Source organism: Mixophyes fleayi, chromosome 1 (assembly GCF_038048845.1).
Source record: "Mixophyes fleayi isolate aMixFle1 chromosome 1, aMixFle1.hap1, whole genome shotgun sequence".
NCBI lineage: Eukaryota > Metazoa > Chordata > Amphibia > Anura > Limnodynastidae > Mixophyes > Mixophyes fleayi.
Window position 1 is genome coordinate 125,297,493 of NC_134402.1, and position 72,089 is coordinate 125,369,581.

Consider the following 72,089-nt stretch of genomic DNA (forward strand, 5'->3'; position numbering starts at 1 on the left):
ACTGATCCTGTTCTGAAGGCTACTATACAGTATGTTCACGCAAATCACTGTTGGCATTACAAGGTAGACTTCAACAAATCTTTGGTGGCTTTACAGTACAGAACCCCTTCCCTCCAAAAATCTATGGTGACTTTACAATACAGGCCCTCTAAAATATCTTGGCTTTACAATGTACGCCCTGACAAACCTCTGGGGGCTTTACAATACAGACCCACCATTCCACCTAATCTATGGTGGCTTTGCAATGCAGACTTCCCATTCTTAACCTTAATTGTTGGTTAGTTACTATGTCCAACAAAGTGTGTTTTACATACTCTAATATCTAGTTCAGTCCTTTGTATACACCTAGCCCCCACTTCTTTGCATATATTCAAAGTCAGCAGGTTTCATACCAGCTACAAATTAGGTAAATTTCAGGGAGGAAAAGGTCACATAGGTTGAATTCTAATTATCAGGGACTGGCTGGGATGGTAGCAGGGAAGCATCAGCTCCCGTGACGGTCACATAGAGGCATATTCAATTGTCGCGGGTTTCTGCGGCGTTAAAACCACTACCGTTATTACGGTAGTAGTTAGCTGGATTTCAGCTCGCGGCTTAGGGAGCTGCGAGCTGAAATCCAGCAAGAAAATTACCGTAACAACGTTTTTTCCACACATTATAACGGTAATAGTCCGTGGAGCGCGAGATTTTCGCAGTTTCCGCCGACAATTGAATATGCCCCATTGTGGGCTACCTTGGGCTGGGTCACTGGGCTACTTTCATTTTTTTTACACTAAAATGTTCCTAATAAGCTACTTAGCTGAGTCTTGCCAACGGGCTAAAATTTGCCAGCTAGCCCCTGATAAGTATAATTTATAATTTACCTGTCATAGTGCATGTACCCCCATAACACAGTCTTGCCTCCCAAAAGACAGCTTTGTCTCTCCATCACTAGTCCCCATTCTCTACATTAGTGATCTCATTAGTCTAAAACACCAGTGTAAAGGAGGGGGGTGGGACAGACCACTACCCAGGTCAGTTATTACCATACTGAGTATGCCTGGGGAAGGATGAGAATATATTTGCTAAATATTACTAGTTTGTCTACATATATTATTGATTTGTATATTCCGTTACAATTTAATATAAAAAAAAACATATCCCCCAGTGACAATTCCTCGTTTATTGCAGCTTCTGAATAATCTATAAAAATATTTATTAACATTTAAAGAACCAGGAACTGAATTCTGGCTTAGTTACAATCCTATCTACAATCTTAAACAACCTCAGTATTTTCTATTAACAACTCACACTGATGTATCATGAAGCCAAGTGATATCCTCTGAGTTGGAAAGCAATTAAAATATTTCCACAAATAGATTAGCCGCGTGGTCTTACACTATCTCCTGGATACTCTTGGGAAGCAGATATTTAAACTACAATCTACAATCAGTGGATAAAGAATTTTATCCACTAGAGTTGTCAGCAAAGAAACAAAACAGAAACAAGGGCATTTATTTTATGTAGATTTAAGCAGTGTCTTACATTGATGTTAATCCATGCCTCTGAATGGCAAAGTAATTTCCAACACCTTGTGGTATGAATCAGGCCTCATACCCATTGGTGTTTAAATACATGCATTTACTAGAATTTTGCATGCTTTAATGAACACACAGCCAGTATAACCTATAGTTTCCAATGCCAGCATACACACATGCACATTGTGTTCTCATTCCATTGCATCATATTTTTTTAAACAATTGTTGCGCAATTCAATCATTATCTTCATTTATTTATATAGCGCCAGCAAATTCCGTAGCACTTTACAATTCAATACATTTAACATATTTTAAACACATTGAGGTCAATGGAGTGATCTCCAATAACCTCCTGGACGCAATTAAAAACACTAGTTAACAAACAAATATCAAATGCATGTTTATGTTTGATATGCGTCCTTACACTTGAACTTGCTTTATTAAATGCAAAGCATATTACATTGGGTACAAGGCCTTATGGGTATGTTTCCACTACAAATTTCTCTGTGGCTCCCATCTGGTAGCTTGCATTGTCATTCACCCGTGGTCACCCACCACATGGTGATCACAAGATCGTTAATCGCTAAAGGAACTGCAACATCGGTACCCACTAACAGTTTGTGTCATGCGCTGGCTGGTGCAAAATGCTACAAGCAATATTCAGGTCTGGCCAGTGCATGAAGCAGTCAAGTGTCCAAGAATACAGACAGCCCCATAGAGATCATTCATCACTCTTATCAACTCCTTTCATGCTGCAATAACTGTGCATTTACAGTAGCTGAATGCTAGCGCAAGTTGCTGGGTGGCAGCCATAGAGAAATTTGTAGTGTATCCTAAATTATGATAAGCCCTGTCCCCCATCAGGTACTGTACATTACTTTAATGTCAATCCCTGCCTCTGAACAGCCACAATGCCAAGACTTCCAGACAAGAAATTCCCAACTAGAGACAAAAGTCCACTCTGTCTTGGTTTATTAGGAAATTGTCACTGACACCATTAGGCTTTCTCACATACAGCATTGTGGGTTTTCTTTTGTTTGTTTGTTTTGCAGCATATACATGTGTTTAACAGGACAATGAAAAAGTAGAGTATTCAATACAATATAGAATACAAGTATGGCTGCAGGGTACAGAACTCCACCCCACCCATGGAGTGCTCCTAAGTTCAAATACTGGCCATTTGTCATACAGCTGCTAGCCAGACACCTGTTGGCCATGCCATTACAGGAGCCTTTTTGCAGTTGCTGTTGTGTCATCATGAACTGTCATATAGAGACTTTACTTCAAGGCAACTTTCCTGAAGCAGAGAGCTGCAACATGGGGCTCTTGGTGCAAAGTCTATCTATATGTCACAATAGGTTAATGAACGGTCTGCAATCCACTTATATCTAAGGAGGCAATATATAAGGGGGCTATATACATAGGAGGAAGGCTAGTTAAAGGTTTGTGCTTAAGGTTCCTTTCAAGGGTTGCCAATAGTTTTACTAACAATTTGATTAAAATGATTACTTTTACTGCCACATTCATGTAATGGTAAAATGTATCAAAAAGTGAGCGTAGTAGAATCTAAAACATTGCTTCCCACATATTTACATTAAGTAGGTTCCATATATGTATATATATATATATATATATATATATATATATATAAAAGACTCTACTGTCTATGAAGATTGTCGGGTGGCTTGTGGGCCACCAACTGGACAGCCCTGATATAGAAGACAGAGTGGTCATTCATATAAACCTATTCAGCACAAGAGAATGCTATATGTTATTTAGTAATAACAGTAGTGTGCATTTTACTAATATTTATTAGTTTTATTCTTACAAAAATTTGACAAATATTTTTATCTACAGCTGGCAACTTTTATGCTTAAGGGATGTTGCTCCGTTCCAGTGACTTTGCATTAAATGAGAATTCCTCAGAACATTGCTAAGGGATAAAGTCCTGATGTGTTAATTAGACAAATAACATCCCAACATACAATACATTTCTAAAATTACAGGACAGACCTGGAATTTGAAAGTGGGATGAACATCAACTCGATTTTCACAGATTTGTTTTTTTTTGCTGCGTGTTGATACTGTGTTTTTAGAGGTGTGAATTTTTCCTGGGTCAATTACAATGAAAAGCATTACAATGAAAAGCATTAACACATGATAATAAACCTGATGTAAATCGCCTTACTGACTGGATAGTTTCTGATTGGCTACAGTCATACACAATGGATGATGTACTAATTAGCTCCAGCTGGTTCAACCTTTTTATTGCTATGTTAAAGATGATCTCTGCCCCCCAATTATTTTTGCTTATTGTGCAACATCAAAAGTACTGCCAGTACAAATGCACCATGCAGAGATAAACCATTGTATTTAGTTTCCCACTTTCCTGCCTTTCATTTGAAAAATCTAGAATAATGATACCCGATAACAGCTTTTTTGCAATATTTTCCCAAGAGACCTGCCTTATTTTTGCATCCTTTTTGTAAACCACTTTGCTCACAACAGCAATCTTGAAAATAGGATTACACATAGACAGACGCATATATTCCTTGTTTGGGGTTCATCAATATAGTAAAGGACATGTAGATGGTATCAAATGAACAAAAATATATGTAAGTGGGATTATGTCACTTTATATAGGAAGCTGTAGCAGTGTAACAATTTTCAAAAAAATTTGTGACAAAGGAAGGATTTTGTAACCTTTGGGAGATTATTGTCATGAGATTAAATAAATAATATTACATAAAATTCCCTTGTAACATAGTAACATGGTTGATGAGGTTGAAAAAAGACACCAGTCCATCAAGTTCAACCTATTTTGGATCTCCTGCGATCCTGCACTTATATTTGAAAATGATCCAGAGTAAGCAACCGCCAATGTGTTTCAATTGTGAAAATCCCCCCAGACCCAATATTGCAGTCCTATTTTTACTCTATATCCACTACTATCCTTCATTTTAACTAATGGTCGTATCTCTGGATACACTTTTTCGCAAAAAATGTGTCTAACCCTTTCTTAAACATATCTATTGAATCTGCTATCACAACCTTCCCTGGCAGTGAATTCTTAAGCGGTCTCATGCGATTTAATCGCAGAGACAGAAAATTGGCTGAGTAACCATGTCCTTCTTTGCATTTACCTAGTAGTAAATGTATGGAATCCACCTGCAATCCTTCACATGTGCAGCTTTTTCACATGTTGCTATCTGCCTGTGTTGCGATTCCATGTGGGTGACTCTGCATTCTATAAGCATATAGCCAAGGTGCAGCAGATTTATAATTAAAGACGCACATTGTTTTCAACTTTGTAACTGAAGAGCCTTTTTTAGGATGCATTTGAGTAGGGTCATACCTACCAGCAGGTTCCCAGTTTTGTAGGATTGTGTGTTTTGCGACACATAAAGACATTGTAATATTTTATTCAGTTCTTTCATACAGAAGGGACATGATGAAAACTGAAACCACTTATTACTGCGGTAATGGTGGGAGAGGTACAGAACAGCAAAATCTGCTCCAGGCTTGGATGTAAGGAATGCAACGGAGGCAAGCAGGAAGTCACAGAAGTTTGATAGTGGTAAGAGCAGGGATCCTCAACAGCACATAGTATTGATTTAGATGCCAGTCTTAGAGCTCATACACATAAGCATTAAAATACCTTGCACATACTCCTCGCTTTTAAGGGAGACACAGCATAGTTTACTATGTACTTCATAAGGGACACTGCCTAGAAGACCTGTTCTGTGTCTCTACCCACTTATGGAATTCCATACCATGCCCCATCAGACTTTCACAAAGTGTTCAAATCTCTTTATTACTGCCACCTATACTATGCACACTAAAGAACCCCCTCAACTGTCCTAATTTCTGCCATAAGCCACTCGTTCCTCGTTTCAGCTGTATCCTCTCTCAATTAGAATGCATGTTCTCTCATGAGCAGGGCCCTCCCTACCCTTTGTTTTCAGAAATGAATTTATTTTGTCTACCTTTTATGTCCTTGTTTTAGTTATGTTGTTTCCCCACTGTATGGCACTGCTGACCACTGTGGTGCTTTACAATAATAATAATTTGCTTACATTTATTGCACTATCAGCACTTACTAGCCTTTAAGAATGTGCATTCAATGCATTTCTGTATGAAACTAAAATCATATCCACCTTTTTAAATAATTTGTCACTAAAAGGAGACAAAACTTTGAGGTCCATGTAATCCATCTCTTCTCTTCGCTTCACCTCCATGTAGCTGTCATTTATCGCCCCCCAGGTTAAAACTCCTAATTTCTTGACAACTTCCGATCTACAGCCTCTCTCACTTCCCATTTATGCACCTACTTATATCTTATTCTTACTGACAACCCTATTGACACTGCTGCCTCTAAACTTCTCTAGCTTGAGTTCTCCTTGCTTCTCTGCCCATCCCAACTCCCCTTCCTCACTGCCCATGACTTTGACACCTCCTCCAAAGGCAAAATCAACACCATCCTTCAAGAAATCCAGCACCCTCTATCATCTCCTCCTCTCGTTCTCTACTCATCCTCCATTCCTTCTCACCCATTCCTGAGGGCAATGTCTTTGAACTCTTCTCTTCCTACCTTCCTCAACCCTATTTCTTATCAAATCCTCTGCTCCTTCCCCCGCTTGCCAGCAACTAGCCTCTCCAAACTGTCCCTTTCCACTGGCACTTTTCCTTGCATCTTCAAATATGTGCTCATATTTCCTATGTCTCTATCCCAACCTCTCTCTTAAATTACAGAGCCATTTCTCTTCTCCCTTTTATTTACAAAACTACTTGAGCAGCTTAAGTACAACTGCCGAGTCCACTTGCTCTCCTTCCATTCCCTTGACCTATGAACAGCCCTGTATACAGAGTTCATCATCTTCCCTTATCTCAGTGTCACTACCCCTTCTAATCACATTCACTGTGAACATCACACTCTTCCTGTTGCCTTTTATTCATCCTTGATTCTGTCCTCAGCTTTACATCCAATCCCTTGTATTGTCATGTCGCCTCCTCCTTCGAAACACTGACAGAATATGCTCCTTTCTCACTCAATTCAAATCACTTCCACAAGTCTTCAAAGCCTTCATCATCATCTCTCTCTCACACATCTCTCACCTTGTCACAACCCTAATCGGGCCTCACCTCCTCTCCGATTAACACCTCTCACTCAGGATGTTGGTAAGCACTGACAAGTTCCCTAATGATTGTGGTATTTATGCTCGATCAAGCATTCAGAAATTGGCAGTGTACTGTCATACTGTTTGCCATAGAGATTAATGATAACTAAATTGGCAGCCATTCAAACTGTGGTGACTTACCTTTCATTCATTGTGACACAACTATTTTCTCAAAATAAAACAAAAAACAGAAGCTGCTCACTAATCATTGTCAGTTTGACATCACTGACTTTAATCAATAAATGTACAGCCCTAATTTAAGCCATATATGTCTAATGAATGTATAATTGTCTTTGCTTACAACATATATCATAAAGTTCTACTCACGTTGACACTGTTACCAGATCCCTTTTGTATATAAGATTAACTTGCATTTTAGGATTGGTTAAATGTAAGATTGGAACTTTTGCGTACACGCAAATATGCATCCACACACCTACGTTTCTGTGGCTGAAATTTTGTCTTGCACATATCTTGAGATATATGCAGTTTTAGAGTTCAGATATGTTTGGTGCAAAAAGATGGCCATCATCATCATCAACTTGGAACCTTGCACCAGGCCTATGGGATGCGCAAAGATACACTTCCTAAAAGGCATATCTTAAATGTATAAGTCAACATTGGACGCATGTCTAATAGGTATGGTTGACTTGCATCTCCATGCATCTACTGTACTGAACTTACGTGTGAACGCCCCTGAACCACCTCTCCGAGAGGAAGTGGATACAAGTATAAGACATCCTCAATTCAAAATAAGGTCACAGGTTGTGTACACATGCAGTGTGACAAATGTTACACATTCTAACGTGTAAAGTTCTGGCGCAATAATATGCAATAGTATAAATGCCATACAGCCAACTCTAAACCAGGCCCTAAGGCTCCCAAGAAGACAATTTCAAAGTTGTTTTTTTGTTTTATAAAAAAAAATGAACAGTTTTATTATTATTTTTATTCACTGAGTAAAGGTCTACATCTAGTAAAGTTTCAAACTACAAAACTCACTGTAGGCATCATTTTACAATAGAAAACATCAACACTATATGCAAGTAATTCTGGTACTGATTAACTGTGGAATAGATATTGTGTGCTTTCAAGGCACAGTTGCCGGTTGTTGTGCCAGAACATTACAAAACCAATAGTATGGTAGATTAGACATGAATAAATGAGTACATAATAGATAAAATAGCAGGAAATGATAAACTACTGGACTACACATTAGGAGGAAAATATGATAACCACCATTTGCAATTTGTATCACTTTGAATAATTTAATTCAGCATCACTGACATTAATGAGATGTAACAAAGTATGCTTCTTATAATACATGAAAAAGGTCTAAACTGTGGTCCTATGGGTGAAGGGTTACAGTTATCACCTACATGTCAATTATCAGTGACATAATTGACCAACTTTTATTGGCATGGCAGAGTCAATTCTTTGTGGTTGTATTGTTTATATTGATCCATTTGCCATCACTGCCTAGGTGTAAAGAGCAGCTGCTACTGTCTATTCTTTATGTAGGTCTTGTTGCAAATGAGAATACTGGGACTTGTAGGATGGAAGATAGATGACAAATTGTCAATGGTGGACTCCTTAGTCCTGTATGACATGTTCCATTATTTAAAAATGCCAGGCTGGTAGCTTCTTATTTGTCTCTTAGCAAGGAAAGTGTTAACTGTCTGGGTATGAAAGCCACTGGCTAATAGGGCATGCTGAGACTTGTAGTTCTTGGACAGCCAGAGATTTACAGATTGCCAACCTCTGTTTTAGCCCACAATTATTTTTTGATCTCTTGAATCAACAAAAAATATTGTAGTTTATACATTCATACAAATAATGCTTATACACTTGCTTGTATCTTTTCTTGTGAGTGTTACAAACCTTCCCTTAGAACAACACAGGGCACACAGGGACAGATTGAAGGCATGGAAAAATGACACTCTCCTTGGCACCTAAATTCAGAGAGGACAGGTTTCAGTAAGTGTCATATATATCCATTGTATGTTTCATAGTCTTCTAAAGGTATTTGCTTATTTTTTTTTTATGTTAACATGACATTATAATTAAGCTGGGTATTCAGGATGCTAGCTTGACTTTGGCATCTCTTAGGCTGGTTACCAACTGGTGTCTGCATAAAAAAACGCAAGTGTAAATGTGAAAACAAATATAAATACTCTGCATTTGCTATGTGGTTCACCTGCGTTATACCCATGGTTGATATGGGCTGGACATGTTCGCATAAGTTTGGGAATATTTGTTTCAATTGAGTTATCAGTGTGTAGAAACCCCATTAAAATGAATGAGCTATTGAAAAAAAAAATTAGAAAAGCTCAAAATAAATAACCCCCCTTCCTAAAATAAATGAGCAGTGCTATGAAACCTAGGCTGGTACCCACTAAAATAGGGGGTCGAGTGTGTTGAAGGGAAATTTAGCACCAGACTAGACAGACTGGGGCGATCCCACAATAACAGAAAAGACAACAACACAGGGTCACCCTGTCATAGTGAGAACCAACACCAGCCTGGTCAGTACAGAGCTGGAGTCTCTATTGGGATGGGGGCATGAAAAAAAATGGCACTATCTGGAGCAACACCTTTGTTACCCCAATGTTCCCAGTCTGATGCTATTAGATCCTTAAAACCTGTGCCTGTTATGAAAATATGGGGCACCATGTATTAATGTCGACACTGTATATAATATTTAGATATTACATATAACGCAGCCCTGCTGAAAATGAGAGCAGAACTGACCTCTGCCACGTCAGAGGTAACAAAGGATTTTGTTGCACCGAGAAGAGAGACAGAGTGGTAAAACATGCCACATGGTACTGATTAATCTCATTGTGTGTGTATCTTTGCTCACCCCTGACTCCACATCCAGGCACGAACCATGGCAGATGTCCAAACAAAGTGAAGAGAAGGGAGATATGGACGAAAGACTGGAAATGGACAATTATTTGCCTAAATACATATGGGTATATTTAGTAAAGTGCGGGTTTGAAAAAGTGGAGATGTTGCCTATAGCAACCAATCAGATTCTAGCTGACATTTTGTAATGTACTAAACAAATGATAACTAGAATCTGATTGGTTGCCATAGGCAACATCTCCATTTTTTCAAACCAGCAGTTTAGTAAGTATACTCCATAGACTCCATAGTTAAAAAAAAAAATAACTCAAGAAAACAATGGGGAAAAATCCAACACTGGTTACATTGACTGTTAAATCTGGCATATAAACTCTACAACTAAAATATTTGTAGCTCTTCAATACCAAAGAGTGATACCCTTTCACAGCTACAAGTTGTCAGTGAGCAACCCCTTAATTTGTTTTTAGAGACTGGACAGTTACCAATCTGTTGGGCATTTTTACTGCAAATTAACAGCAGGAGGGTTACAGAAAAGGCACACAGGCATTCTGGCTTTATTTATTAAAGTGAACGCAATTTGCATTTCTTAAACGGATGGAAAATGCAAGCACGTACGCCAGTATTCAACAAGAACTTCAAGGAGTCAGTATGCTCTGCTTATATGCCACATTCAGACAGACACTACACATTGCAGGATACGTACAATGCATATGTATGTAGAATCATGAAAACACACAGAAAAAATAAATAAATATTAAATACATTAACACCTGTTAATAATATAGGGCCTGATTCATTAAGGAAAGTTAAGTAAAAAAAATTGAGTAAGTAGTCTCATGGACAAAACCATGTTACAATGCAAGGGGTGCAAATTAGTTTTCTATTTTGCACATAAGGATTTTGTTGTTAAATACTGTCTGCTTTTTCATGTAGCACACAAATACTTGATACCTTATTTGTACAGTGAAATTTAAAGTTGATATTTGTGTGCTACTTGAAGAACAGACAGTATTTAACTAATGTGCAAAATAGAAAACTAATTTGCACCCATTGCATTGTAACATGGTTTTGTCCAGGAGACTACTTACTCAATTTTTTTTACTTAACTTTCCTTAATGAATCAGACCCATAATTATTAATGAAAAAACATTTTAAAAAAAGTAGTTGTTTTTTTATTTCTTTTTTACATGAAATACATTTATCAGGATGTAACTAATGTCTGCTGTACATAAAATGCATTTTTACAGTTGCCCTTGAGTGCAAACACATGTTCTAGCATGCATATGTGACCGTCATTACTAATACTCAGCACTTACACTGGCCCTGTAGCAGGGCCGGACTGGGACTAAAAATCAGCCCTGGCATTTAAAGCACGCAGGCCCACCTCTGTTGATTAGCAGGGAAAAAAAAAGTGTGCCGCAGTGCAGTGGCGGTGCCGCCAAGAACGTAGCTACATTATGTTGGGGGCATGGTCAAAATGGTGCGTTGATACATACATTATAATAAAACATTACATTTATCAGACCCTCCCCATCCACATTACGCCACCCCCCCAGATACATTATGACACCCCCAGCCCACTGTACTTATCTATGCTTCTGATGCTGCTGACATTCCTGTAGAGTGAGCAGGGAAGCTCTTAGTCTCATGAGATTAATAAATCCCGTGAGACTTAGAGCTCCTCGGCTTGCTCTGCAGGCTGTGCCCTGTCCGGGACGGAGCACAGATCCTCCTGCTGACCAACTGGATTAAGGCTCGGGGGGCCCGGGCACTTAAGTCAGGGGGGCTCCTATGATGTAATTTGGCTATTAGACAAATTTTTGACAAATACAAAGGCAATACTGTGTGCACTACTGTTAGATGCACGCAGTTCTGCCTTAACAAGCAGTACAGTGTGAAGCAGGACATATCTCCCAACTGTTCTTGTAGTCAGACCAAATCCTGACTAAGTGGGACAGTCACCCACCAAATTCAGAACAGTTGGCAGACTGTCCTGGTCTCTCCTACCTGTCTTGTCATGGTCACCACTTGTGGCTGCTGGTGTCTTTAGATCAGTTGCTGCTTGTCTGGATCCTGGAATGCTGGATGCCCTATTTGGAGAAAAAAATGAGCAGTTGAAATTTAGCCCTGGTGTTAAATCAATATAGCATCCATGTTTTAAAATTAGGCCTCACTGCAGCCACAACATTAAAATACTAGTATTCACATTTGATAAATACATCTATTTCCCTCCAACTAGCCCTGACATTAAACAGTATTCCCATTTAATAAATAAAACTATTTCCCTCTCTCCAAAGCACCCCAGCATTAAATAAAAAATGCAATCACCCCATCTGAAATTGATAGGCCCCACTATTAAATTGCCCCCACCATCACCCCACAAATTGAATAGCACCCAATAATTAGGCCCCACCTGCAATTCCCTATTAGATTAACAGCCTACCTCCCATATTATATTAAGAGCTACCCATACACACATTATTGTCATACACCGGCCCTCACACACACACACACATTATGGTCATACGCCGGCCCACACACACATACTATAGTTATATTGTTACACACATACACACTATAATCATACCCTGTCACACACACACATACTATATGTCACACAAATAGCTCCACTGTGTCACACAAATAGCTCTCCTGTCACACATATAGATCCCCTGTCACACATATAGCTCCCCTGTCACTTATATAGATCCCCTGTTACACATATAGATCCCCTGTCACCATAGCCGGATTAAGGGGGGGGGCACAGGGGGCACGTGCCCCGGGCCCCCCTCTCTCCGAGGGCCCCCCGCCGCCGCGCTCCTAACCTCTGATTTTTTTTTGTATACTCTTTTTTTTTTTTCGATGGCGGCGGCGGCGGCGGGGGGGGGGGGGGGTGCGGGCTGGCGTGTCCGGGGCTCCCTTCGTTGGTGGGGGGAGCAGAATAGTAAAAGAAAGAAAAAAAAAAAAAAAAGATATACTCACCTTACCGCGGCGCTGGCGTCCCTCCTCCCTGCACTGTTAACACTGAATGACAGGCGTGACGTCATCAAGGCACGCCTGTCATTCAGTGAGGAGCAGCGCGGAGAGGACCAGGAAAGAAAGAAGAAGACAGAAGAGAAGAAAGAAGCTAAAAGAAAGGTAAGTAATAAAAAAAAGGGGAAGAAGAAAGGCACAGTAAGGAAAAAAAGGGAGAGAAGAGAGGCACAGTATGGAGGAACAAGGGGGAGAAGAGAGGCACAGTAAGGAAAAAAGGGGGAGAAGAGAGGCACAGTAAGGAAAAAAGGGGGAGAAGAGAGGCACAGTAAGGAAAAAAAAGGGAGAGAAGAGAGGCACAGTAAGGAAAAAAGGGGGAGAAGAGAGGCACAGTATGGAGGAACAAGGGGGAGAAGAGAGGCACAGTATGGAGGAACAAGGGGGAGAAGAGAGGCACAGTAAGGAAAAAAGGGAGAGAAGAGAGGCACAGTATGGAGGAACAAGGGGGAGAAGAGAGGCACAGTAAGGAAAAAAGGGGGAGAAGAGAGGCACAGTAAGGAAAAAAGGGGGAGAAGAGAGGCACAGTAAGGAAAAAAGGGGGAGAAGAGAGGCACAGTAAGGAAAAAAAAAGGGAGAGAAGAGAGGCACAGTAAGGAAAAAAGGGGGAGAAGAGAGGCACAGTAAGGAAAAAAGGGGGAGAAGAGAGGCACAGTAAGGAAAAAAGGGGGAGAAGAGAGGCACAGTAAGGAAAAAAGGGGGAGAAGAGAGGCACAGTAAGGAAAAAAGGGGGAGAAGAGAGGCACAGTAAGGAAAAAAGGGGGAGAAGAGAGGCACAGTAAGGAAAAAAAAGGGAGAGAAGAGAGGCACAGTAAGGAAAAATGGGCGAGAAGAGAGGCACAGTATGGAGAAAAAAGGGGGAGAAGAGAGGCACAGTAAGGAAAAAAGGGCGAGAAGAGAGGCACAGTAAGGAAAAAAGGGGGAGAAAAACATCATGAGGAAAAAGGGGGGGGAGAGAGGCACAATAGTGGGGACAATTAATTTAAGATGGGGTGGTTTGGGCGCTACTGAATGTGGGGGTGAGTTTGGGAAGAATGAGGTCCCTTTATTAAATGTGCCTATGAATTATTTAATGGTAGTGACGGTTGCGAGAAATAGGTATATTTCTGAAATGTAAATACTATTAATTTATTGCTGGGGCTGTTTGTAGGGAGGAAAATAGGTTTATTTATTAAATGTGAATACTATTATTTTAATGTTGGGGCTGGAGGAAGGCCTAATCATTAATCATGGGTGGTACTGATTTAATCACCTCTAATCTAGCTGTTCATTGAGCTTCAGAGTTACTGTGATTTCTGTTAACTGTACTGTGCTGTCTCACCCTGTATCGTGTTTCTGTCTGTCCCTGTACGGCGCTACGGATACCTAGTGGCGCCCTATAACTAAAAATTAATAATAATAATGCTGGGGGAGGCTGTAATTTTCTAAATGTACCCATTTTTTTTTTCAAATAGGGCCCCTAACATTCCAGGATCCAGACAAGCAGCAACTAAAGAAACCTGCAGCACAGGTGGAGAAAGTGAGAAGAACAGGTAGGAGAGAGCAGCACAGCAAAGTCTGTGAAATATTGTTATTCTAGTGGGACAATCCCAATTTTTGGTGACTGTTCAATGGTGTACACAACAATGCAGGTTTTTTGTCTGTAGGAGAGTGGCCTGGCCATGCCCAATGATGCATTATCAATGGTATTTTAATTTGCGGTATCATTGCTAGTTTTAGCGTGCGGTATCATTGCTAGTTTTAGTGTACGTTATCAATGGTATTTTTAATGTGTGATATCATTGCTAGTTTTAATGTGTGGTGTCAATATCCATTTTAATGTGGTGTTTTGATGATTGTTTTAATGTACAGTATTTTAGTTTGTGGAAGCAATGATTTATCTTATGCAGACAACCTAAGCGAGCCCTCTGGGAGAGCTGTAAGTGTCATACTGTAGGCTGTAGGTGATGTAATGCAGGATGTGTCACTATGCCCTTAATTTTAGATTTTAGGGGCCCCCCTGTCTTAAGTGCCCCGGGCCCCCCGAAGCCTTAATCCAGCTCTGCCTGTCACACATATAGCTCCCCTGTCACACATATAGATCCCCTGTCACACAAATAGCTCCCCTGTCACTTATATAGATCCCCTGTCACACATATAGATCCCCTGTCACACAAATAGCTCCCCTATCACTTATATAGATCCCCTGTCACACATATAGATCCCGTCACACAAACTAACCGCCCCCCCTCTTACGTTGTGCCCTCCGCGGCGCGCTGTGTAGTCTCTCCTAACACATGGAGCTCGTCCCATGTGACATCTCCAGAGCCATTCATAGAAGAGAGGGGAGATGGGGAGGCGCGGCCACACCAGGAAGTAAGTGTAGTGCCGACCCCACCGCTCAGCACACAGACTATCATGCCGAATTCTGGCATGACAGTCTGTGTGCTGAGCGATGGGGCCGGCCAGCTAGTAACCGGCCCATCTGACCATCGGCCCTTCTGGCATTTGCCAGAAGTGCCAGATGGCCAGTCCGGCCCTGCCCTGTAGTTGGTGCAAGTGATTCGGCTGAAAATCACGTACCTCAGAGATACCCAGAGCTTGAATTGGACAGATGTGCGTGCACTCAACCTTGGCAACACCCTTACTGTACATTGCCTCCATACATACGCCTTTTCCCTTCGCCGTTCCGCCCTTTAAAATAGTAGGCTGTAGGAAGTGTCCTTTGCGTTTGAAGATGAATTGGATGGACTTGTATTCACTGATGTATAGTCCATTTCTCAACATGCACAGAGCAATCATACACAAAAAAATGGCACATATCGGAATTTATGTTCCTTAATGAATCAGGCCCTCTGTCTTTAAAAACACTCACAATATTAATAATGTCTTATTCACACTATTCACAGCAGTGAACGCATTTTTTTGCACTTGATGTGCAGCCGATATCTGGATGGTTCTTTTTACAAACAGCATATGAGCAGTTCGGCCTTACAGTAGCCACATGCGCTTTCCCCAGTAACAGCTGTAATTCTCATTACACTATCTTCGGTATCCCCCACACCTCTTACATTGAAAGCTCATTTGGATCATCAAGGTCATTTATCTTCTGTTTCATATTATTGCAAATAATGTATTTGTATCATGATCCCCCCCATGTACAGTGCTTTATAATAATAATAATGAGCAGTAATTGAGCAAGTTGCTATGGTAAATGCTCCCTCAAAAGTGAAATGTCCCTCAATCTGAACATTGGTTCAAATATCCAATTTTTTTCCCTACTGTTCAGAAGACGGAGGAGAAACCTTGTAACTATAGTACCAACTATCAGGCCCAGTGTTACAGAGAGACCACACAGACTTGGGCCCAGGGCCTCAGAAGTGGAGGGGAGGTAGTTTGTCCCTTAATTTCCAATCTGTGATTTTCAATTCAATAGTTTTACATTTTCTTTTTTATATTACAATTATTTGTACGTTTACTGGTGTTGGTGAGTATGTTTTTATTATTATTATTATTATTATTATTGGTAGAATTAAATTTTTTTTATACAAATGAGCTGTGGTGGTGTTTCATTCCACTAGTAACAGCATCCAAAATGAAAACATTTAAATCCAACATTGGCAACTACTAAAGCCAGTGTGTCTTTACATGTGGTGATAAAATGCGAGATACTGCATGTCTCTGCTTGCAGACTATGGGATCTATTAATTAATAACATGCGGTTACAATCAATATGCATCACTGCAAATCGCAGCAATGTATAATGAAACACGACTGTAATTTATCATTCCGGGGCTCCCCCTCTGTGATGATGTTTTGTTATTTGCTGCTGCCGAATAGCAGGATTTTTTTTATTAATCATCACTTGTGAATGGAAGAAGTGCTATGTGATTAGCACTTTCACAGGAGAGGGATCCAGCGCAGCCGGAGAGACTTGAGATCATAGTTGCCAATTCCGCTTATAACAAGCAAAATCGGGCTTGTTTCATTTTTTAAGTTGCGGGGTTTATTCCGCTGGTGGCAGGTCGCAGGTTTTTGGGCTTTGAAAAGACGTCTGTCTAGTTCGGGTTCAACGCTATCAAAACACTTTTTTTAAAAAAAAAAAGCTTTATTGCCTTGTTGTGTACAAGAACGTTTTCAGTGTTAGACACTGCTGGTCTCTTCTTAAGTGAGCGTGACCTCAGCTGTTGATAGGTATGTGTTAGTAGGAGCACTCAGCTCAAGTTTATAGCTGCCTGCACTATGCGTACTACTCTAGGTGAACCCGCCTTCAGTGCGTTACCACGGCAACAGGACTGAACGGAATGGAGGAACCAGGAAGAGGTAAGAGAAGCCCGGGGACTCAAGATGGGTGAAATCCGGGTCACCCGGTGTTTTAATGGGGAACCTGTGCAGGAATGCACGGGGTGGGTATAGCTGAGGGCCCCATTAACCAGGAGTATATAAAATGGAGAAAGGAGTCACTTGTGTCAGTACATCTGTCTGTATACAAGTTTAGGTAATTGATCGATATGGCGCTTCACTAAGTGTGCAGCCTAGTACATGTGATGGAGCATCCACTTCTCTCCATACAAAAACATAATGATATAGACAATAAACACATATACAACAGGCGCGCACCTTATTCACATATATTGAGGTGATGAATTCCTTATAAGTTCTCTCTCAAACCCCTTTCTCAAACGGGATCGCAATAGATCTCCTTGCTCATATGGTCTGATGGCAAGACTCATAAAATAAAGAAAAAAACAAACAAAAAGGAGAAAATAGTGTAATATGTTCACAACACTTATGATAGATAATCCAAATAGTTCCCAGAAAGCAATGGTAATATAGAAACTCATACCAGATTTCTCCAGGATGATCACTGTTAGGTGTGAGCGGGACCTCTTGATCCTGTGGATGGGATTACATCTTTAGACACTTTCTATATGTGATCATCCTGAAGAAATCTGGTATGAGTTTCTATATTACCATTACTTCAGAGAGAATTGGTTTTAATGTTTTATTATCATATGATGTCTCTGGTATGAGATAGATGTTTTTAAATAAATTTGGTGTTATTTTGGTAATGCACCAGAGTTTGTCGATTTTTTTTTTGTTTTGCTATATATACTGAGGAACACCTCTGTGAATTGATGTGGAGGAGAAATCTGTGGAGGATATTTAGAAAGGCTTGATTACACTGAGGAGCTCGTAAGCATACATCCTTTGGGGGATATGTGAATACATCACAAGTATTATTGGTGTGATTTCGTTTATTCATCACAGGGTGAAAGATTACGCCTTTCTGGGAACTATTTGGATTATCTATCATAAGTGTTGTGAACATATTACACTATTTTCTCCTTTTTGTTTGTTTTTTCTTTATTTTATGAGTCTTGCCATCAGACCATATGAGCAAGGAGATCTATTGCGATCCCGTTTGAGAAAGGGGTTTGAGAGAGAACTTATAAGGAATTCATCACCTCAATATATGTGAATAAGGTGCGCGCCTGTTGTATATGTGTTTATTGTTAACATCTGTCTGTAGTATGTATCTTGTACCGAATATTCTCTATATATACTCTATATTATATTTATATGTGCTCTGTCTGTATGTAGAATAAAAGTATTAGTATCCCCGAGCCTGGCACAACCGGGACCATTCCAGGATTTATGATGTGAAGTCATTTAAGGGTTAATATATTAACACATTCATTGCCTAAGGTGAAACTGCATGTCCTCTGCCTGCAAGGAAACAGAGTATTAGTCCAATTATATTCACGTATATATGTTGTATTTGTTCCTGACTGGTCACCATTCTTAGCAGAATGAATAAAGTATTGGAATTATTAACTCTTTCAATCAATGCATTTTAATAGCAGTGAGAACACAAGTGGTAAATGTTTTACTGTACCAGATGCTGTATGAAAGAGGGTATACTATTTTCTTTATATTTTATCCATTGTTCTCTTGGGGGAACAAGCCAAAAGCCTTACCCACAAAGCACAAGTTGTTTCCCCCGGTAATAACAACTTTTCTTTCTCGTAGACATTTATATTTTTTTCTGGGCTTCTGTTTACTACCTTGCAGATAAAGCCGTTACACTGCTTTAATAATCTTTATCTTACAAAAAAATGACCATGAATATTTATGAAGATTCTAGTAAACTTTAAAAGCCAATGTTTGTTGCAAAATATCATTATAGTGACATTGAAGACAGATTGTAGAAATCTTTATATTTATTTAATAATGAACAATAAACTGTGTAGTTTTCACTACAATGACATCCCTGTCCCCTGTAAGTTGGGCTTTTTAGGATTGGTTTGGGCTTCTTTTTCACTTAGCGGTTGCTTGTTTTTCATTTCAGAGTTGGCAACCAAACTTGAGATGGCGTTACTTTGCTGCAAAATAGATTACCTACAGGTCTATGGGGACAGTGCTAAGCTCCGTAAATGGGTTTAAGGCCGGAGAAAGCATTAACCCTTTACTATATACAGTAAAAAGTGAAAAAGCCTTTTGCCAGTGTTTACACCGGCATTTTGGCTCCTCATCACTTTCTAAACAGACACCTATTTTTCTTAAAATGTGTTTTCATTACCTTATATTAAAATATAAATAATCATCCTCACTATTCAAAAGTTGCTCACTACTTTCTTGTTAATGTAAAAGTCCGTCTCTCATCTCTAGTAAGTGACTTGTATCAATGTTTTTAATACTGCTAATGCTTTATACGTAATGGGCCCGAGTCATTAAGGCAAAAAAGGAGTAAATGTTCTCTGGGACAAACCATGTTACAATGAAACAAATTAGTTTATTATTTTGCACATAAGTTAAATACTGGCTGTTTTCTCATCTAGCACACAAATACTTGCTAGCATTATTACACTGAAATTTAAAGTTGATCTAGGACATGTCCTACCCCAGCTATGAATCTGTCCCCAAATTTTAAATTTACCTCCCCCTTCAATGTAACATGGTTTTACCCAGGTGCAAATGTTACTCCTTTTTATGCTTTGATCTCCCTATTAACTCAGGCCCTATATATCCACTTATCCTAAAATTAGTACCTATCATTTTACATTTAAAATATAATTTAGGTGTCTCACAATCACTGGTGGTCACGTCATCGCGTGAGACGGTGTAATGTCTTGTGTCCTACACCATATGCACCTGTACAATAGTAGTTTGGCACCCAAGTGCTTACAGTTGATGGAATACACCACGCACACGTATCGGCAGTGGTGGTACTACGGTCACTACTATAGAGCGTCGATGACGTCACGCACAGCTGGTCTCCGCCTCTTCGGTCAATTTTTTTTCCTAGCAAGCCGCCGTAGCCTTTGTGACGTCTGCCCGCGCTACGTTTTTATTGGTTGATTTCAATAGTCGCGGGCTACTTGAACTGGGAAAGCTGTGGCAGCTGCAGCGCGCAGTGACGGCAGGACAGAGAGAAAGCGGCGGGCACAGGCCGGGAGCGGAGCTGTATACGGTTGTGCACCGGTGAGCGTGGGCTGCTTTGGGCAGGAGGACAGTGCACCGCTCACCGGGCTACCCATATCTCTCCCTGCAGTGGGGTCGTGCGTGCAAGCACTCTCCCCTACACCCGAGTCCTTCACCGGGTTCCTTTCCGCCTCGTTCGCCCGTGTCCACGATGTCGCAGTCTGTGCTCCGGGATGAGAACCAGGAGAACGTGCAGCCGAGGAAGCACGTAGCCGGGCAGCCTGCCCAGCATGGAGGCCGCACCGTGCTGGGGTTACTAAATGAGAATCGGAGGCCCCGAGCACACGCCAGAGGAGGCAAACAGCAGCCCCCGGTAAGGTTAGGGCAGAGCACCGGTGTATTAATGGTTATTATATTTTATATTTCAGCTCTGATTGTACAGTGTTATTACATGTGTCTTACTGCTGCTGGGGGCACTGGTACATGTGCAGCACCCCTCGGTGATGGGGTAATGTCTGTACGGTGTGCTAGAGGGTGCGCCCTAACCTATACATCTGTCCCGCCAAATCCACCCCAATATACGGTGTATCCTGCACCACCAGTCACCCCTGTAATCCACCCTAGGGATACTTTCCCCATGTCACCCTGCAATGTACAGTACATGTTATATATGGAGCTATATAGATATCTGTATCAGCCTCCGGTTTGTTCCTATTCCGCCATTTCATTAGAAATGTAAATGAGATGTGACCTGCAGGTCAGCGTCTGTCTAGATCCAGGAGTCTGGAAGATTAACACAAAGCGGTTTCATTAGAGGACTCCTTACTGACTGGTAGAGCTCTCAACTTGTTACCCCCCCTATTCCCTATGTAACATCCCAAACTGAGTCTGTATAATTGTAAGCTTCTCTTGGTGGGTTTTTTTTTTCCTGCTTTTGAATGTTTCACTTTTATTTTGGGTTTTATTTTTGTGTACTGGAGTTATGGAAATGTGCAGTTAATGTTGACACTAGGCCAAGCAATGGAGCTGTCATGTAGATTTAAAAACCTTTTAAAGCAGTAGACCATTAGCCTTTATGAATCAAAAATATAAAACTTGTATGTATAAATATGCAATTCTGTGACTTCAGTGTCTGCTAGATGGTGGTCTACAGTATCAGCTTTATATGGCCGCAGGTCATCAACTGCTTCTAATAGCCATATTTACAGCAGAGTACATTCTACCATATATCAAATGATTTAAGATTGCTATCTTAACTTTTAATTGTTAGCTGTTGGTTCTATTGAGCCAAAGCTTTGTGGACTGAAAAAGGATAATCAACACTTACATTTAGCAGATTCTGTAGCTCTTTACAATTTGGTATAAACACAGTAATAAAACAATATTGGGTAATAGAGGTAAGAAGGCCCTGCTTGCAAGCATATGGTTTGCAAAAATGAATGTTCTAAGGTATGCTTTTACATAGTGGCTGGGAAGTTGGACTGACTTGTTATAGCAAATGCATAACTTGGCCTCTTTTGTCTTTAGGTTCTTTCTGCACAAAATCCATTGGGCATCAATGAGGAAAATTATGGCCATATCCAAACTGGAAAAGTTGTTGGCAAACAGTCTGCTTTTACAATTCATGTTGATGAACCAGACTGTGCAAGCCATAGGAGGCAGCAGGTTCAAAAAAAGCCTGCATTTGATGAGCACCTTAAACAACTTAATGCAGTGGTCATTTCTCTTGGACAAAGACAGCCATTAGCACCTATAGAAGTGCCAGTTAGTGCAAGCTTTGGTAAGCCAATAATGAGACGTAAAGTACATGATTTGTATTCTGTGTATTAAAGGGGTGTTACATTTAGTCTCACTCACTTGGCCTTCCAGTGTTCACTACTAAGGACTTTCAAGCTATGTTTGTGCTAAATAGTAAATCTTGTCCATCTCATTAGAGATTCATATTGAGACAAATAGGATTTAAAAAAAGTTGGACAGAACCACAGCAACTTGGAAGACTTTCAGATTATTTTACTTTGCACATGCCTTACTAAAACTTGTTGAACTTTATTTTCTATGTTATCATTTATACTTCAGCTGTGACTCTAATAGCAGACATGCTTGTATTCATTGCTGTGGGTTATTGAGAAACTCTGTATTGCAAACTTATACTGAGCAGCTTTGTTTTCCAGAGCAATAGAGAAGCTGTCATCTGAACGACAGATGAGTACAGAAAGGGCCTAATAAAATAAATGTGCTTAAAGTAGATCTATGACAATACCTCTTTGAAGTATACAACGCCATAATTTAGGTTAACTAGTGCACATAACTACATGGGAGTGACAAACTTTCAGAAGAACCTTCAACCTAGAAGATACTGGCATTAATAAAGGTAACAGGACACTTAATGTCTACCTTTAAAGATTTATTTAACAGCAAGACTAAACCTGCATGACCTTTCTAAATCCATATACATGATAGGGACTGCTAGAAAGTAATAGAGCGAACCTCTTGAGGAATTTCACAAGCATATTAAAGCTCCATTCAGTCATGTGTGGTTCATGTTATATCCCCTATGCACTGACCATGCTAACTTCTATATTTCAGATTCTCCAATGGATATGTCAATTGTGGATGAAGAAGAAAAGACAGTCAGAAGTAATGAAGTTCTTGACTATGCAGATGAGATTCACACTTACCTCAGAGAAATGGAGGTAATGTTTCAGCTTTCATCTGCTCGTCAAACTGTCTAAAATGTCATTGGGATTCTGGAATGTACAGAGTACTTCTCTGGAGGAAGTGAATGTTAATGTTCTATACAATTGCATAGTGGACACATCACAATATTTGCCCCGTTACTGCATACAGTGTTCCAAGCATGTTAAATATGTGCCTATTTTGTGAATAGCCATAGTAATTGTCTAAGGGAGAAATCATGTCTGACTACAAAAGTCTTAAAGTGACTTGCTAGCATATAATGCATAAAGATGTATATGTAAACAAGCTTTAAATGAGTAAATTACTGTCTTGCATGATGCCTAGAGTTCCTTGAGTGACAATCTTTCTAAGCTTTGAACGGGACTAATCTGTTTTCCTCCCTACAGATAAAGTGCAAACCAAAGGCTGGCTACATGCAGAAACAGCCTGACATAACAAGTAACATGCGTGCAATCCTTGTTGACTGGCTAGTTGAGGTTGGTGAAGAGTACAAACTGCAAAATGAGACTCTATATTTGGCTGTAAACTACATTGACAGATTTCTGTCCTCAATGTCTGTACTGAGAGGAAAGCTTCAGTTGGTTGGCACTGCTGCTATGCTCTTGGCTTCGTAAGTATTTTCTATTAAACGCCTAATTTAACATCTGTAGTAAGATTTGTGTTCTAACAAGTGTCTGTCTCTTCAGTAAGTTTGAAGAAATCTACCCACCGGAAGTAGCAGAATTTGTTTACATAACAGATGACACTTACAATAAGAAACAAGTTCTTAAAATGGAACACTTGGTGCTAAAAGTTTTGTCGTTTGACCTTGCTGCTCCAACTATCCTACAATATCTCAATCAATACTTCAGACGTCATTCAGTGTCCCCTAAAGTGGAAAGCTTGTGTATGGTAAGTCTTACAATTACAGCATCTTGGTTGAGAATGCAAGGGAGGATTTCTGTGCTGTGATCACTTTAACAGGTTTTACTTAATGGCTGCACAAATTCTTGAGTAAATGAAAATGCCACCATATTGGTTGGCTTCAATGACCACTCATTTATAAAGCAAGTTCCCTTATAGGAGGACTAGGAACAATCAATCGCTAAATGAGATGCTTTGGATTGGTTATGTGGAGATTTTTTTTTGTTACTGAGTTGAAAACTATTATGTAGTCTTTGCTCCTGCCACATCCTTTCTTTAAAGGAACACTACATTTCTGTTTGAGTACTTTTTGAAACAGATTGAGAATCCTTCCCACATGCTTTCCTCAGAGGTTCAGCATGTGCGCACTTCCTGAATAACTGTTTGGGTTTTCTTTGTTTTTTTTTCATATGTATAGGATATTTGCTTGGTAGTTTGACTGGAAAAAATCTATGCACTAGTTTTCTGCAGTTTCTAGTTATTGCTGAAATGTTTAACCTAATCTCTTTGCAGTATCTTGGAGAACTCTGCTTAATTGATGCACATCCTTTCCTCCAATATCTGCCGTCTGCCATTGCTGCATCAGCATTCATCATCGCAAACTACACAATCAATGAGGAAATATGGGTATTTTTTTTTTTTTTTGTTTTTTTTAATGGCTTATTGACTCGCAGTGAAAAGCTACCATACACAGTATCTCCTTACACTTGATTAGTTAGAATGCTTAACACCCCTCCAAGGTTTTGGCATAACCTGCAAAAAGGTTGCATGAACTTGCTGACTCTTCAAAGTGGCATTTCTCTCTAAGATTGAAGTGTTAATATCTTGCGCTGCTGCCCACCTGAATCTGGCGATTTCTCCTTGAGTCAAACTCTGTCAAATTTTAATTGATACTTTGAAGTGGTTATCCAACAAGCCCACTGCTCTCCACTCATACTGAAGTGAAATGGTGGAAATAATGAAATGTTTGGGGAGAGGAAAAGATTGTGGCTGCACTGCACAAAATCACACAGGTCTTACTTTGTGCTGCTATACATTATTGAAAGGCGATTTTGTTTTCGGTGTGCTGTTGCATAGTGCATATTGGGAGGAAAGTGAAGCATTTGTATTTCTATGGGCTTTAGTGTTAGAAACATCTAATTTATTTGTAAGTCCAAGTTAGCCAATGTAATACAAATGCATTTGGTATGTACTAAGAATTTGCTTCTGTACTTGCAGTCTGCGTCACTGGCCGAGTTCACAGGATACTCGTTGGAAAGTCTTAAACCTTGCATTTTGGATCTTTATCAGGCCTACATCTCTGCAGCAACCCACCAGCAGCAGGCTGTGCGTGAGAAATACAAGACTGTAAAGTGAGTAATTCTTTCAACAGCTCTCATTGTGCAAAAGCATACTGTAAGCTAGTCAAGGAACCTTGGAATTGGAACTTATCCTGGTACAATAAGGGGCATCCCATGATGCAAGCTACAGATTCTGACCCCATCAAATGGGCTTAGTAACTTCTACATGACCTAGCCACACATCTAAATGGATATCTAGCACTAGCAAAATCTTCTACCCTGTAGAACTATCAACATGCATGTTAGACTGCACAATACTACAAGACTTCAGCTCTTTCTGGCAGTATAGGGAACTACTGAGGATATTTACACATAGGTGGTGATATCCATCCTATGCAAACGGTATGCAATATTTCAAGTTCATATGGGGATATATTGGTTTATTTAAAATCACTCTTTGAAAAACATATATTTGAATACATTTCAGTTGATCCTAGAAGGTATTCTGTTTCTGACACTATTTCTTTCATACTTTGGTCATAGGATAGTGTTGGCTAACCTGTGACACTCCAGGTGTTTGTGAAACCAAGTCCCAGCATGCTTTGTCAATATTTAGCAGCTTATTGCTGGAAGGGTATGCTGGGACTTGTAGTTTCACAACACCTGGAGTGTCACAGGTTGGCAAACACTGGTCTAAGTGTTACTTTTTTTTTACGGTCTTCAGTTGGGTATATTGGATTTTAAACATTATATTTTGTGTTTTTAACAATGGTTAAAGCTACTCTAAACTTATGGACAATCTCTTGTTCACTACAATCTAACCATATTAGCGCTGTGTCCAAACCTAAAGTACCCTCATTTTCTGGGACACCTCCTGAATTGAGTACAAATACTAAGTGGGCTGTAATTTGGGTAACAGAAGGATGCTAGATGAGAACCCTCTATTTGTTATGTGGGGGCAGGCTTTAGGAGCCCTTCCATGCTTCTGGAATGTGAGGTTAGCAGTTCAACTTTTTCCCCCTCTTTTCCCCCCTCACAGGTATCACAGTATATCAACAGTTGATCCTCCAGAGTCACTATCTATATTTTCATAACAAAGAGATGGACTTTTCTAATGTATATTGAAGAAAGCACATGATGTACAGTTATATTTTACTATGATGGAAGACTTTGTTTTTGTAACTCAATCGGGTATCCAGAAACTGATTTGAACAACAATTATGAAGCAAAGTTAGTTTTATAGTTTTAAATTTTGTAAATTTTTATGTATTTGTAATCTTGTCTTAGCTATGCTCTTTTATAAAGCTGTTTGCCAACTGCACTAACAAAGGAGTTGGCCTCTTGTTTATCAACTATATTCATCATTGTTATTGACAATAAATGTTAACAGCAAAACAAGCTCATCTAGAAATGTTTTTTTAATGTTGCTAAAGGGCTAGAGCTTACTTTGGAAAGAGTTCATGGAAACCTCCACCTTCCATCTAACTTGTATGTCTGACACCAAAAACCAGTAGCACATGACTACCTGCATGTCACATCCTGTAGCACTAGGATGCCATTGGTACTACATTTAAACTGACATTAAGGGGAATTTCAATGAAGTTTCCGTGGGATACTTTGGTTTCTGAGAACTTGAGCTATTCATTTTAAGTCTTGCACTGTATGGTTGACTGAACGCTTGTTCATGAGGTGTGAATGCAAGAACACTGCAAAGGTCAATCTGAATTCAGTCTTATGCAACTGGTTTACTGTTATAATGGATTAAATACAATGAAAGCCAAGACATGTAACCTATGAAGATCGCTTAATGACATCTTCAATGTCAGAGCAAGCCAGTTAACAGGTAGTGCTTCATATCTTATTGGTGCTGTTCTATAACTGCTAAATAGAACATTAATGACAACTGATACATAGAAAAAACCTCAGTGCTTTTTAAGTTGACTTTTAAAATGCATAAACAATTTTTTTTTTTTTTTTTTTTCTTGGCCAGTGTCCAAATTGAAGCCACTGAATGGGTTTTTCTATTTAACTTGGCTTAAATTTAGGGGACACATTCAATGCATTTTTTAAGCAACTTGAAAAGGACATTAAGGGGCATATTCAATTAGCTTTTGGATTCGCGGTAATGCACGTTGCCATGAAAAGTGCGCGTTCTTGTGGGTATTACGGTACTGCATTAATGCGGATTTTCGTTTGCAACCCTATGGGCTGCGAATGAAAATCCACGTTATTGCGGTACCGTGTATTACATTTTGCGGCTGTTCCGGCGCATTACTGCGAATCCAAAAGCATAATTGAATATGCCCCTAAGTGTTTTTAAATACTCCTGATAACAGAAGGAAAGTGCAGGCTGCATTCACAGCTATTCTGATCCCAGAGGGATTGGTGTGCCAAGTCTCAAATATACTTGTACTCATTCTTTGTGTAATCATGTATAAGCGCTTTTTCTGCCAGTTAGCTTTGCATTAAACTAGAAGTAGCATATACAATGTATATCATTTTGTCGGTGCTGAACATACATGTACAGTTTTTGTGTAACAGACATGCATCCATAATACTGCTTTCAGACTCCTCTAAGCAAACCCCTTACTGTCACATAAGCATTTTAAAATGCAGTGTTTATCCAAGTAAGAACTTCCTTAAACTCCCATTATGACCCACATCTTCACTACTGGGCCAAGATCTTATCGGATGAACACTGTAGTAGTCTTGCAGGTGAAGCATTTGATGCAATGAAACCACATCCCACTAGAAGCAAAGGTGTTGGCTGTAAAATGCAATGTTCCACCAGTGACACTAGCTATAACACTTTTTTAAAAAAAAGTCCAGACCACAACTTAATGTTTCCCTTTTTGTTGCTGATGCCTGTCTAGTCTATAACATGCTTGTGCAAAAGAGCATTTTCACTTAGGATATGCCCATGCTGCGTTCCAGATGGAATGAGTATACTGCTCACAAGCATGCCTGAGAATCCTTTAGCACATGTCACTACAAGGCATGCAAGTTCTACTAGCAATATAGCTGGACTGCTCAGGATAAATGTTTAAGTGTACAGCTGGTGCCTCTTTCAGGTTACTAGTGCTCTGAAAGCTGCCAGGGCTCTTCCAGGACACACCCCTTTCTTACCAAACTGGGGTTCTAGGTAATTGCCCTGTGGTAGCTTCCTACTAGTAACATGCAAAGTCACACTGCTTGACAGACACTTGTGTTTGGTATGTAACCAGCACTTACACCTGGATGGTAAACAGCAAACTCAATCAACACTTTTTGCAGTGAATAGAGCAGGTAGCATTCAAAAAATTACTGATTAAAAGTGGGTAAGGTGTGAAGTCAACATCTTACTGATGTCAGTTCAAGACAATACTAAAAAGCATGCTTTTTACCATTAGTGTGTAGCTGGAATAAGACCACTTCTTTAGTGGAAGAAAAATAAGTTAAACAAAATGCACTCTTGCAGGTTTTTTTTTTTTAATAGAGAAAATGCTGCTTTGAGGTAGCCTTGCACCAACTGTCCTTTGTAAATTCCATACCACCTTGAAAAAGAAACTTGTGAAATAGAAAGGCAGTTACCATTAATATGGAACCCCAACCTATTAAGTTTTACATATTTGTCAAACAGTGTAAAGTAAACAGCAGGGTGGTCTTATCTATAATTTCTTTACAGCAGCCCTGAAGTAAGAGTTTGGAACCAAACTGATAGTTTATTTGGGGTGTTACATTTTGCTATAACATGTAAAGATTAAAGCAAAGAATATATCAAAACACCTTTTTATTGCAAATACATGAAGGCAAGTTAGGAATGTAAACATTTAAAGACTCCTAAGAGGAGGGAAAGAGAATCTAAAATCAAAGCATTACATAACTATTAGAAATCTTTATACATGGGAAAGTGATAAGCTGGGGTGACTGTCTCAACATTAGGTGGTTCTGTTTAATGTTTATTAAGGGCAAAGAACATTACATAAAAATGGGAAATGTTCTGCTGCACTCCTATATATTTGAAAGAGACTAAGCAACTTGTACTCCAACATAATGTTGCCTGGATCATTTTAGCAGCTGTGAATTTAACATTGTATGTATCTAAAAAATATATACAGTATATACTTATTTATAGAACAGTGCTTGTTTTTACCATCCTTTCCAGCTCTATCAGGCAAAAGAAACAATTCCCCTAACAGAATTGCTTCAATTTTATTGGCTAAGTGCCCTCACATAAACCTTTGTTTGTGAATAGGTTATGGCTGCTCCTACATAGATGTTACTTCAGGAACATTAACTTCAACTAATAGGTTGGCACAACAAACTTACAGAAAAAATGTATTTTGTAGATAATTGTACTTCTCTAGAAATCATTTTTGCACCTACTATCTTCACACCATATTAACACTTCCCTTACAGTCTGTACCAGACACACCCTGTGTACCTACATTTTGCTGACCACACATTACATCCTCTTCTTGCATTTCTGAAAGTGATCTAAGCAATCAGTTGCTCATCTAGGGTACATTTACCCACTATTGATAGTGTGTACTGGTCACCACTAACGGGTCTGTTTCTTCTTACTGCTAGATGTTTTGTTTGCAGAATCTTGATCCTTTTGTGACACTGTAGCTGCCAAGCTAATAGGAGGAAGAGGCAATGGTTAAAACAACTTATTCTCTCCACCGTCTGTATGGATTTTCTAATTAATATACATACAGTAAACCATATGAAAACTGGATCATATACAAAGATCAGTTCCTCAGTCTAGGTCAGTGATGGCTAACCTGTGACACTCCAGGTGTTGTGAAACTACAAGCCCCAGCATGCTTTGCCAGCTATCAGCTAGCTATCTACTGGCAAAGCATGCTGGAGCTTGTAGTTTCACAACACCTGGAGTGTCACGGGTTAGCCATCACTGGTCTAGGTACACACTACAGTGTTTTTAGCAGATTATCAGACAACGACTGACTGGCCCGATATCACAATAGTGTGTACCCTGGAACATTAATCGTTTCAGGGTATATGAAATAGTTGATTGAGATTTTAAAACTGAACCCTGTTCAGCAATGTTGTACCAATCCTGCAGTGTATGCACTCAGTTTAGAGAGTCACAATCTTTTCAGCTGATGGTAGAACATGTAGAGTATGTACACAAATCAACATGCTGATCTGGACTTTTCTTTTTACTCAGTTATTGGTAAATAAAATACTGGGAGAATTTCTGTAGTTTGTACCTAGCCTTGGTTTTGATTTTTTTTTTTCTTCCAACTGCTTTTTCTATACATATCAGTTTAGACAATGCTCATGTAAAAGATTAGCCTACTCAACTTGTTTATTCAGTTTGTCTGCTAGATAACATCATCAGACAGTTGTGTTTGTGTGCTGCTGAACTGGCCCTGTCTTGTAAAAGGATATGTTAAACAAAACGCATGTTAAAAAAAAACATTGAACAGTTGGGCACTACAGCATTTCTTTATTCCTGTTCAGTGCTGCATGGCTGTACACATTATTGCCAGATTTATAATTTCTCACCCAGCCTATGATACATACAATTTGTATATAACTGGCACTCATGTCCATTTGTACAGATGCATGGCATTGTAACCCGTATTTATTTTATTTTTCAGTGACAATTTTCTGTGTCTAAGGCAGCTCCTCATTTGGTTTATTAAAAACCTATAAATAAGGTGTGGAAACTGAAGTACGTAATACCACTTAATAAAGCTTTGGAAGAAGGACCAGATCTTTTTAAAAATTAGTAGGCACAGGATTAGGAATGTCCTGTTCCACACAAACAGATTTCTTGAACAGAAGTAGCTAGTTGCTCTCCTTTGAAATCACTAACGCAGTGGATACCAATATTTCTCAGTTCCAGGCACCCTTAGGCTCTCCAAATTTTTTTCAAAGCACCCCTAAGCCAAAATAATTACCAAGTAGTCCCCTGCCTTGATTGGCCCTGGCCATAGCACTAGTGGTTTCATTGACTTCTACAAAAAGGTCCTTGGACCAAATTCTCTCCCACAAGAAGAGTCAGTGCCTGCGCTTATGGGCCTATGATTAAGTTAGACTATTATCTGGGAAAGTTAAAAAAAAAAAAAATATTACAGGACCTTTGTCCATTCTAATTTGGGAGTAGATTCAGATAAGCAAGACATTAATAGAGTTGGCCTAGTAACCAAGGCCAATCCCTGCCGACTGAGGTACACAATCTTTGCTTAGACATCACTGTCGCTGTGATATGTCTAAGCAAAGATTGCTTAGACAAAAAACTGCTAAAAAGGCAATAGGCCAAATACCTATTACATCCTATGTAAATAGATTATTTCTGATTACGTTTTCTGTGCAGCTTAGATCTGATCTAAGCCAGGGTAACACTGACAGGTTAAACAGAATAAAATACATTTGGCCAAATGTCAAAATAGTTTCTCAAAAATAACAGTGTTACGTGGGTTGTACTAAATATACAACAAACAACAATGCAGTAGTATTGATTTGTCCTCCAAAAACCAGCAGATGCAATGTGGATCTTAAAAACTTTAATATACATAAAAATTTATTAAAAATACATATACATACTCATACTATATGCAGATAGTTTCAATGATATATCAAGGGAGATACATACATTAGGTGCACCTATGCAACACTTCCCCAAATTGTACAAATATAATCAAAACTTATACAGAATCTCACAATAATATTGCAACTGAGACCTCTTAGGATCATATCAGATTCAAGCTTGGTAAAGGTGTACTCATAACACAAGGAGTCCGTGGTGTCACGTACTTTTGATCACCAATTAAGGATGTGCAATGTTCCGAACTTATCCAGACGATGTCAATTAAACGGTGAGTATAACTTTAGTCAGCATAATCATGTATAAACCATAGATATATAAGCAAAAAAGTCATCTGTAGTAGAAAGCATAAGCTAACCCGATACTAAGATCGAAATGACATGCTCGATCTGCACTGCTGACTCCGTTACTGGCGGACTGCCAGTGTGTTACAGTCGGGATCCTCCTCCCGCACTGAGCACCAGGACCCTGGTTCCTATGTATACATGTGCCGAAAAATTCTCTGATGAAGTTGTATTATACAACGAAACGCGTAAGATAGGTTACCCAAGATTCTAGGGTGATTGCTACTCATACGCAGAACCTGCTTACAGAGCTCACACCAACATGAGAGCCAATATTGGAATTGCGGCGGTTGATGACACCAGAAAGTACCGTAAGAGACTTTCTATATAACCATACATCATAACATAGGACGGAGTGGAAAAAATTTTCGGCACATGTATACATAAGAACCAGGATCCTGGTGCTCAGTGCGGGAGGAGGATCCCGACTGTAACACACTGGCAGTCCGCCAGTAACGGAGTCAGCAGTGCAGATCGAGCATGTCATTTCGATCTTAGTATCGGGTAAGCTTATGCTTTCTACTACAGATGACTTTTTTGCTTATATATCTATGGTTTATACATGATTATGCTGACTAAAGTTATACTCACCGTTTAAATGACATCATCTGGATAAGTTCGGGACATTGCACATCCTTAATTGGTGATCAAAAGTACGTGACACCGAGACACCACGGACTCCTTGTGTTATGATTACACCTTTACCAAGCTTGAATCTGATCCTAAGAGGTCTCAGTTGCAATATTATTGTGAGATTATCTGTATAGGTTTTGATTATATTTATACAATTTGGGGAAGTGTTGCATAGGTGCACCTAATGTATGTATCTCCCTTGATATATCATTGAAACTATCTGCATATAGTATGAGTATGTATATGTATTTTTAATAAATTTTTATGTATATTAAAGTTTTTAAGATCCACATTGCATCCGCTGGTTTTTGGAGGACAAATCAATACTACTGCATTGTTGTATATTATTTTGTGACGGGGACGCAGACCCCGTGCAGTAGATATTTGCCCTCTTCCATTTTTGCCCCAAGAGATTTGGTTTGTTGATTTTGTACTAAATATAAAACAGCAAAATTTTGTAATTATCCCTACTAATAGGAAGAAATATGCATAAAATAAATAAATGAAAATACACCCACACACAGGATGGGTCCCTATGAAAAAGGAGGTGTTATAGTAATAGGCCATGTGATCCACTATAAATAATTAATTTGTATTAATGTGGAAACATGACTTTCCCCACAGGCCTCCCCAACACCTTTCCTCATACTTAAATTGAGGTATACGGTTTGTGGGTGACCTTCTAGAGCAATGAGCCTTTCTATACTTAGACGAATTGCAAACTAACCCCCCCTCATTTTAAAAACTGTCCCCTCGCTCCTTCTAAAAGGCATGAGCGCCTCCAGTTACAGTATTGCTCTTGGCGCTATACTAATTAATGGAACCAGACACATGAGGGAGTGGGAGAGAGACCTGGGACCCACACCCTCTGAGTCGGACTATTGAGAAACAATTAGATAACAGGTCACCACCAGCTCCATTTCCACACTGATTAAAGAGAAGGCCCATAAAGTGTTACTACGGATGGTACTTCACCCTTGATAAGCTTTCCAAAATGTATCCCTCTAGATTGCTGCCGTGGATGTGGACAATAGGGTTCATTTATACACATCTGGTGGTCATGCTAGGATCAATGGTCCTTCCTCCTCTACTATCCTCTCTAAGATGCCAAGAAGTATTCAGCTAATTTGGTCTCCCATATTCTCGCTGCTGTGAGATGTTCAATTGTCAAGACATAGATGCAGAGTGACCCTCCTAACATCTTTGCTTCGAAAACATATGTTCGGTATATTTCCCAGATGGAGATTTCCTTATGCAAAATGATGGGAAGACAAATCCCATCAAATCTGCACCCTGGCTTTATCTACAACTCGAATCCTGTTCCCCTGAATCTTTGTAGTACTCCATCTATAGCCAGGCCTCAAGTACTCCACTTATCAAGTTGAGCTCCTCACCAAAACTATGCCTTCCATGTCTCTGCGAGGTGTTTTATTTCACCTGTGATAACCAGGCACCCCCTCCTCCTACACCTCCCATCCCCATTTAAAAATTAAAGCTGTTTACATTAATGAACAAAATTTGAGTTGTTTTAGTTTTTGGAATGTTCGGGCTGTTTTCAGCGCTGTATTCTTATTACGGTTGTTCCTATCAGGTCCTATATTATGTTATTTGATTAGGTTTTGTATTTGAAAAATTCCAAAATAAGTTGAAAAAAAAAATAATGGATTGTATTAAAGGAAAGGTGTTATCTGCATGAACACATTAATTCATACCTACCTGACCCCAATTATTCTAAAAGCTTCAATTTCTGTGTGTTTATTACCAAATCCTATACAGTCTGCAAAATACAATACTTATGAAGAACCTTCCCTGGAAAAAGCAAGTTTATTCACTGGGGACAGGGGATTAAAAAAATAAATACAAGCTTATTTTTCCTTTAGCTACAGCTCAATATAGAGAAAATGAAGACAACAATACCTGGCTTTAGTTTGTGTCTCTGCTTGCAGTATTATCACCTCCTCTTCCTCACTGTCAGACAGCGTGATTGTATCATCTGCAATATGAAAACACACTAAGTGAATTAACCTAGAATAAAACAAACAATAAAAATAATACAGCATGGCTAACTCCATGATGTAGCTTCATGCTAAACTCGTATTATCTGCTTTGTAGGCCAGATTCTCATTTTTAGAATGAAAAACTTTTTACTTGGAAGTGACAAGGAAGATGTGCATCATTTTTCCCACACTCTGAGGATTAAATAACGGAATCTTAATGTGGTTGGCTGTCCGGTTTATTTAGGATTGCTTGTCAACTTAATGATGTATACATCCGACCCTGAAGTTTACACTCAAACCAATCTTGTGATAAAAGAGTGGTTTAGAAGCTGTCTGAGCAAAATTATTTTCTCAGATTCTAAACTGGCACCAAATCCTACCTCTATTAGTAAATCTGGCAGCAAATGGCAGATTTACATAGGCACTAATGGTTATATAGGTGTGGATTCAAACAAACACTTCATAGCTAACCACCATTGAGAAGAAAAGCAACAGCCAGTTTCAACCACTATATATCTGCAGATAACCCTCTTTCCCATAATTCCATTTCAAACCTGGGGCTGCGGAAGGCTCTAGAGACACAAAGTGGTGACGCACTCATCAACAGAGGACATGGATTAGGTGCCGTACAGGCGGTACCCATAAATTCTGCTGTACAATGGCGCTTTTATCTCCTATACAAATGCTTACAGTAGAATGTATGGGATGAGGCGTGTATTTTAAAAAAACAAACATTGAAACTGCAGGAAGCAAGGGAGGTTCTTCTAGCCAATAGGATTAAGTTGGCCTACCGCAATTGTAGACAAATATTTTCTGTGGGGTAATAAACTGGGAGGATGTTGGCCTTTTCAGAAAAGTTACTTTTATTTCTAAGGTCAAAGATGGCCAGGGAACCTTATTTCACACCTCAGTGCCAATAGCCAAAGTCTTCCATATATATTACAAGATGCTATACAATCTGGCAACACCTTTATCTACATCCAAGCAGGAGTCTAGATCTTTACATATAGATGCCTACCTGGGCAACACAGATTACCGGATAGTTACGGATGAAACATGACTACACTTAGATCAACCTAACCACTGTGGAGCCTAAAGCAGCAATAGACTCCACCCCCTCCAGGAAAAGCCCTGGCCCAGATGCCTTCACAATGTCATGTTAGAAGACCTTTAGATAACACATTGAGATCTCATTTAGAGCTTGAAGACGAATAGGCAGACATCCAGCATTTTTTTATCCAATGCTTTTGAAGCAAACATTTTGTTTATCCCAAAGAGGTAAGGGACCCAGCCCTATGCTCATGCTATATCACTATAAAAAGTGGATATTAAATAACTCAAAACGGGGTTGAGGCGGTTGGTACACATTTGAGCAAGAGTGTATGCACAATGGGGAGCGCAGCCAGGGACACCCCTTAAGTTATGAATCGGATACATCTGGCCTCTTCCTCCAACTATGCTTCTCTCTACTGATGCCGAAAAGGCATTTGATAGGATCATTTGGCAATTCCTGTTTCTCTAAAATTCTATCTTTATATGAAAAGCCATGGGCTATAGTCAGAATCAACTGCATCCTCTCAGACCCCTTCACCAATGGTACAAAACAGGGGTGCCCCCTGTCATTATTATTATTATTATTATTATTATTATCATTTATTTGTTAGGCGCCACAAGGTTTCCGCAGCACCGCACATAGTACAAACAGTAGACTATACAGGGTATAACAGTACAGAACAATAAACAAAAGTACCAATACTTCAGAAACTCCAGGCAGGCAGATGCAATAGACACGGAGCAGAAGAACAGGTAAGGAGACAGGAGGGAAGAGGGCCCTGCTCAAGCGAGCTTACATCCTAAGGGAGCGTTAAACAGACCAGGCACAAGAGGAGCCAGTTGAGGGAATGGGAGAGAGGGGAGAATGAGTGGAGGAGATGGGGGTTAAGTGGATGGTTGGTAGGCTTTGAGAAAGAGGTGAGTTTTTAGTGCACGTTTGAAGGAGCACAGAGTAGGAGAGAGGCGGATGGAGCGAGGGAGGTCATTCCAGTGAAGGGGGGCTGAACGGGAAAAGTCCTGGATTCTGGAATGGGAAGAGGTGATCAGAGTGGAGGAGAGGCGGCGGTCATTGGCCGAGCGCAGGGAGCGGGTGGGAGTGTGAATGGAGAGGAGGTTAGAGATATAAGGGGCAGTAGAGTGGGAGAGAGCCTTGTAAGTGAGGGTGAAGAGTTTGAAAAGAATTCTGTGGGGGAAGGGGAGCCAGTGTAGGGCAAGGCAGAGAGGAGAGGCAGAGCGGTGTGAGAGGTAGATGAGTCTTGCGGCCGCATTGAGTATAGAGCGGAGGGGGGAGAGGGGGGAGTGGGGGAGGCCGGTGAGGAGGAGGTTGCAGTAATCCAGGCGAGAGATGATGAGTGCGTGTATGACGGTTTTGGTGGCCTCCTGAGAGAGAAAGGGACGGATGCGGGCGATGTTGCGTAGTTGGAAGCGACAGGCTTTGGCAAGAGAATGAATGTGGGGGGTAAAAGAGAGAGAGGAGTCAAGGGTAACACCCAAGCAGCGGAGGTGGGTGACAGAGGAGATGGTGGTGTTGTTAACGACAATGGAGAGGTCCACCCTTATGTTCATATTGTGTATGGAGGTTCTGACTAGCGAAATCCGCACTAATCCCAGCATTTCAGGGATTCAGGTGGAAGACAGAACATAAACTTGTACTTTCTGCAGACGATTCATTAGCCACTTTGACGAATGCAGTTGTTACTCTTTCATAATTATCAAATTTTAGAATTAAATATTTGAAGTGTGCAGAACTCAATATCAAGACACTTGAACATATAATCTTGAGTCTATAAAGTGTCTTTGCATTTAAATGGTACAACTCACAAATTAAATATCTGGGCACCAACCTAATAAGAGGTACAAATAATCCGTGTACCGCAAACTTTTCACCCAAACTGATAGATGTACGTTCAGACCTCTTGAAATAGTAAGCAAAAACAAAACAAAACACAGAATCTTTCTTGGATAGGCAGGGTCAATGTAATAAAAATGAAAAACAAACTACTTTACCTCATTCAGACCCTGCCAATTCATACACCTAACAGATCCTTTAAAGATGTTCATTCTGCCATCAGGGACCTCGTCTGACAATGCATAAACATTTAGGGGGACTATAGTTGCCTAAATTTCTGGATTACTATCAAAAGGAGTATGGAGTGGACATGCCCTGATCAAGCCAAGCAGTAGGTTACTGTGGAAGAAAAGTCTCACTAGGTCAATCTCTGCCTCATATAACAACCCACAATCACCTCAACTTTGGCTCACTGGAAAAAAATTGAGACAATCTGAACAAATTTCTACACAATTATCCCCCCTCCCCCTGACCTCTCTCACAAAAAAACTTTTCTCAAGGTCAGGCACCTCACATACTTAATTGATGTTCAGCTGGTGCTCCCAGTGTCCGCCGGGTGGTTAGTAGTGGAGGAATCTGCCCATTCCAGGCAAATAATGAAGAGCTAGCACTCCCAGATAAGGAAAGTTGGGCCTATATTCAGCTCACACACCCTCTTGGGAGTATAAATAGAAACACTCTAGGTAGAGAGCTAACTCGCTTTGAGCTTCTCTGTACCAAGTTCCAAAATACTATGGGGTATATTTACTAAACTGCGGGTTTGAAAAAGTGGAGATGTTGCCTATAGCAACCAGTCAGATTCTAATTATCATTTATTTAATACATTCTACAAAATGACAGCTGTAAATATAGCCATATGTCTCTTACACCTATAAACTTCTGGTAACTTACTTATGGCAATCTCCTTCCAGATTTACTCAAGCTTGGGAGAGAGATTTAGGAGACACAATTAGGCGCTCCACAATGGGTGTTACCGTTAGGATTATAAAAAGTAAAGGAAAAAGAAAGTGGAACTGAATCCTGTATAGCAAATGTAGAGACAAAGTTGTGGCCTCTACCTAGACAATGACTACAATAGCCAAGACTCCTGAGTTTGTTAAAGGAGCACAGGCTGGTTTTGTCACATTGGTACTGATGACTGAGGAGAACAATCCCAATGTCAGATTCCTTGTCAGGTGATCACCAAATATACCAAGGAGCAAAACACTACCACTGGCAGCTCTGGCACAGTGTAAACTGAGCAAAATCAACAAACATGCTGGTCTGATAAGGATATGTGGTAAATGGTTAACACACTGCACATGAAAGGTAAAGGAAGTAAGTCTAATTTTTCTCAAAAAAGCAGTTAACTTAATAGGAAACAGATTATCAGGATCAGATATCTCTGACCTGAAGTGTAGACAGCAAGATGTGGAGGATCCATTTAAAACTTTAGACCACAGCATACAATACAGAATGCACAAAGAAATTCCAAATTGTTGCAATAGTGTAATGAAGAGATATTGTGAGGACAGTGGCTGAGTCACAAGGCCCTTCCATCCTGAAATAGACACTCTCCAGCACAACACCCCCAAGTACAGACTTTGCAGCAAGTGGAGAATAACTGGAAAATGATTCCAAAACAGGTAATTCCAAAGCCCAATAGACATATAGAAATATAGTTCTCAATCAAATACAAATATAACTAATTTACTCTACAAAAATACAATAGGAGATATCCTCAGAAATGTATTAAAAAAAGAAATATAAGAGCATGGATCACTCCCGAATACAAAGGGTATAGTGATGATAGGGAGCAAGAGCTCCAGCAACATGGAGCTATAATATATCATTTATATTCCTCTGTTAATATAAGAATACATTAAAATCATTCAAACACAGTTTTCAATAGGGATGGACTACGTGACAGTAGCCAAATAGGCAAGACTGTTGAAGTGAGAAATTAGCAATAGTGACATCTCTGAATAAGAGACAACTTCCAGAAGATGGTATGCACATGCCCTCCAGGCAACACATGTAACCCCAATAGCTGTATAAAAACACTCCATTATAACAAGGCAAAAAGCAAAGTTGGGTTACAGGCGGGTCAGTAGGTTGAGTGTAAAGAGAATAAATGTAAGTTTTACATGAACTGTGTAGGAGTGGTAATGGGTACAATATTTTAGACAAAAAAAACAACAAAAAAACATCCCAAACTGGAATCCATTGCAATACAACAATCCTAAGCACTGAACTAAAAGAGAAGGCGGCTGCAGATTGAAGAGTATATTTATCAAACCTTCTAAAAAGGAAAAGTAGTTGTTGCCCATAGCAACTAGATTCTAGCCATCATTTTCTAGAATGTCCTGTATAAAGGATAGCTAGTATCTCATTGGTTGCTTTGGGCAACAGCTCCACTTTTCCTTTTAGAAGGTTTGATAAATGTACCCCTAAAGTCTCAGTTTTGATTACATTTAAGCACTGGAAGTGTAAACCCTATCTAAAGAACAGTAAGAAAACAGCCTGTCAAACCCCAACTTAATAATCCTACCACCCACGGAGAGCAAGAGCAGGGTCTATTTCCTGTCACACTCCAGCATTAATCTAGCTTGTCCCCTATAATAAGTTTGCCAAGCAAAATTGTGTGTGTGTGTATGTATACATATTCATCAAGATCTATATAAATCTGTAAAGACTTACATTCCATGCTTTTCTTTGCCGTTTCCTCAATTATTTCTGGGCTCTCTGGGGATGTTGGAACAGCTTCACCATCATCTTCATCATCGTCTTCTGATTCCTCAAATTCTCCCCATGCATTTCCAATACCCTCTCCAATCTGGGCAGTGCCTGCAGCCCACACAACTGGCTTTGACACACTAACAAAAGTTATGGAAAAACAATCTGTCTCGAAAATAAGATCTATGATCAATGTTATATCTGCATCAACTTTCTTCTTCCTATCCAGGGCTTGTTTGTACCTCATTATCCAGAACAAATTGTAATTCTATTTTCTTCTGCAATCTATCATATACACAAGAAAAATAAAATACAATTTTGCCGTCTAACAGATTTTCCAGGACAGATATAGCTTTTTTTCCCAAAACCAGATTAAATTAAATTAAAGTATTACATACACCGATCAGCCACAACATTGAAACCACTGACAAGTGAAGTGAATAACATTGATTATCTCGCTACAAAGGCACCTGTAGGAGGTGGGATATATTAGGCAGCAAGTGAACAGTCAGTTCTTGAAGTTGAATTGTGGGAAAAAGCAAAAATGGACAAGTCTAGGGATCTCAGCGACTTTGACAAGGGCCAAATTGTGATGGCTAGACGACTGGGTCAGAGCATCTCCAAAACGGTAGGTCTTGTGGGGTGTTCCCGGTATGCAGTAGTTAGTACCTACCAAAAGTTTTCCCAGGAAGAACTGGTGAACAGGCGACATGTATATGGGCGCCCAAGGTTCACTGATGCATGTGGGGAGCGAAGGCTAGCCCAGTCTGACTGCTACTTTGAGGTCTAGTCCTACCCTCCTGAATATTTGTATATTCAGCTTGGAGGGGTAACCAAACCTCTGGAACCAGAGTCCTGGAAGTAGTTTGGGCAGAGATGTAAGGATTAAATCTCACAGCCCGGAAATAGCAGAGCCAGAGAGGACAGGGGGAGAGAAACAATCACCCAGCCACTATGTACAATGTTAAGGGTGTGAATATGAGCAAGATTGATTTGTGTGCAAGATAAGTGAATCAACCTGGACTGGTTAAAGGGGTAGAAGGCTTACTCCATGCCAACTTGTATGTGTTAAACTGTATAAAATGAGCAGAAATGCACCATGTAAGTTGTATGTAACATTGGGTGTTTAATGTAATATCTCTTTTAAGAGCTATTGATAACATATAATTGTATTCCTAAAGATCCTGCTCTATTCCCGCAAGGATACCTATATCTGCTGTAGTCCTCTGACTTGCAGAGTAGAGTTAACATGCTCATCCTTCTCCCATCTGTCCTGTGTTAAACCCAGCATCCTCAGTCAACGTTCCACCTACTACCTATAAGTTACTAGTGATGGAGCAAGGTGGTGGTATTCTGCTACAAGTACTGGGCACCATGTTGGTGTCCAGTTGACACTTGCAGTCAGTAAGTGTCTAGAGGCCAAGTAGCACCAGTAGAAGTGGTCAGTGACTGAAAACTACTATCAGTAAGAGGATCTCCAAGACAATTGTCTGGGGCACAGTGGGCAAAATGCGCTCATCCTGTCACTTCTAGGTTGCAAAAGACCCCCTCCCCCCAAGAGCTGGGGTGAAGCGTGCACCTTGAAGAGCACTCGCAGAACATCCAGGTTATAAATTACCTTTAGGTTTCAATACCCCTTCCTGTTAGGTTGTAACGGTTATTCCTCTATGTATAGTAAAGTGAGGTGGGAGATGGTGGTTCTAAATATTAACAATACTAGAACGACTACCAATAATAAACATTAACCAAACCTGGAGGAACTGTGCCGTTCTATTATTTAGAGATGCAACTCCCCAAAGACCAGATGTAATATAGAAGGATACACATCTGATGGCGGCTCCGATTTAGAAATGATTTCTTCAGCTTTGCCTTCAACATCGGAGGTATCTACAGGGGTTTTCTCCATTTTTAAGGCAGTTATTTTTTGACCAGGTAGGGACTCTGCAAACCCAAATTTGCCTCCTTCTTTCCTGTAAAAAGAAGAGTGGATGATATAAACACCTCCATGTTTTATTTTCTCTATGTACTACACATTACGTCACTGACCTGACTTTTATATCATTCCCCAGCGCATTCTGAATCAGCTCCGTTATCTCAGCCACCTTCACACCAGCTACCTTACTGCACCTCAGAACCTGTGTGTACCAATACACAATAAGCACAGTGCTCAAAACACTTTTAAATCACAGAAAGATACCCTTTTGGGTGCAGGAAAAATAGTTTCAGTGCACTTTTTAGACACAGTTAATCATCCCTGGCATTCAATGTTCTGAACAATTTGATACTTCCATTATTTTAAGGTAAAATTCTTAACATCAAACACAACTTCATCATATCACAAATATCAGTTTCTCTAGGAAAGATTATGTGTATTTTGCGAACATTGCCTTTAATGTGGATGGCAGGTACAGCAATACTATTACATCTGAAAAAGTGTGTCAAAATAATATAGCGTGGCTTGTAACGTCAGTACACAGCCAGATTTGGCTTATCCGAGTCAAGATGTTTACAAATTCCACCATAAAAATATTACACAAAGTCATGAAATATCCATTAAATAAATTTGCACCACAATGTTTCAGTACATGTAATGGTTCGGACACGGATGTATCCCTACACCCGCACACTACTACTTCCAGCCATGTACATAATGGATATATCTACTATTGGTCACCTGCTGTGACTGTCTGACTGCTGATAAACAGTTGCAGCCACTATAACTGGTGATGACAAGCATCCTCCAGAAGTGAGAGGATCAGCTTTCAGATACCAGCTTCTGTGAAAACGTGTCTTTGAATAACATTTACAGGAGTATAGCTCAGAGTACAAGAACATGGAAAATACTTTGGTGAAATGCTGCATTGTGTTTTGGAGTCTTTAATAAGGTTTTAATATTGTATGTAAAAATATGAAGGATTGGCCCTGCCACCAGAGGTGCAAAAAAGTTCAACTGGTAATTTTGTCAAAACATAAAGCTCACCAGATGTTTGAAAACTGCTCACTACCCAAGCACAATTATTAATAAAATGGATTCTCAGCAGTAAAATAGGCAATTTTTTTTTTTTAACCTAAGGAGTTGTAGCAAAAAGGTGTGTGGTTATGAGACTTGTATCACCTGATCTTTCAGCAGCATGATTCCTCCACTTGACTGGATGGTACAAATCTCTCTGTGTTTATTCATAGCAATCACTAGAAGACCATCCATGACCCGTTCTTCCCGTTCACTAGGGTCTACCAGCAAGTATGTGCTAAATGCAAAATGATCAAAAGCCAATACATAAATATGGTAACAATATAAACAGATCTGATATTTGCAGAGCAAGCAGTAGTCTACACCGATTATTAACATTAGTGGCCTTTACTTCAGTCTTTATAGCCATATTCCTGATTGTAGATGCGACAGACTTTATTTTATTATGTTTCACTTGAGGAGACCCTGTCAGGTCTGCCCTCTTGAAAGCACTGAAGGATCCAGTGTAACTGAAGCTATAGAGCTTTTTATATCGTTTTCAAATTAAATGCATCTAATGGTTCTAGCAGGCAAGACACACAAGTCTGCATGGAGAAGTTCTTGTGAAACCACTGAATTGACATCACAGGATTTCCTTTTCAAGCGAAGAAGCAGCACGATTCACTTTGTACGCTATACACTCTTTTCCCATATTGCCCTCTCATTACTCCACTCCCCTTTTAATTAACACTTATGAACTTCCTTTCTACCTTCGTTCCTTAACTGTAATATCCTCAAAATAAGGCAGCTTAAATCTTAGTCATCGTTTCTACCTTTCTCTTTCAATCTGCTTTTAGTAGATGGTGATAGATCATAAAAATCCAGCCCTCCTACACATCTTATACACACACGTCATACTGACTCGGCACACTATAAATACGATCCAGCAAACCACAAACATATCACCAATCTCACATTTTTATAACGTATGTTATTGAATGACGGCTCAGACTAATAAACTAATCTTCATCATGACCTCTTCCTCTCATATAACCTCAAGCTTCTGGCAAGAACAAAAACATAGCTCACACAATCAGGCACTGCCTTACCTGTAGCCCTTTCACATGGAGGCCTCTACTTAACTCACACCTCCAGGTCTGGAAGCAGACAAGGGGGTACATTTACTAAACTGCGGGTTTGAAAAAGTGGAGATGTTGCCTATGGCAACCAAGTATGATATGTAATACATTCTACAAAATGATTGTTAGAACTTGATTGGTTGCTATAGGCAACATCTCCACTTTTTGAAACCAGCAGTTTAGTAAATATACCCCAAGGAGGTGGGGTTGGATTCCTTGCCAATGATTTGAGTACACTTAAATCTAAAAAGAATACTATACTCTTCTATTTCTCCTGGACGGCTCTGCTGCATTTGACACTTGACCACTCACTTCTCATATAAATGATACATTCCCTTGGTCTTCAGTACTGACCTATACTGGTTCTCATCCCACGTCTTCCTAAACTGCTCCTTCAGTGTTTGGTTCTCTGGATTCATCTCTTCTCTGCTTCCATTAGCAGTATAATGGAATAATGGATAATTCGCCATCTAGTTTGAGGCCATTCCATGCCTCCAACAAGACGACTTTCCCCAAGCCTCCAAGAGTTATCCGAAAACTTGCCTATTCAAGCAAGCTTAACAATTTCTATCACAACCGTTTTAACCTCCACCAGAATACCACCTCCCAACACTGCCAACTCAAACTTATAATCTATTCTCTTTTATACGTAAACAACCAACACTGCTGTGTAACAATAATATAGTCTCCCCAAGCAGATTCTTCCTTATACCGTCGAGCTGGACACACATGCAATCTGTAACAAACTCCTATAGTCCTATAGGTTGCAAGCTTGCTATCAGGACACTGGCTCTGCCCTCTCACAGACAGATGAGTGCAGCACACAGTGCTCTGTCATATGTCACAATAACTATACATCTCTTATGTATGGCAAATATTTAATTCACAATGCATACAAAAGTTGCTTAAATGTTATCATTTCACTATGTATACGCACATACAGGATAATTTTACTGTTAAACATTCACTTTATTTTCTTCAGAGTCTACAACAGACTTGTCATAGCCCACGTATGGAGTATTTCCATAACGACTTCAGTGCTTGTGGGACAAGGGAACATGAATGTCTAAATGGTTTTTGATGTCCCAAAGCTACCCTAGACTCAACATATCCAAAACAGAGCTTATTATCTTCCCTCCTGCCAGAATTGCCACCTCCCCTTAAATCTCCCTCACTGTCAATAACACCACAATTTCCTCAGTCTGCCAAGCCCGCTGCCTTGGTGTCACACTTTCTCCCAGCCCTACAGATTGCCAGAATACACCCTTTTACTACTCAACACGTTGCCAAAATTCTTATCCGTTCTCTCATCATCTCCCTTCTTGACTACTGCTATCTGGCATTCCCAATACCCTTATACCCACACTTCAATCCACCCTAAATGCTGCAAGACTGATCTTCCTCTCTCACAGCCCTATATTTGCTGCACCAATTTGCAAATCCCTATACGGGCTCCCTGTGTCCTCCAGAATCCAATTCAAATTACTCACCCTTACCTACAAAGCCCTCAACACCACCACCCCTATATACTGCTCAAATCTCATGTCAATATACTCTCCCTCCCAACCACTTAGATCTACCTCTGACCTGCATCTTGTCATCTCTGGTAACCACCTCCCACTCGCACATACAAGACTTCTCCTGTGCTGCTCCCCCACTTTGGGCGTGGTAGGGAATTCCATATCAGACTTTTCCACAGCCTTCAAATCTTTAAACGTTTTCTAAAAAAAATCTCTTTTTTTTTTTTTTTAAAGCTTACCTTATCCCTGACGATGCTACGCACACCAGTACATCCTCGCAGCTATCCCAATTTCCACTCTAAGCTACACTCACTCTTGTTTCAGCTGTGCCATCTTCCCTTTAGAATGTAAGCTCTCTAATGAGCAGGGTCCTCCATACCCTTTGTTTTCATGTCTGCATTTACTTTATCTGCCTTGTATGTTTTATGTATGCCCAGTTTTCCCTACTGTACAGCGCTGTGGAGCACTGTGGCGCCTTACAAATCTAAAATAATAAAAACAACAACATTTTATATACTTTAATTCCTTACCCTTGCTGGAAAAATGCAAAGCTGACACAAATGGGCATGTGGTGGATGCTGAGAGGAACAGGGTCACGTTCTTCTGGAGAGTACTAACCAAAATAAGACAGTACCAGGATTTTCATTCAAGAAAAATGTGAAAGAATAGATCAAATTCATAAAACATATAAAAGACAAAAATTATAAAATTGCTATATGGAGATAAAAATACACTTTTCCATAATTCTTCCAATAGTTACATGCATGCAAACCAAGTAATCACGGAATATAAATCTGAAATGTATTAATTAACTCAAATTGGTTTTCCCTATTATGATTGCTCGTAGATCCAATGCAAACTGTATTGACTACACAGTAAAAGGTGTTTAGGGGCTTTTTCTGTATTCACCATTATCATTTTCCCTAAGAGGCAGTGCACTTGACAAAAAAAAACAAAAAACCTGAATCCTCTGCCTCCAAACAACATCAGGTTATCATTAGCCCAGTAGACACACACAGATCAAAGATCAAGCAGCTGCACAGTATGCATATTCCTGGGAAGGCAAGTCTGTGCCCCTCCTACAGCACATCATAGAAAAAGATGAACCTGTACATACAAAAAGAAAAAAAATCCCTTTTTTTTCATATGCAGTAGGGACAGACAGATCACAGAATGTCCCAAAGTAAACATCAACGCAAGAGGAGTAATTTCTAAGAAATAATAGTCTTTCCTGCCAGAGGCAGTTTACAAAAAAGTCAACATGCATTTTCTAGAACGTCAAAAAAGTAAAAAGATTAAGTGGGTGCCCTGCAGATCTGGTCCGCTAAAGTAAGCTGTCCCTACCACGCTGCCCAAGAGGGATAAACTGCAGTGTTCAAGTTTGCTATAAGCCTAGAAGGCACGGACGGGGCTCCTTGGCAACTGAGTAAGCCCACTCAACTCAGGGAGATATCAAGTGTGGAGTGGGACAAACCGTTTCCTGTGGGCATTGAAGATAACCAACTCTTTCTCTTGGAGAGATAAAACCAGCACACAGTGAACATGAGATATTGGAGGACAAAAAATAAGAAAGACTGGAACTGCCATAGAAACTCCAGCCCATTAGCAAGATATGTCCTTTTGTTTCAGGATCTGACAAGACAGAGAAAAAGTTTGGAATGAAACTTTAACACTGGCAGATGTCTCTCTTTGGAGTTTCCCCAAACATCCACAGATCCTGTATGATCCAGTATGAGTAGACACTTACATAGGTCAAAGTGTTGGCGACTCAGAACGGCCACCACCTAGTTGTCTACCTAGTTGTAGATCACCCATAAAGCTACAGTCAACCTCTACACCCATCGCAGGATTTAAGACCCTTGGGGCTTAGAGTACCTCTGATTGTTCCAGTATGCCACTTCCATGGTGCTGTAAATATAAACCCTGATTGCTTGGCCCTTGAAGTGCACCGTCCAAGCATTCAGGGACAGTTAAATCCCAAATAAGTACCAAGATGTTTAAAGGTAGGGAGGATTCTGAAAAGTCTACATCCCTTGGAAGTGGAAGGCAATCTTTCATAGTAACCACCTGTCAAAACTGACTGAGAAAGGTCTATCCACCATCAGATGACGATTGGTCAATCCACCACCTTTAGGAAGCAATCATCCTGAAGATGGTTGTATGGGGTTCAAAAGGTATATGATCTGATGGAACATATGAAACTACGCAGGTGTGTTGCTTATAAAGGGCAGACTATAATCTTTATTAGTCTCATATTATACATATGCATGATGTACTGATCAGGAGGACAGACTAGACACTGGAGTGAGAGTAAATCTTGTCCTGGAGAAGGAGCATCCTCTGCTGCAAGCAGCCAAAAAGGAGGCCCAGGAATAACATGGAGTATGAGAGGCCCATCTTCTATGGCCTCATTTATAATCGAGCCATTGCCTTGCAGGGTCTGGATTGGCAGTTTCAGATGCTGAATCGTTAGTTCCCTGGATCAGGCTTTCACCAGGATATTGTCCAGATATGGTAAGATCATGACCCCCAAGGTACATAAAAGTGTGTCCCCTGGAAAGCAAAATAGAGATAGCACGGATAATCCTCCTGGATGAGGATGAGAATGTGTCATTGGTTTTCAGAGATAACAGGAGCACGCTTTACCTCATGTCCTGGATAGATCACCAAGCAGAGTTTGTTGAGGGCTTTCAGATCCAAACATGGGCACAACATATAACCATTCTTGTGCACCAGAAACAGTTTGGATTAAAGTATAAGACCCTTCTGATGCTCTAGAACCAGATAGATAACAACTGAATTCAGCAACCTACTGAATGATAGTGGAAAGCTTTCCTGTTCTACCAGGTCCTTAGGATTAGGAAAAAAAAACGTGAGAGAAGGAGAGGAGAATGATATCCAATGGCCCCAGATAACAATACCTGAAAAGAAGTAAAGCCCCCACCTGGTAGTCAAGACAACTTGCCAATGATTGATGATTTGGTGTCCGCCCGATAGGAAGCCCTTCTTTATTTTCACCGTCATCAAGCAGCTTGTCTGAGACTTTAAAAGGGTGGTGCCAGTACTGGTTAATTAAATGAACTCTTGCACTGTAATTTTAAATGCTTAGGTCTGTCCAGTGCGAGAAAGATTTTTCATTTCATGGGTGCACTTGATGATCATATTGCCCTGTGTGCCACCATTGCACTAGCAAAGGCTCTTAGTAATCCGACAGTCAATGGCCACATCTTCCGTGTAGGATGAAGCGTTCTGAATACATAAAACTAGTTGCATCAACTTTGCCCTGAGTATACCATTCTGTAACACTTTTATGCGTTTCTATGCCCACATCAGCAATCCAAGCTGTGACAAAAATTGGCCAAAGAGCAAACCCACAGGTTTCCCTGAGTGGTCCATGCAATATCTGGAGACTGGATGTTTAGTTAATATTGGAAAGGTTTCCCATAACTCCCAGACACCTAAAGAAGGGATATAGGGCTCCAAAACATTGCTAGGCAAAAAATAATTTGTCCGAGTCTTCCTATTCCACTTCCAGCAGCTTGTAAAGAGAGAGAGAGTGGAGGGAGTGGAAGGAAAAACATGAGTATTATTACCTAAAAATGTAACAGAGGTTCGTTCTGATCTTTAGGGTCATAAAAGCACTACCCCAAGACAGTTGATGGAAGAATCTACTGTCAAATTGTCTGAAACACTTGTGTCTCAAAGAGCATAAGTCCTCACCCAGTCTAGAAAGGGCCAAAGTGGACTAAAAAGGGAATCTAGCCTTGGATCTACACATTTTGTGTTCCTATAAAGATGCTGGAGGCACACAGTAGTACTAATCCATCTTCTCCTTGGGTACACTTGACCAGAGCTTGAGGTCAATGACAGAGGTGTATGCAAGTCCAGCATCATCAGCGGATGGACAAAGGGGTGTCCAGTGGCCGGATTCCTAGGTGAAATTTAACCTTTCATCTGTCCCCCTCTACTGCAGATCAAAACAAATTAAGTATACAAGTCAAAACATAAAAACAAATAATTGTGAAAAATATGTGCCATAGTCTTAGGTTGTTTAACATTGAGAATTTATTTTCAGTCTTCAGAAAAGTTCAATATAGCAATATAACCTACCACAGTGACCTCTTCTCCTTGGACAGATACGTCGGGCCTCCTGAAGTGACATAATGCAGCAATAGCTGCTATGCTTGCTGCATCAATTATGTTACCCTCATGATTTAACAAGTGCAGGTCAACACGAATCTGCCACACCTATAAGCGAAGAAGGAAGCAAACCGAAATTGTTACATGTTACAAAAGAACAGGAGGTTGATTTTTAACCAAACTTCTCAAGTTTCTCACTTTTTTTTTTCCCATTAAAGCCTCCCCTTCCCACACTAGTCCTTCTGTAGATGACCGTATTTTCTTGAAAGGGTGAGTGACACCATTTAGTAGTATAAAGCAGACAAGCACACAATAACAGAAGCCCATAAACAAATATTAAAGAAATACAGATTCTTGACTTATCGGATATTGGAACCTGACCTACATGGTACATCTTCTCTCACTGGACAATCCTTGGCACCCCACCTTCCTCTCTGTCTAGCTCGAGGTTGACAATAAGTAGTGACAAACTTACAACTAGTTCAGTATTTAACAAAAGTGCTAGAAACACAGATAAACTAACTACTTTTAATAATCAAAAACAAATGCATCTCACCTTCTCTCCTGCATGAACGCAAAGTGATTCAGTGTCAATACACTTGGAGTTCCTCAGGCACCTCTCCAGCAATCTATTGAGTTTTACCCCCAGCTCAGACGGCCTGGAATATTAACATACATATTTAGCATTCAACAGTCAAATATATCTTAAATTAAAGCTGCCCTGCTGGTTTCTGGCAGCTACCTTCCTGGTTCAAATGCTGGAGATGCCATAGGTGAAAGTTCAAGATTGAAAAAGAGAATTCCTTCAGTTGGTCGGTTCATCTTGGGGGCAACAAGTTCACAAGACACCTGCCCAAGAACTCTAGAAGAGTAGAAAATAACATTTAATAGTGACTCCTTGTAAAAAATAAAATGTAAAAAATGTAGTTTAGCAATACCCACTGCAAACTGTGTATAACTAAACTTATACAATACAGCTATAGTTTACAACCAATGATGCTACATAAAAAAAAAAATATTTTATACACGTAAAATTTACCATACGTTATAGAACTTGATATTTCACTAGGTTTTTATATAACTCTGCAGCTGAATGCAAACTATTCTATGATATTAGCAGATTTAGGCTGACTGCCGCTGAGCTGGTATTACAGGCAGGAAGCTTGTTGTGTGAAGGAATATATCTCCTGCACTATTTTATCTGAAATATATCCAGTTCTGAAAACCTCCTCAAACATATATATTTATTTTTGATATTGAAAATGTAAGTCAATGGAAGTTCAAAGTTTTACAATGAAGGCAACTAAGAGATGTGGCGGTATCCACTGGCGAATCCTCGGTGTCTGCGGCTGCATACTGTGTGCAGGTCCATTCAGCAGAGACAGGCAGACAGAGAGTCCTGCCGGCTGCTCCGATTGCGTTTTAAATGCAATAAGAGCGGCCGTGCAGCACACTCTCCCTACCTGTCTCTGCCGAACGGACCAGCACACAGTGTGCAGCCGCAGGCATGCTTAGCTATCAAAAATGGGGCAGAGACTAAATCGCCCCCCCTGTAAAACAGAACTCTAGATCCGCCCCTTGCGGTATGGCAGACCCCCGTATACCAGACCACATCAACCACTGCAAATTTGAGTATGTTATTAGTAGCTCTTTTAAATAAGTCAACTTGTAATTTAGTAATTGACTGGGATTTAATGCAAGATGTAATAAACTGCAACATTGTCTCAAAGTAGTGCAGTCAAGACACAGTGTAGGGTTAAAATGGCTAGTTAAATGTATATATTTTCCCATCAGCCTAAAGATTAAAAGTAATTCATATGCTATCAATAAAACAACATACCTTGTTTTCCCAAGCTCAACAATACAGCAGCCATACTCCGTTCCAAATGTTATTTTAATGTTTCTGTAATCATAGGTTTGTCTGCCATCAAGACGCTGAAGATATAAATAGAGAGGTAATAAGTCAATGTGCTTATACAGATTAATACAAATATAATGTAAGCATTATGAAAAATAATCAAGATAAAATGTAAATTTCACTAAATCTTTGGCTCTAATGTTTAGTGATCTTTACGATTTCGACTGTGTCGCTCAAAACAGATATGAGACCACTATGATGTGCATGCCAAGTAAGTTAAAATGTAGATGCGAGGGATGACAGAGACAGAACTAGACAACTCACAATTATCACATAAATTAATAGTGTAAATCGCGGGTTACACAGGTGTTTTTGGAGTATACAATATGTATATTTATGTTATGGGGTTTCGTACCTTCTTTTCAGTGATTGACTGGAGCAGGAAAGCTCTCTCGCAGTTGGACAGCGGGGTCTCCCTCATACTGACTCCTCACCTGTCAAATTATAAGTTGATCTTTTACCTGTTTGTATACAGTACATACATACAGCGTTCAGCTCAATTCACTATATTGACACACGTGGTAAGTGACCAGCGCCTGGACTGTCGTCATCAGTGCGCGCAGTCTATTCACCGCCCACAATTACGTTCCTGCTCCGCTGTCACAACAACTACGGCATACGTGCGCATACACATTCTGTCAGTCTAGTTGACACCTGGGCGGGGTTATTAGGCTCGTGTGGTAGTGTGGTAAATGTGTGTCTCCAAACTGATTAAACAAACGCTTGACAAGCGGCCATTTTCTTGTAGATCAAAATCCATGGATACATAAGCAATTATCTGCCGCAAAATGGTTGTTTCATGTAGCAGATTACGCTTTGCTTATTGACAATATTCTGTTTTAATGGTGAATAAAAATAATAATGAAAATGATACATTAATTATAATTAGTAATTTACAGGTGGATTTCCTAATCACCTTATCCATTAAGCTAAAATTAACTATAAAACTCCTAACAAAAATCGTCAGACACTGCAACATAACCTATTTCTCATTGATAAGTATAGAACAGCTGATTGTGTGAAAATTCTATTTAGTAAACCAGTCTTTAAAATCACCAAACAATATTGTGCTGGTTTCAGCATACCTCCCAATTTAGGTGGGGCTGACCTGATTTGAGGACTCTGTTCCACCATTCCAATCAGGATAAATTTGTCACCCGTGTCAGAAAGTTTGGTGGTATGCTGCATTTACCGCGCTCTAGTGGCAATGAATGGATGTTGTGGGATGCTCCCTGTACTGATTCCTGGTGCTCCAAAATTGGGAGATATGGTTTCAGATGCTCAAGATATGTTAGAAACCAGTGACATGAAAAAAATACACACACACATATATATATATATATATATATATATATATATATATATATATTCAGTTTTTTTTTTTTTTTAAATCACACACAGACAACATGATTGTAATTCCCTCTTGTAAACAGGAATTACAATAATGTAAAACTCCTGACATTGTATATGCTAGGACCCAGAGGAGAGACACAAGGAACGGTTGCTTAGCAATTGAAGGCTTGGGTGAGCTGAGCACAACAGAAGCAGAAGAAGGTGGGATTAAGGGGAGGAGGTCCTGGGATCTCCAGCATTAGGGGAGAGAGTCGTGGCTGGCTGCCACAAAGGCCAAAGAACATTATGATACAGGAAAAGACAGAGAGAATGTGAGTGAAATGTTCTGAGGAGAATATATTAGAAAACATGGAATAAAAAGCTGTCAGAGAGACAGAATAGACAACAGAGCTAAAGGCTATAGTGTAACAGGTCAGGGGCTTATTGCTTAGTAACGGGGAGCAGTAGAAGGGAATAGACACAGGTGGAAAAGGGTAGGTTACGGGCAGATAGGCCACAAAATTCATAGGTGACAGCATTAGGTCAGCCCTCCTGAGTCACCCAAGATAAAGACCCTACACCTGTAATGAGTGTGGTAAAACATTTACTCAGTGCTCAGCTCAGGTTATTCACCAGCTATCACCTGCTGGAAAAAACATATATATGTGCTGACTGTGTGAAGAGATTTAGCATCAGCACTTACCTTATTGTACATCACAGAACCTGTGTATTAGAAACCTCAATAAAGTAACCCTGGGAAGAGCCCCAATCCAATCAGCCCATATAAAAGGGAGAGAGAGACCCTATGAAGAGTTGTGCTCTTGGGCGCAGAGAGGCAGCATTATGTATGCAGTAGGGTCTGAGAGCTACACTGTCAGAGGAGGGGTCAGGTTGCGGCTGAGAGTGCACCAGAACTAGTACCAAAACCGGGTGAGTGATATTACTCCTGCAGAGGAGGGGTTTGCTATGGCAAAGAGTGCATAAGAGGGTCTAAACAAGAGTGGACATGGAACAGGGGACACTATGGATACCTACTCCTTGTCACGAGCCACGGCGGTACTCACAGCCGCCGCGGCTCGCTTCCTGTCGGTCCCAACGTCCCGGCCGTCACCATGACGACCGGGACTTCACTTCCCTCCAACTCCCGACCTTGGCAACGGTCGGACGCCTCCTCAGCGCCGCGTCCCGGCAGCCAGGCGCGCATGCGCCCTAGAGACAATCAGTCAGATTCAGCCTGTGGCTGAATTAGCAGGCATTAGCCTGCAAGTGTGGATTTCAGGGCTAAGCCCTGATTGGTCTTGCTAGGTGCTGGCAATTAGCCTGCAAGTGTGGCTATGTCTAGGGGCAGGTTCTGATTGGTTGTGGGTTGTATTTAAGGCAATGAGGTCTGCTGCCTCATTGCCGGTTATAGTCTCTGTATCCAGTCTGCTGTACCTGCTCTCTGCCTTGTTCCTGTCTATTGGACTTGCTGTTGTTTACCCGTGTATGACCCTTGGCTTGGATTTGGACTTTGCTTGTGTATCTCGTGACCCTGACCTCTGGCTTGAATACCGACCTCCCTGTCTGCTCGTGACCCTTTGACCTCAGCTTGTATACTGGTACTGTTGTCTGCTGCCGGCCCCTGACCTCTGCTTGGATTCCACTACGCTTGCTTGGGTTCTCCCCAGCCTGTACACACTTCACGACCCTCTTTCAGTCTGCAGCCCAGTCTGTCCCCACCATCAGGGGTTCCAGTGAACACCTGACTGGCAGAGTAGATTCCGGGTTGTGTCGTGCCGGCTGGAGGGGTTCCTAACACTCCTCTTGGTAGTTTTCTGGAACTCCCATGAATGGCTTCTGTGAAATGGGTGAGATGCAACAGCGCTCCCACAGGACTTTATGTTCCTTGTTTAGTATTTACCACCCACTCTAGTGTTAGCTACAACAACAGCAGCGCCCCTACCTGCACTCTATCCAGTATGGTGTGCAAAACTAAGGCTAGGTATACACTGGAGGTCTACAGCCGATTTTCGGACCAATCACCCGATAAACGACCGCTTGGCCACATATCGCTGTTTAATAATCTCGTTCCAATCATCTTCCAATCATGCAGTGTCTATGCACTCACAATCTCAATAGAGTTTTACAGAGTCATGGTCTTTTCAGCCGATGCCGGCAATGAACATGTCCTGGTGACTTAAATGTAGAGAGTGCTGTAGATGGTTTGTTCATTCTGAGACTGAAAATTTTGTTACAGAAGCTAACGGAATTCGTAAGGACATGTGGATAGCTATAACAAGGCAGTTTTAATCATTGTAACAGGAATGAATGATTGAGTGACTATTTTGCTGTCATTCTCTAAACAACTAGACGACCAGATGAAGAGCACAGATCTGAAGGTAAATCATGTCAGTGTGTACGCATGAATCACCCGAGTGATCGGACCTTCAGTCATTAGTAAAATTGTTGTAGATAAGACGTCTGTCAGAAAATTCTTCAATGTGTACCTAGTCTAACTTCTAACACTAAGGGGTAAATGTATCATGGTGCGATTTTCAAATCCAGTGATTTTCTCAGGAGAGTTGAAACTCGCTGATGTATGAAGCTGAGACTTTATGTAAAATCACCAGAGATTTGTTTCTGTCAAAATCACTATTTCCAAAATCGTAAAGATCAAAATCCCGACTGTTTGCCACTCCAGCCATACAAGTCTCAAATGTATGAATCAGATATTAAGCAAACTCTCCTGAGTTTGCTTTAAAAATCGCAGTGATTTATTTTGACTTTGTTTTCAAGCATGGACTTTAGGATAAAAATTTATTTGGACTTGGTTTTCAAGCAGGGACATTGGATACAAATTTATTTGGACTTTTCAAGCAGGGACTTTGGATACAAATTTATTTGGACTTGGTTTTCAAGCATTTTTGGATTAAAAGCTGCTGACGAAAGAAGAAGAAATCTGATTAGTGAGTATTTTGGGGTTTTCTTATTTTTAATAAATGTATGTGATATGAATGAGGGCGTGTATTGTTTTTATTGGGGTTTTATTATTTTTATTAAAAGTGTGTGGTTGTAAACAGGGAGTTGTGGTTTATTTAACATTTTCTTTTGTGGAACTACAGGTCGCACCCAGCCATGGGTGTCAGGGCATGTTGGCACTTGTGGTTCTCCAAGTGAGAGCATGCCCTGGCTGCCATGGGTATGCTGGTGCTTGTAGTTATACAGGCATCAGCATGCCCAGACTGTTTAGAGTTGCCCGGGCTGGCTGGGACTTAGTTACTGTAGTTCCACAAAACAAAATTGTGTTCGTTTGTTATGTTACATTATTTTCGTGGTTATTACCCTACTACGCACAGCCCACCGGGGTAGGAAGAGCCCTAGTGCTTTCAGCACTGGCCTGGTTATTCCTCGAGTGGGGACCCGCTCGTTTTTTTTCGGCCGACCCCACTCTAGGGAATCCAGCCCAGCGCTGAACAGCCTGGGGTTGGTTTGTCATTATGGCAGGTCCGCATGTCCCCCCGCTATAGTGCCACCCACCCCGGGCTGGTTTGCCTAGTGCTGGTTATGTGAAAATCGGGGGAACCCTACGCAAATTTCCCCGATTTTCACATAACCAGCAGTAGGCAGACAGCAGGGTTAATAGTGACCGGGCGGGGGGGGGGGGGGAGACACTTTGTTTTTTTAATAACACTTTTATCTGTTTTTAAACTGTTAACAGCCGCTGCTAGATGAGGATAACACAGGAGAGTTAGCTAAACACGGTAGTGTTTGACATCGCCTGATAAATATGGCTACAGGCTCTCATTCTGACTAATATATACCCACAGGCTCTGAGCCTGAACAATGTGTATCCACAGGCTCTGAGCCTGAACAATGTATGACCGCAGGCTCTGAGCCTGAATGAAAACTGCCCAACTAGACTTTAAGCCTAGATGTAATAAGTGGGCATACAGGTTAAGGCCAGAATGTGCCCAATCAATAGGGTTAGCCTACTATATAACTAAAGGGGTCCCGGGCCTTGTGCCTGACTAAATGTGCAATGGGCCTTTTGCACGAAGGTAAGAAAAGATAACTGCAGACACAGGCCTGTGAGAATGGTGCCAATGGTCTTACCTCCTTCTGGCAGCTTTCATTGGCAGCAGTGGAAAGCGTGATAGCACTAGTGCCTTTCCCCTGCTGATTCATTGGTGCTCACCTCCAGCAGTCTTCTCCGCTTAAGCCTGACATCTTCAATCTTCATGGCTTGATCACTGTATTACCTTCCTTTCTTTCTTTCTTGATTGTGGAGTTCCTCTCTCATGAACTCTGCTGATGTACTAGAAAACTGTCGCTCGAAACGCCGGGGTGATGATGCTGTGAGCCTGAACGTCAGTGACTTACCTGTTTGTCACTGAGCAGGTAAGGGATCTTCCTTTTCTTCTTGCAGGATCCTTTTCACAATCATGCCAGAGCCAAGTGACTGATATTATCCCAGCAGAGGAGGGGTGAGTGATCTTAGCCGAGAGAGGCGAAAAAAACCATTTTAAATGTAACTGTCCGATTTACATAACCATGTTAGTCACTTAAAGACTGTGCAGAAGGCGCTGGTAGTATATGTGAGCAGTACATATCTATTTTACTGTTTGCAACCCAATTATTGTACTCGACTGCAGTACGCATGTAAATAAAAGAGTCCTGTTTCGTGATAAGAGATGATCTGGCGCTAACTTATTGTGAAATCTATTGCCCTGAACCACACACCTGTGTCCATGCATTTAACAGACAGTGCTGTAAATCTAAGAATGAACGGGGGTCATCTGGTCACTTTTCATTTTAATAACGATGAAACATGATTGCAAGAATAAAGCATTTGTGTATACTTTTTTTCTGTTAACACTATCCTGATATGGCATTAACAGCATTGGTATCATGGTGGTGCTTGATAAATAGGCTTCCCCATCAATACTTAAATACTTCTCATATACTCTCCATCTCCCATATTTTATTTAATCAAGGTGATGACTCCCACTCCTCTTCCTGCCCCACCCCAACCCACATTTTGGCAGGTTTTATTTTAGAGCGTGTTAAGTCATTTTAACGCTATTTTTCATCATTTTCGAGCGGGTTAACTTTACTTGCAATTCAATTCCATTTTTAACACTGTTTTTTTTCAAGAAACAGTCCTCTCGCGCTCCAGTAGAAGTTCTATCGAAAGTATAGGGTGTGCGAGAGGCAGCTGGTTAAAAGCTATTCAATTGTTTTTTAACGCGGTGGGTAAAACAGGCAAATATGCTGTTTAATCTCGCACCTCCTTGGGGTGTGTTACAAAATAAAAAACCTCTGAAAAGTATTTGAAATCATGTAAAAATGTTGAAAAAAAAGTTAAACTTAGTTTATCAGTAATGGCTAACTTGTGTAAGTTAATTTTCTTATAAAAAAAATAATGAAATGAAAAAAAACAAAAAAAGATCAAAAATAAATAAATCACTAATTATTATTTTTATGTATGTTTTTGGTACAAATATGAATGTAGTAATGTGTTTTGACATGGTATAGATGATTGTATGGTAAAAAAAAGTTAAATGAAAAAATATGCTAAAGAAAGTACTGTAATGTAGATATTATCAGTGTGTAATGCAATCTAATGAATGGAAATGTTTGCAAAACCTTTTTTTTGTCTTATACATGACCGCGTTAAAACTCCCCTAAACTTTCGCAAACACAATTTTAATTGAATTGCATGAGTTTTCCCGCTGCGCTAACTCCAAACGGTCGCTATTGCCGGCAAAAACCTGCGGGAGATTTTTTTTTTATTACCACGGTGGGGAAAAATAAAATCTCGCTAACAATTGAATACCCCCTTAATGTAAAACCTCAGATTTGGTTGTATTGTTCATTGTTACTTTTTATTTTAAAGCTCTTTATTTATAGAAATCGACAAATAGGGGAGTGCAATACACAGGAAAAAAATGTCAACTTACATGTGAACAATACATATTAACAATAGGGATGTGCACCGGCGACTTTTGAGTTCTCGTGTTTTGTGTTTTGGATCCGGATTTTCTTGATGTTTTGGGTTCGGATTTGTTTCGCAAAACACCTGCCGAAAGGTTTTGGTTCGGATTTAAGGTTTTGGATTCGGATTTTTTTGGAAAAAAAACTAAAAAGTGTAAAAATCAAGTTTTTGGGCTTATTTTCACTCCTACGCTATTATTAACCTCAATAACATTCAATAACAATAATTTCCACTAAATAAAAGGCTATTCTGAACACCTAACACCTCACAATATATTTTTTTTTTTAGTATAAAACGTTGCAACGAGGTATCTTTCTGGACTGCGTAGAGGAGTGTTCCCCACAATATAATTAAAAACCCATCAACTGGTCTGAATTACACCCAAAAATAGTATCTGGACTGCGTAGAGGACTGGCCACTGGCCACCACAATATAATATATAGAAAACCTTCAACAGGTCTGAATTACACCAAAAAATAGTATCTTAATAGTTCAGGTGACGTATAAGGGAGGATGTTCCTAGGTGGGCAAGATCCTTACCCCTGCTTATTTGAGCTTTACATAAGCTACATGTGGTCATACATTGGTTGTCTGGATTTGGATAAACTCCAGACCGAAGAGGTGCATTTTTTGGTCTTCTGACCAGGCATGACGATGGGCTTTTTCATCCCATGGACATCAGCTGTTTCCCCCCCTGGTGCCTCATTTACAATAACCACATCACCATCCTCATCATCAAGTTCCTCCACAGTGCCAGCTACATCATCAATAGGCTCCTCCCGAGCCACCTCTTCCCGTACAGTGATGGGAAGGTCAGGCTTGACAACCACCAACACCCTTGGACTCGCCTTGGGGATTTGTGATAATTTCTCTTTAGAAGGCAGAGTTGTTTGCTGTTTTGTTGCTGACAGCATAACTCTCTTCAATTTTTTGTAGGGGGGGGGAGGAGGAGGAGGGCTAAGATCCGTGGGTGAAGCTGAACCACTAGTCATGAACACGGGCCAGGGCCTAAGCCGTTCCTTGCCACTCCGTGTCGTAAATGGCATATTGGCAACTTTACGTTTCTCCTCAGATGATTTTAAGTTTCTATTTTTGATACTTTTTCTTAACTTGGGCTTTTTGGATTTTACATGCCCGGTACTACGAGATTGGGCATCGGGCTTGGAAGACGACGTTGATGGCATTTCATCGTCTATGTCATGACTAGTGGCAGCAGCTTCAGCATTAGGAGGAAGTGGGTCTTGATCTTTCCCTACTTTATCCTCCAAATTTTTGGTCTCCATTATATGTAGCACAAGATACTGCAGAATGTGTGAACTTGGTAATATTGCAGTACCAATGGACTTATACTGCTGGATTGGTTTTGCAAATTTGGTTATAATTATTTTTTTTAAAAAAAAATTATTTTAATTTTTTTTATAACTTTTTTTTTATTTTTTAAAAACTTGGGAATAATGGGGAAATAACTATGCCCTTAGAAGCACAGAGCACAGGACACAGCACCACTGGACTGAACAGGACACACCACAGGACCCAGCAGCACTACTGAACTCAGCAGGACAGAGCACAGGACACAGCACCACTGGACTGATACTGCAGAATGTGTGAACTTTGTAATATTGCAGTACCACTGGACTTTTACTGCTGAATGTGTGAACTTGGTAATATTGCAGTACCTATGGGCTTATACTGCTGGATTGGTTTTGCAAATTTGGTTATAATTATTTTTTTTTTTAATTTTTAATTTTAATTTTTTTTATAACTTTTTCTTATTTTTTAAAAACTTGGGAATAATGGGGAAATAATTATGCCCTTAGAAGCACAGAGCACAGGACACAGCACCACTGGACTGAACAGGACACAGCACAGGACACAGCACCACTGGACTGATACTGCAAAATGTGTGAACTTTGTAATATTGCAGTACCACTGGACTTTTACTGCTGAATGTGTGAACTTGGTAATATTGCAGTACCAATGGGCTTATACTGCAGGATTGGTTGTGCAAATTTTGTTGTAATTAAAAAAAAATTAAATTAGTTTTTTGTATTTTTTTAAATAACTTTTTTTTATTTTTTTAAACACTTGGGAATATTGGGGAAATAACTATGCCCTTAGAAGCACAGAGCACAGGACACAGCACCACTGGACTGAACAGGACAGAGCACAGGACACAGCACCACTGGACTGAGCACAGCACAGCACAGAACTGAACTGAACTGAACAGAACTGAACAGCACGAGATATAGCAGGACAGAGGACCACCTAACACACCCTCCCTCTACCCTGATCAATGCCCGAGTGAAGATGGCGGTGACTAGCGGGGAATTTATAGGATCCGAGTATCGCGAGATCCGACAATGGGATTATGAGTCAGAGCCTCAGTTTCAGATTTGAATTTGGCGCCGGATCTGTCTCGGATCCGACTCGGATCGGCAACGTTCGGGTGGGCTCGGATTTCATAAATCCGAGTGCGCTCATCTCTAATTAACAACAAACATAACAGCTTGTCTAACAGTTAAAAACATAGAAGTTAGCCTACTAGTAGCCGAGGAGCAAAGAGAGGAGACACAACCCCTCAGATACTACTCACCTGCTTAGTTTATCTTTATGTTTTGTATCCAATTTCTGATAAATAAAAAATGGAAAGAAAAGACAAAAAAAACAAAACAACTCACAGTCATCAAGCAAATGACACAGTAGTGTGGAAAAAACATATTCAGCACGCCTGCATACTCTGTGGCGCACGCAGGGGGGGTTTCTGGTTCTCCAGAAACCCCTCCCCTCAGCGAACCAACGGAACTGTACAGCAGCCGCGGCGCTGTCAAAGAAGCGTTCGCGGCAGTGCTGTATTTTAGTATAATACAGCACTGCCGCGGATGCTGCTTGACAGCGCCGCGGCTGCTGTAGAATTCAGGCTCGCCGAAATGGAGCTGCTGCGCAATATTTATTTTTTTCCGGGGGGGCGGAAACCCCCCCTTCTAAATCCTGCGTTCGCCCCTGATACTATACCTGCCCTGTGAATAAAGCTTCTTTATTATCAAATTATGATCAAATGTGGAAACTAGGGAAGGAAAACCTAACTTTCTATAACATAAGTATGAAGATAGCTGATTCCTTTAATGTAGCAATGTTAAAGCTTTTTACTATTTATGAGGTGGGACATATATATATATATGGGCCATGTTGTTGGTTAGTAAAACACAAGGATCTAGTGAACATTGGTTGTGGAACACGAGTCTAAACAAAGGAAATCCTGGTTTACCAACTGAGAAGGATTATTTGGAGAGTGCTGTTCTCTCCAGTGATTCTGGTACGCAGATTGCATTTTTATTTCGGTGATTTTATGTGAACGGGCTCCACTTTTGGGGTTAAAAACACCCTTTTCACTATATGTGGCTGGGAGATTGACACATTGTGCTGTTATCGTTATTTCACGTGGTGTGTTTTACAACATATACAATATTACACTATGTTCGCTTCTTTCCGCATTTTTCTGCATTGAACTGAGGTCCAGAGGTACAACTACTAAGGATGACCCAGTACATGACAAGATCTCCTTACCAAACATTACGGTACGCATGCTAATACACTTCCAAGTGTTTACATTTGATTTTACACTATGAGGCGCCCTGCCTGTCTTCTGTTGCAGTGATTACTACTTCATTTCCGGACTGACCATCTGGTTCCAGGCTTTCATAGGCTGCCGCTCTTACATGAGTGCAAGTGATTTGGACTGTTTTATCTTGGACTTGTTATATATTATATTCCCTCATCTGAGGTGGTAATTAGCACTGAGTTATCTGTCTTTTATAATATATATATATATATATATATATATATATATATATATATATATATATATATATATATTTGCTTTGACTGAATTTGCCATTGGCACCCAGCTCACCAATTCCCTGTAAACTGTTCCATTTAAATGCCATAATGATATTATGACTGTAAAAAATGTGATATTACTTCAGAGGGTGTTTTCTGATCCTGTGCTTTCAATCTAAGCTTTAGGGGCATATTTATGAAAGGGTGAAAAGCCATACAGCCAATGAAAATGTAACTTTTCAATGGCTTATTTTCATTTTGCCCAGAATAGGTGGGCAAACTTTAAACAACAGCCAAAAAAGATTTAAAAAAAAGAAAACTTTGAATGTACTGTGTACATGGATCAACACAGTTGATTTAATGACTGCAACAGCTTGCCATGAATTCCTGTGTTTCTGCTAGTTAGGGGGAGAGTGGTTGACTGGAGTTCTCTAAATAATAGGTACACTATCCTAAAGATGTCCAGCTAAACTAATGGATGAGCCCAAGGGGTATATTTAATAGACTGCGAGTTTGAAAAAGTGGAGCTGTTGCCTATAGCAACCAATCAGATTCTAGCTGTCATTTTGTAGAATGTACTAACTAAATGGTAACTACAATCCGATTGGTTGCTATAGGCAACATCTCCATTTTTGTCAACCCCGCAGTTTAGTAAATATACCACCTAAAGTGAAATATTAGTATCCTGTATTTCCTAAATGTGTAAAATTTATATTAATTTTCCAATGTTACGTTCTTTTAGTATGGCATATTCATAACCTGTCAGGAAGAACATTTTAAAGTTAACAGTGTCTTGAAATATGACATCTGTTAACTCCATTGGTGTACTAACATTGTTTTATGTCTTTCCGAAGATTTTTGAAAGTTGAATGGGATATAAACAAAGCACAGCACAGCATCTTATCTCACTATTACAGCTCTGTCCGGTGTATGAGCACTAATAGCAGGAAATGGATGAGTGAATTCCCGGGACACATTGTATGACCAAGATGTCCAGCTTTTGTGGGGGGCAGCCAGTTGCATCAGCTGCTGCTGACAGATGTCTGAACACTCTTAATAAGAAGCTGCAAAATGTCCTTGCTGATTCCTGCCTGTAGGCATTTGGAAGTGTTTGCCAATGAATTCCTTAATAATATATATATAATTAAAAATATATTCAGCAGTTGAATGCGTGTCATAGACCGCTGCTTAGAAACTCGAGAAACTCACGACATTTCTGATCTAGCAGCAACTATAAAGGGCAAGCAGACGTTCAGGGCAGTGCAAGGCACCTGTTAGATATTTTTTATTTTATTTAGTTACATATTTCATAAACATTTGTGTAGATGTATGTATTGTTTGTTTAAAGACTATCCAGAAAGAAGAGTTCCAAACATTGACCTGCTACAAGGACAATTCTGGTGGATCAGTCTATTATCTAGGATTGCCATAGTCTGGAATATGAATCTGTTACTCTATGTGTCCTTATTCTTCCTCTTGCTCTTCTTGCTTCTACTCCTGATCTTCGCCTTGATATGCCAGTTAAAGGACTCGATCACTAGCAAAGTGGTGCTGCAATCAAGACATTCAATGAGCTTCAGAGAGAAGACTCCTGATCCAGCTGCTCTCTTTTCACCAAAGACAAAAGTGTAATCCTACCTCTTTATGGATACTGGGATTGCTTCTTTACTTCTACCATTACACTTGTTCTATATCCCTGCCCAGCATTACAAAGACAGGCAACAGTCATTTTAACGTGTGCTCCATGATGAAATGCATAAGAAACTGCCTAATGTCAGACACTCCGAAATATTTAAGTATCTTGGTGTTTCCAGCAGGCACAGTGCTGAAGGTTTTCCAAGTGATATAATAACGCCATATGCATGTGGATTATAGTAGAATCACAAACAACATAATTGTGTTGGATATTTGGATTGCTATTTTTTACGACGATTCCTATAAAATAACCTTTTGCTTGGCTGACATGTTGCAGAAAACATGTATAGCCAATAGACATTGGTGTCCATATGAACTGAGACAACGTGCACACTTAACCCTCTAGAAGATGCTAACTGAGGAATAACATTCACGATTATATGACCTATGTGAAAACTTGTAAGTTCAGCAAATCTACTTGTTTTTTATCAAGCTGATATATGTATAAACTCCTGGAAATACTATCTGTATAAACAATGATTTGTGATGTCATCGATTCAGCGTTCATTAGGAAGACTTGTGTATTATAACAAACAAACAGGGGCGGGCTGGGCCGGGGGGCAGCAGCCCCCCGGGCCGCTCAGTCTGACCGCTGTTTGGGCCGGCCGCCCCTCCCTGTGGATGCAATATTATTTTAATATTACCGGATCAGCGTGTCATGTGATGCGGCCGCCTGTGCGCCCCCGGGCTGAAATTTGCCAGCCCGCGCCTGGAAACAAAGCACCTCCTATTGTAAATTATTATGGATACAACAAGTCCCTGACCTTCATATGGTCATAGACCTTCTCTGTGGCTTATAATATACATATAATTTACAGTAGGTGCACAGTGGTCGAAGTGAAAATTTATAAGTGGCGGTATGGAAAATTTAAGTGAATGGGATTTGATAGTTTTACACTGAAAATAGTAGGAGAAGTGGCGGTATGGCATAACACCCTATAGCAGCCCACTTTGACAGTAGGCGGTACATTATACCTTAGTCCTTAACATTTGATCACAAGCTACAGGGGTACTAATGGACATCTTTACATAACTCATGTCATCTGTTCTAAAGGGATGTAGTACACTGTACTCTGCAACGTGGCAAGTTAAGTTCACATGGTTATAACATACATTCTTTTCTCCTGTTATTATGCTTTTTATGAGCATATATTAACTTACATAGCACTTAACGACTCCAATATGAAATCTAGGGCCTGTGTGACACTGTGGAGGTGTGTGTGAATGTGCTAACCAATAAGAACAAACAAGCACATAGACTGAAGTTTTTATTGGTCCTTCCGCTTACACCCATGTCAATGGCTCTTTTAAATGTGTGACCGAAAATTTGCAGGTGCTAGACTACAGAAACAGAGGCACCACAGGAAAACCTGTTTCAATGTACAGAGGAAGCATGTAAACATTTTGACGAGTAAGTAGGAATGCTGCTTTAAAGGGCAACGGTTATCTAATCATGGAAGTAAACAGATTAATATGTAAATAAACTAAACAATCAGCATTCCTTAAGCAAAGGGTGAAATCACAAGTATTTTTTTATTCTGAAAATGTCCAATTTATTTGACCTAGGTCACTTACAAATGCAAACATTTATTCCTCACCACCACCCTTTTGAAGTGTTAAGTGTATGTTCAGCTAACCAATTTATAGTGGAAATTCTTTAGATTTTTCTGTTAAGGACCCATGAGTTAGTATGGATTCTTTCACCAACTTATCTCCATTCTTCATCGTGTTCTCCCACTTGTTTCATTCTATGCATGTATTTTATGATGTGTACATTACAAAAAAAAAATTTCACTCACATTATAGAAATGCACAGAAATGTACAATATTTTCTGTCTAGTGTCTATAATGCAGAAATTGCCTACATACACTGCCTACATATTTCGAGGGCTGAACCAGGAGTATACAGGCAGTCAAAACTCTAGCGGTTCTATTTATTAAGTAGTGAAAAGTCTTAACTTTGGTGAAAATGAGTGTTTTAAATGTAGATGCTTCTCCCTATCTATCAAAGGCTACTGTCGTGCTATTGCCAGCAATAGCTTCCGCAAGCATAGATATTCACCAGGCTAATCATTGGGAAACCTATTTTACAAGGAGTGCAGCAGTATGCGATTAATTATGACAAGGGCACCATTTATACTGCATGCAGATGGAGGCAAGTGCATGATGGTACTTGTAGTGCCACAAGGATGCAATATAATTGGTACCTCATCTTAAAATAATAAGTGTTGCCCCTGTAATAATTAATTCATAGTAATTATTGCCCCAATAGCAGTCAAATAATATTGCCCCCTTAATTTCATTATAAAATAATATTTTCATTTTAATTTCATTATAAATTAATTTTGCCCCATACGTTTAGTATAAATTTTGTCCCTACAAGTTTATTACATATGAATTTACCTCTTTAATCAATAAACAATACTTGCCCCATAATTCATAAGTTAATGGTGCCTCCTTGTATGTTATCAATGGCAAATTAGCTCACACAGCATGTGGTTTGAGCATTAGCCTATTAGAATCACCGCTATTTTTTGGGCGTTTTTTTCTGGCAGTTTGCAAAACTGCTGCTTAATAAATCTATTCCTTTGTATTCTTATCATGGCTAAAGGTTGTGATGTCTATTTGTAATGTGGTGCTATTGAAAACATGATTTTGCAGCAATTTTCTATCAGTTAACCATTTCATACATATGCGGTTTTAAAACCGCCACAAAATCACAGAAAGCCATTGATTTTCACAAACTGCAGCTTGATACATTTCCTCCTTAGTCGTCTGATCTCTTACATCCCAGCCCCTTCCATATTCACTACAACAGAACTTGGTAGGCAGCTAGGCTATGGTTATTGTTATTATCATATGTTTATACAGAGCCAGCATATTATGCAGCACTTTATAATATGGGAAAATGACAGTACAAGCAGGAAACAAACACTGAAACGAGGTATAGAAGTTTCTGCCTGTATAAGCTTACAATGTAAAGAAGAAGGGGAAACATGACACATAAGGAAAGTGAGCAGTGGGTCAGATTCACCGGCTTCAAAGGAAAATATAGATGAGGCGCAAGCAGATCTTTCCCCAAGGTTAAGGGACAAATTCCCACAGAGGAGGAGCACAGACATAAAGAGAGACCGCAGGTGTCTTAAAGCAGAGGTGTAAACTGTAATAGAAATGGTGGTGGGGCATATTGTAAAAGATGTTAAAGTAAGGTTAGGATGGTGTGCTTCTCTGTTCTGCTGTTTACCACATGCTCGCCACAACCTAATCATATCTTTCTCTTGCAATGCATACAGTGTTACATCATTAGGCCCTGACTCCCAGGTGACAACAGGCGAGGTCATAGGGGGGATGTTTCATGTAAGGAGGCTAGTGCCTCACATAGTATGTTACAGTGAAGCAGTCACATGACCGAGTAGGCAAGGCTTAGCTGCACGGAGCAAAAGCACGAGTGCTGGCTATGTATCAGGCGCCGTCCCCGCACGTTCGTTAGGTGCCAGGGATGGCCGCCTTCTCCCACTGCGCAGTCATGTCCTATTGCCTAGCAATGGAGCGCTCCTTCCCTGGCCCACTGTCCGCCGGGCACATGTGCAGAAAACCCATGTCTCCATTGCTAGGCAACTGGACACTCTTCTCCTCGGTGGACCTGACCACTGATTAGACTGCCACCAATCAGGTACACTCACACTCTACTTAAGAGAGGCTCTGGCACCAATAGGGTGCCAGAGTATCAAGGTCCTCTTATGCTCCTGTGCTCCTGTCTGTTTCCCTACCTTCTGACTGACCGCCCGGCTCCTGGCCCGGATTTACTTGACCCTGCACCTGGATTATCCTTTGGCTTGTTTAGATCTCCTGGTTTGACTCTGAATACACTTTTGTCTGATTCTTTGGTACCTCGTTTGCCCGCACGGTCTGACCTCGGAATGCAAGTCTACAACTGGTCACCCGCTACTCTGCTGGTGACTATCTTGGAGGGATGCGACCTGAGTGTCTCCTGCAGCAAACTCAAAACTCCCTTACCGGGATTCCTGCTTAAGACCAGAGTCGCGTTAGACACCGTGCTTCCTAGCTTAGCAGCAACAATACCAGTAAGTAGACTTTAGTTCAAGCAAACCGGTGACACTATGCGAGCCTCATGTGGGGGACCAGAGTCTATAAAGACAAGTGAGGAGGAGATCCTGAGCACCACTGGAGTGAGGGGTGCGTGCTAATGCCACGAGAAACCTGTTCTAAATAGCCCCTGGAGGAATAAGAATTAGTGGGAAAGAACACCACTAATTAAGGGATAAGTTTTATTAAAGGAGCGGAGGGGGTGCACAGCATGATGTTGGAACACAGGGGTATTCATCCTATAGTTAAAAATGTCAGAGGGCGGCCCCCTACTGTTCTCAGCAGCAGCAGCTAGTATGTGACTTGCTGGTAATATCTGAGTACCGTGCAGGCGTGTGATAAGAGGAGAAAGCATTGATGTCTGCTGAAGCATTGTGCAGGAGGAGACAGGTGTTTTTAATGAATAATCTTGCAACTGTTATGATTTCTGTGCTGAAGGAAGAGGAGCGAAATAAAGTTAATTTTTCTGTTTTTAATTGAGATGGCCTGGAGCACGGCATTATGTGTACTGCACCACACACCACACACACACTAGTATCCACTCCACATTATGACTGTGTTAAACACCCGTCTATTAGTGCATTGAAATTTAGACAGACTGTGTCATTCGGTATTATTAGCCCGTGCCCCCAGCTAGCCGTGGGTAATTGCAGTCTAAGCCACCAGGGGCACCCTTCACACTCTGACACTATTTTCCCTTTCATGCTTGATCATGGCCAATGGGTCAGTATGAGGAAACTGCTCAACAGAAACAATATTTCAGTGATCATTTCCTTAAGCTTTACCACTAAATAACACTTCTCGGGAAAGAGATATACAAAACTTGTTTCTCAAATAATTGTTTAATACACTGTTCCCTTAATTAAATGTACAACCTTTGTTGAGGGCACTGCCCACTTCCTATAGCTGTTTAGAACACAGCAAAATAAAATGAGATTTATATTTGATCTGAATGCTATATACAGTTTGTGCATAACTTTGTAAAATAAATTTATATATGAATTTTATGTGGATAACAGCAAAGAACAGCTGCCGTCCATTGATGTTTCCCTCAGGCATGTATACCTTCTGTTCATGCTGCATGTCCAAAGTACTATGCTTAATCTCACCATTCACTAGTGTTAAACATCAGTATGTTATCATGACCAAGTTTCCTGAAGGAAAAATATTTTTAGTTATGAAAGAAAGAGGAAAGTGTAAGGCTGTATACATGTGTCATTAAACTGGTTTGTAATTTAGTTTCACATGAAAGCTTGTCAAACGCTATGTGGAAGCATCCAGTTTATGTATCAATCATATCTTAGTGCAAAATAAAGGTCTCCTATTGAAAAACTCAGAATTTGGAAATAAATGAGCTTTTAATTTGCAACAAAATGACACTGCCCTAACCTAGCACCTATAAGGAGTGTACACTGACTTCTTCACCCCTCTCTATGAAGTGGACAGCTAGGCCACTTACCACTTTAACTGTATTGGCTTAACTCAGATATTTCTCTCCAAGGTTCCCTCCTTAGCTAGTTAGTTTATTTATCTTCCGGGACAGGACACCCTCTGTCTTCCCTGAATCCTCTGTCTCAGACCTTTCTGCCTCTTGCAGGACACACACAGTTCTTCACTCAGCTGTCCCCACAGCTCTTCTCTGAGCTTTCCTCTCACACTTCCTGCCTCCTGCCTCACTGGGCTCTCTCCTCAGTTCCCTGAGCCTCTCCCATTGGAATCCAGTTCCCTGGGACAGGTCCCTTGTCTGTCTCCAACTGGTCCTTCCTAGTTTCCTGTCACCTGGGCCGTAAATAAGTGTGGTTGCACCTTTTTAATTCTGCGGGGAATGTACCTAAACTCCAAGGCCTTAGCAGCGCCACCCAACCTGTTATCCCACAATATTTTATTTTATTTTTAAAGTTTTTGTTTTGTACAGAAAGGAAGAGATATCCGCCTGGAAGAGCTTACAGTCTAGTGAAAACTAATATTGGGGGCTTAGATTTAGATTTTAATATATGGTTTAGAACTTAACTTTGTTGTTTAATAGCAAAGTGATTTGATCTCTTTACTATACACAACAATTTTAAAATTAGGTTAAGTGTTTTTTTTTTACAATTAATTGCTAGGGATTGTTTTTCTTCATATATACCTGAGACCTTGGGGGTTTGTTAGAATAATTCTACTTAGTTCCATATTACCCCCAGGAAATCCCAGCCTGGGTGATTTGATATTTCTCAGGGTTCTTAGTACTTCCGAGGTGAGAATCAATGTCACTTATATGTAGTGTCACAGAGGGTCATACAGGATCCACCAGTAAATCCATTTAAAAAAAGTATGCTGTAAAGCTGAAAATATATTTTATTTAGCTCTCATATTTTCTGCCATAATATACAATAATCTACTATATAACCTTATTTAGTTAATTATTTTGTGATATCACAGGGCAATCAATTCACTTTTCCCATGCTTTACTTATAATAAACATGCTATGGGACTAGTAACCTTAATTTAATTCCTTCCCTGTCTAACACTGTAATATATGCAAATAGATAGATTGTCCACAATATGGTGTTATTCTTTAAACAACATGATGTTTACTTGACAGTTTCAGAATATATCTCAATATAGCTGTCAGATTACAACCTCTACTCTCTATATCCAACATACAAGGGAGATCAGGCCCAAATCTAAGAAGTTATGCAGAATGGACAATCTCATTATATACTTGCAGAAGGCTACCCAGCCTGCTAGACATTTGACTACCATAAATCATAGTTAAAGGGGTTCCCAATTATACAAACTAGTGGAGAACATTATAGTTGTGCCAACCTAGATTATAGTTTTGCATATTCTTTATGTAATGATGTTCAGTTAACCTAACCAAATTAATAGTAATGAAAAAGGCACAGCTACATTGGAACACCAAAGAAAAGATATTTGGGGATGAGGTACAGAAATTATTACAATAATAATTATTATTTATTTATATAGTGTCACCATATTACGCAGTGCTTTACTGAGAAAATGTAATCATGTATACCAGTCCCTGTCCCACTGTCACCTACAGTCTAAATTCTCTGCCACATAAACACTAGGGTGTGCCAAATGCTAGTGAGATGTCTCAAGCTGAGCAGATGCATAGAAAGCATTTTACGGCACAGAGGACGTGTCTCTGCAGGGCCCGGTATAATCAATATCTTCCGGGGGTTGTTGACATCAAAGATTGTCTCCTTCCAACTGGAAAGTACTAATTCCTGTAAACTTGGCACTAATACAAATTCATTGTGAAGACACTAAATACCTCAATGCAGTTAAAGCCATACAAACAAATGATAGAACGTTACTTCAACAATGTATTATTGCAAAAATTAGGAAAGTTACAAACAGATCTTATGGCATCACAGCACAACAAGGCGATGAAGGACTATGCCTCACTGGTTATGAATTATTAAGCTCAAATTGTAGATGCATT

General features: G+C 40.1%; 2 protein-coding genes and 1 long non-coding RNA gene across 3 annotated transcripts; 1 reads left to right on the forward strand and 2 right to left on the reverse strand.

The window, feature by feature from the left end:
* Positions 1-7,655: 7,655 nt before the first annotated feature.
* On the reverse strand, positions 7,656-19,802 carry LOC142105805 (uncharacterized). The gene is made up of 3 exons (XR_012679721.1): positions 19,663-19,802; positions 11,570-11,652; positions 7,656-8,646 (listed from the first exon to the last, which is right to left on the reverse strand). It is a non-coding gene; the product is annotated as an uncharacterized LOC142105805 (long non-coding RNA).
* Positions 19,803-19,931: 129 nt separating this feature from the next.
* Positions 19,932-26,274, forward strand: CCNA2 (cyclin A2). The gene is made up of 8 exons (XM_075200318.1): positions 19,932-20,369; positions 21,524-21,776; positions 22,583-22,689; positions 23,080-23,303; positions 23,380-23,584; positions 24,110-24,223; positions 24,815-24,948; positions 25,916-26,274. The coding sequence occupies exons 1-8, from the start codon at positions 20,208-20,210 to the stop codon at positions 25,968-25,970; spliced, it is 1,254 nt and encodes a 417-aa protein (XP_075056419.1). The 5' UTR covers positions 19,932-20,207; the 3' UTR covers positions 25,971-26,274.
* A 2,356-nt stretch (positions 26,275-28,630) lies between these two features.
* Positions 28,631-52,297, reverse strand: EXOSC9 (exosome component 9). The gene is made up of 13 exons (XM_075200319.1): positions 52,212-52,297; positions 52,049-52,127; positions 51,616-51,710; positions 50,518-50,637; positions 50,332-50,434; positions 49,746-49,883; positions 46,166-46,248; positions 43,142-43,274; positions 42,073-42,161; positions 41,850-41,996; positions 39,991-40,166; positions 34,330-34,405; positions 28,631-29,495 (listed from the first exon to the last, which is right to left on the reverse strand). The coding sequence occupies exons 2-13, from the start codon at positions 52,112-52,114 to the stop codon at positions 29,417-29,419; spliced, it is 1,305 nt and encodes a 434-aa protein (XP_075056420.1). The 5' UTR covers positions 52,115-52,127; positions 52,212-52,297; the 3' UTR covers positions 28,631-29,416.
* Between the last annotated feature and the right edge of the window lie 19,792 nt (positions 52,298-72,089).

Excerpts from the sequence above, each read along its gene's own strand:
- EXOSC9 (XM_075200319.1), bottom strand. The coding sequence starts at position 52,114 with ATGAGGGAGACCCCGCTGTCCAACTGCGAGAGAGCTTTCCTGCTCCAG. Across the intron at positions 50,435-50,517 it reads CCAGCATTTGAACCAGGAAG|GCCGTCTGAGCTGGGGGTAA; the intron begins GTAGCTGCCAGA and ends TTAATATTCCAG. Across the intron at positions 34,406-39,990 it reads GGCAAAGAAAAGCATGGAAT|ATGATACAATCACGCTGTCT; the intron begins GTAAGTCTTTAC and ends TTCATATTGCAG.
- CCNA2 (XM_075200318.1), top strand. The coding sequence starts at position 20,208 with ATGTCGCAGTCTGTGCTCCGGGATGAGAACCAGGAGAACGTGCAGCCG. Across the intron at positions 23,304-23,379 it reads GCTGCTATGCTCTTGGCTTC|TAAGTTTGAAGAAATCTACC; the intron begins GTAAGTATTTTC and ends CTGTCTCTTCAG. Across the intron at positions 24,224-24,814 it reads CAATCAATGAGGAAATATGG|TCTGCGTCACTGGCCGAGTT; the intron begins GTATTTTTTTTT and ends CTGTACTTGCAG.